Genomic DNA, 72,089 nt, shown 5'->3' with positions numbered 1-72,089 from the left:
AAGTCAGTATAAAAAGAACTTACCTAAAATGGTCCTACTCAATACACTTAGAGTGTACTAGTGTAATTTATTAGTCAAGATAAACTAATCCCTAATCACACTACGACTTTACCGACGGTTTGTTCCTTTCCATCTTAGTCGTGAGCAACTGTTTATAATTTATAAAGAACTGATAACATGATCTTCTGTGCGTGACACCACACACCATGTTATCTACGATATAAATTAATTGAACAACTACACTTAACATAAATGTAGATATTTTTGACCAATGTGATTCTTTATTTTAAAATAAATGTTTACAAAATCTAGGCTTTTAGTATATATTCAACAGCGAAGGCACATGGGGCGCCTCAGAGGCACCTTCTATTCCTTTAGATGGCGCCTTCAGCAGATTCTCCAGCCTCCATATGGTCTTAAGCTGCTCCGATCGTCTGGGTGATTGCGGCCTACCGAAATAGGGCTCATCCGAACCAAATTTCCGGCCTTCTCCTCGAGCAGGCTTCCGCTCCGACTTCTTATCCCTCAAGCATTGTGTACATTCTTCTCATCCACCAGTGTACTCTTCCGCAGTACTTCTTCCCTCAGATGCACCGAGTCCGTCGGCTCTCTTCCCGTGCCATCCTTCTCGCTAGCTGTGTCTTTCGCTCGACTTCCTGTGCTCCTAAGCTCCTGCACACTTAGACACAGGGATCAAACCAAAATAGAGCCTAACCTAACTTGGTTTATCACATCAAAATAACCACGGGGTTTAACAATATGTTCGCCTGGTTGATACACAAGCTTCCCGGTATCTCCTCGAGTGTGGCTCAGCACGAGCTTCATGTCCGACCGGACGCACGACAGGTGAAGCAAAGAAAGAGGGACTTCAGCGCGGAACATAATTTGATCATCCAGGTAGAGATAGAGAAGTTGCTGGAGGCTGGCCATATAAGGGAAGTCCAATTTCCGAGCTAGCTCGCTAACGTCGTGCTAGTCTCCAAACCTGACAATAAATGGAGGGTCTGCATCGACTTCCGCAACTTGAATAAGGCGTGCCCAAAAGACTTCTATCTGTTACCCAAAATAGATCAAATGGCGGACTTAACAGCGGGTTGCAAGCTGATCTGTATGCTCGATGCATACCAAGGGTATCACCAAGTGTTGCTCGCCCGAGAAGACTAGGAGAAGGTTAGCTTCATTTCGGTCGATGGAACGTACTACTATAACGTCATGTCGTTCGGACTCAAGAATGCTGGAGCCACTTACTAGAGGCTGATGAATAAGTTGTTCCGATGGCAGGTCGGTCGTAACATAGAGGTATACATCGATGACATATTAATAAAATCCCTCCGAGCTGCTGACTTGTGTGCAGATATCGAGAAAATCTGTCGAACGCTGAGGGCTTATGGAATAAAGCTGAATCCAAGTAAGTGTCTGTTCCACACGAAGAGTGGCTGCTTCCTGGGTTACATCGTCACCGAGTGGGGCATTGAAGTCAATCCAAGCAAAGTCAAAGAGTTACAAGACATGTCACCGCCTCGGAACTTGAAGGACGCTCAACAGATGACCGGTCAGATCACGGTACTATCCAGATTCATATCCAAGTCATCCGACCGGAGCCTGCCATTCTTCAAAGTGCTTCACTAAGCTACAAAATTCCAATGGGACGCCGAGTGTGATCCGACATTGGAAGAGCTTAAGGAATATCTAAACTCCTTACATGTATTAGCCAAGCCGATTGTTGGTGAGATACTCTGGATTTATCTATCATCCAATGAACATATCGTTGGATCAACTCGAGTTAGGCAGAAGACCAAGAGTAACATTCTGTATACTTTTAAAGCTATATATTGAAGGATGCAGAGTCTTGCTACACCGGTCTAGAAAAATTAGCTTATGCTTTGATTCTCACTGCTCGGAGGCTTCGTCCATACTTCTTAGCACACACAATCATTGTGCTAACTAATAGCGCCTTGGTATGAGTCCTTCTCAGCCCGGAAGCATCAGGAAGGCTAATCAAATGGACGACCGAGCTAAGCAAATTCTGTAGGAGGATCGATGGCCGGCTTGAAGGGGGTGTTGGTTGCTACTCGGAAAGCCTAGAGGTTCCACTGTACAAAAATTTTGTACAAAGGTCTGAACCTTTTCCTAGCTACCATGTGTTCTTTTAAATTAAATTTTGGATCGCCTGCGGAACTTAACACGTTTGATCCAAAACTTAATCTATTTGTTCTTTTAGGTTTTGACTTGGATCTCCTGCGGAACTTAACACGTTCGACCCAAATCACCTTAAGTTATTAATTCCATTAAATATTAATTTCCATAATTGGTTCCCAGTACTGACGTGGCGAGGCACATGGCCTTCTTGGATATGGGAGCAACCACCACCGACTAGACAAAACCTTTTATAGAAATCTAATATTTAATTTCCTAAAATAACTTTAGGTTAACCGAAAAGAACAATCAAATCACAAGGAAAAATAAAACAAAAGAACACAACTTCGAAAAACATATTCGAAATACTAGAATCGTAAGCCTCTTGTATTTGGTATTATTTCCATAAATAACTAGTATGATGCGGAAAGAAAAATTACTAGTTATACCTTTTAGAAAGACCTCTTGATCTTCTACCGTATTCCTCTTCTAACCTCGGACGTTGTGTGGGCAACGATCTTCCGAGATGAGAATCCACCAAAGCACCTTCTTCTCCTTTCTTCAAGTTTCGCCAAGCACAAAGCTTCCAAAAGATGAAGATCTTTTCCACCAACCAAGCTCCAAGGGATACAAGCTTTCTCTTCTTCTTCTTCTTCTCCAAGTAGTATCCGGCCACCACAAGAGCTCCAAGCCAATAGAGAAGGTTCGGCCACCACCAAGAGGAAGAGAGGAAGAGAGGTTGGCCGGCCACAACACCAAGGAAAAGAGGGAGAGAAATAATAGAGGTTGTTCACCATGAAGCCTTCTCTACCCCCTCTTTTATAATCCTTGGTCTTGGCAAATAAGGAAATTTAATTAAAAACTTCCTTAATTCTTTTGCCATAAAAAGGAAAATTTTATTTAATTAAAAACAATTTTCCTTTTCTCAATTTACATGGCCGGCCACACCAAAGCTACAAACAAGGAGAGTTTTAATTAATTAAAACTTCCTAATTTGTCTCCAGAAATTTATAAAATTTCTCCAATAATTTAATCCCTTCATGATTGGTTTATAAAAAGGAAATTTAATAAATTAAAATCTTTCTTTTAAACATGTGGATAAAAAGAAAGTTATCTCTAAAAATTAAAATCTCTTTTAATCTACAAATAAGGAAAGATATCAAATCTTTTCTCAATCTTTTGTAGAAACTAATAAAAGAGAATTATTAATTTTTAAACTCTCTTTTAAATCATGAACATGTTTAAAAGGAAAGTTTTCTTAAAATTTAAAATCCTCCTTTAATCAACAAATAAGGAAAGATTTCAAATTTTAAACTCTCTTTAAACATGTAGATGATTTACAAATAGGAAAGTTTTTACCAAAATTAAAATCATCCTTTTAATCTACAAATAAGGAAAGAGATTAATCTCTTCTCTTAATCTTTTGTAGAAAGCTATAAAAGGAAATTTTTAATTTTTAAACTCTCTTTTAAAATCATGATATCCACATAAGAAATAATTTTAATAAAAATCCTTTTAAATATTCTAGTGGCCGGCCACCTAAGCTTGGGACCCAAGCTTTGGCCGGCCACCTACATGGCTCATCCACTTGGTCTTGGCCGGCCCTAGCTTGGGTTCCAAGCTAGCTTGGCCCCCATTGGATGGGTAAGAAGGTGGGTATGCGGTGGGTATAAATCTCTATATACTAGAGGCTATGATAGGGACCGAGAGGAGGAATTGGTTTTGGTCTCCCGATGAAATTAAGCATCCCGTGTTCGCCCCGAACACACAACTAAATTTCATCAATAATAATTCATTCCACTAAAGAACTATTATTGAACTACCGCACCAATCCTAAATTACATTTTGGGCTCCTTCTTATTATGAGTGTGTTAGTCTCCCTGTGTTTAAGATAACAAATGTCCACTAATTAAGTAAGTTACTAACAACTCGCTTAATTAATATCTAGCTCCAAGAGTAGTACCACTCAACTTCATTGTCATGTCGGACTAAGTCCACCTGCAGGGTTTAACATGACAATCCTTATGAGCTCCTCTTGGGGACATTCTCAACCTAGATCACTAGGACACAGTTTCCTTCTATAGTCAACAACACACACTATAAGTGATATCATTTCCCAACTTATCGGGCTTATTGATTCATCGAACTAAATCTCACCCATTGATAAATTAAAGAAATAAATATCAAATATATGTGCTTGTTATTATATTAGGATTAAGAGCACACACTTCTATAATAACTGAGGTCTTTGTTTCTTTATAAAGTCAGTATAAAAGAAACGACCTCTAATGGTCCTACTCAATACACTCTAAGTGTACTAGTGTAATTATATAGTTAAGATAAACTAATACCTAATTACACTACGACCTTCCAATGGTTTGTTCCTTTCCATTATGGTCGTGAGCTACTGTTTATAATTTATACTGATAACATGATCCTCTGTGTGACACCACACACCATGTTATCTACAATATAAATTAATTGAACAACTACATTTATCATAAATGTAGATATTTGACCAATGTGATTCTTATTTCTAGATAAATGTTTATACCAAAAGCTAGGCTTTTAGTATACACTCTAACAATCTCCCACTTATACTAAAAGACTAAGCTGCCATATCTGCTGCCATACTTCTGATTCCCATGCCTTTCAAAAAGCTCTTGCCTTAAGGACCTTAGGTTATCATCTGATACAATCTAGGCGGCAACAACTTCTCCTCGTTATACAATTTCTCGTATTGGGTGGTACTTGCGCTCTATTTTGTTTACTTGCCTTATAGACTTATGATTTCTTCGAGTTTGCTACTGCACCAACATTATTACAATAAATTGTAATAATCTTTGGACAAACCAGAAATCATATCTAAGTCTATCTTTGAGTCATTCAGCTTTTATGGCTACCTCAAAGGCTTGCCATATACTAAGCTTCTATGGTGGAGTCCAGAAAAACACCTATGCTTATCACTCTTCCATAGTTATGACTTTACCTCCTAGAGTAAACACAAAACCCCGAGGTCGACTTATTATTGTCCCTATCCGATTGGAAGTCAAAATCCATGCAGCCCACAGGGACCAAATTAACTGCCTTGTAAGCTAGCATATAATCTCTAGTGCCTCTAAGGTACTTTAATATATGCTTTACTGCAGTCCAATGTCCTTGTCTAGGGTTACTTTGATATCTGCTAACTATGCCCTTGGCAAAACAGATTTCTGATCTCGTGCATAGCATACATTAGGCTTCCAACAGCCGAAGCATAAAGAACTGCCTTTATTTCCTTTATCTCCTTTGATGTCTACAGAGACATATCTTTAGATAAAGTTACTCCATCCTGAAAAGGTAAGAAACCTTTCTTGGAGTTTTGCATGCTTAAAACGAGCAAGGATTTTTCCGATGTATCAAGCTTGGGATAAGTAAAATATATTTTTTCTTGCGATCCCTTATTACTTTGATCTCAAGAATATATACATTCTCCCAAGTCCTTTATATCGAATTGTTTGGACAACCATACCCTTACTTCTGACAACATTTTGATATTGTTTCCAACTACCAAAAATGTTATCTACGTATAGTACAAGAAATACCACCACGCTTCCATCACACCTTTTGTATACACAAGACTTATCCGGTTACTAAATCCATAGATCTGGATTACTTTGATAAACCAGATGTTCCAAGACCTTGAAGCTTTACCTCAGTCCATAGACTGATTGAGCTTGCACACAAGATGCTCTTAGCCCTTTGCAATGAACCCTTCTGGTTGCTTTATATGGATGCTTTCTTCAAGACTTCCATTAAGGAATGTTGTCTTGACATCCACTTGCCAAATAGATAAAAGAATCGGATAGACTTAAGCATGGCTACCAGTGAAAAAGTTTCATTTTCATCAAGCCTTGCTTTGAAAGTTACCACCTTCCTGTCTATCCTCTTTTCCTATTATAGACCTTTTACACCCAACGGCTTTTACACCATTTGGTGATTCTACAAGCTTCAGTTTTATTAGAATACATATATTCTAATTACATTATTCATTACTCTTTGCCAAGATCTGTATCTTTATCTTGGAGTACTTCATCATATGATCGGAGATCGGTTCATGTCCTCCGTGGATCGAATCCAAAACTCTCCCAAAACATGAACCTATTTAGGTTGCCTAACAACCCTCCCACTATGACAAGGCACTTTCGCAATTGTGTATCATATGTGATACGTGTTGCGATTTTCTTGTGGTATCTCATCTTGTATTGGTACTAGGTTAGACATGTCCTTTATTATTTCCTTAAAACAAATTTACTTATGAGCACGTGGTTCATTATATAGTCCTTTTCTAAAAATCGGTCATTGATGCTAACAATGACCTTCGATTTTAAGACTATAAACCTACTTTTGTTTATCTAGGATAACTTACAAACAAGTGAACTCCTATCCAACTTATCATTATCTCTCTTTAACATATGTGCTAGATTACCCGAATCCGAATATGCTTCAAAATAGGATTACGCCTATTCAGCAATTCTATATGAGTAGAGAGTTATGACTTGGAAGGCACTATGTTCACTTTCATTTTCAGAGTTTATCCTTAAAAGAAATTTGGTAATTTTCGAATAACTCATCATCTATCTAATTATTCCATAAGAGTTCTTTACCTTCTTTCTACTACACCATTCATTGGGGTGTACCAGATGCAGTTAGTTGGGATTGAAATCCAACCGATAAGTGACTCTAAAATCTCTCAAGAGGTACTTGCCACTACGATCTTCCATAGTGACTTTTTACTTTATTCCTCCGCATCAACCTTGTACTCTTTGAACTAATCAAAGTACTTAGTCTTGCGGTACATTAAGTAAATTTATTTGTATCTTGAATAGTTGTCTATAAAATAGACGAAACATTCAATACTACCTCTTGTCTGGATAGTCATAGGATCACACAAATCAGAATGAACCGATTTCAACATATCTTTGGCTTCATACCCCTTAGACTTAAAAGCTTCTTGGTTATTTTTCCTTCCAAGTAAGACTCGCAGGTTGGAAAGATTTCCACTACTAATGAACCAAAAAGTTCATCAGCTACCAATGAATCCTACTCAAGTTAATATAACCTAGCCTTAGATGCCAAAGATATATTGGTTCATTTCCGAAGGTTGCTTTCTCTTAAAATTAGAAGATGTGTTACTAATTTCCATTTGTTGCATCGTGGGAGTTATTGGATTATAAATTGTCAACCATCATACCAGAATAGATAGCTTCCCTATTTTTCTTGATAACAACTTTGTTATCAAAATAGACACAATATCTATAATAGTTTAGAAACTGAAATCAGGTTCTTTCTAAACTTGGTACGTAAAGACAATTACTTAAAATCCATATTTTATTCTTATCAAAGGATAAACATCTCCCACTGCAACAGCTACCACTTTTACAGTAGTACCCATGTGGACGGTGATTTACCTTTCATTTAGTTGTCGGGTTTCCTGAACCCTGCAATGAATTGAAGACATGATTAATGGCATCTTGTATCTACACTCCAGGTTCTGGTAGATAACACCACTAGACATGTTTCAACTAATGAATTAAATACACCTAAATTGTTCTTAGTTCTTAGAAGACAGTCTACCTTAATGTCCAAGTCCTATTTCCAATCATTACAATTGGGACTACTAAGTCTTTTCTATAGTATGACTACTGGGGATTGACAAACATCCTAAGAATCACAAAAATATTTGGTCAAGATCAACTCCTTAAAATCTCCATGAATTTTGTGTATACAAAATCGAAGAGGAGATTTTATTCATTATCTCGTCAACTTTACTTTATGACGAATAAAATTAATAGTTGATCTGTCTTTGATCAAATATTTGGTCAAAACTCTTTGAATTTAAAATAACATTGATTCCTCAAACAATATTATTTAAATTTACCAACACCTCAAACACCGTGAATTTTGCATGCCACGTTAGTGTGGACGTATACAAATTCAACATTTGTAAAAGGAGGGTTTTACCCATTAACTATCTTGTCAACGTATCTTTATGACAAATAAAATTATCTCAAACACCGTTAATTTTGTATGCCACGTTAGTGTGGACGTATACAAAATCAATCATTTGTAAGAGGGGTTTTAACCCTTTAATTTTATTATCTTGTCAACCTAGTTTTATGACAAATTAATAGTTGGTTTCATTTGGTTACACAAATAATAGCAGTGACTCCGATGGGGAGGATACTATTAGATGTGTCTAAGTGTATACCATTACTTGACACTAAGTCCATTAATAAGATTATGCCCCTTCCGGGGGAAGATCACACGCTCTTAATTAACTTCCTATAGTCATCCAAAATGGAAGTCTTCTAGTGATCCACAAACAAGCTCATCCGCTATGGAGGAAGGCACTCGAGCCAACGCAAGCTTGTTTGCATCACTTACAAACCAATAATGGAGACCATGGGATTTATTTAAAATCCCTCTCCCACTTAGTTATTTATAAGCGAGGAATTTTAACTATGCTAGCCTACTAGTCATGTATACTAACATGCACACACAGCACAATATAAAAGCAATAAATAGAAAATCTAATTTTCAACTATTATGGCTTTTATCTCTAGTTGTCCTCCGTGTGTTGTCATCCCAAGCTGCTGCCATATTTGGCCACCGCCACCGGGTCTAGCTGTCGCATCCATCTTGCTCCTAGTTCCGCTGCGCCTCTGGTCCTTAGAAGGTTCCACGCTTTGCAAGATTCGATCCGCGACATAAATAGAATTTTACATTTTTGATCCTATATTCCATAAAAGGAATGTACATGTATCTAGATCAAAAATAAAATCCTAATAAAACTAAATACAGATTTTATAATACAATCATGCACACACATATAAATGCCCTTGACATGTCCAAGGGTCCAATCACACACATAATAACTATAAGTCATAATAGTTGGATCCTGCATCCACAAAGTTAGCACATCCTACTATTAACCTGCCTAAATTATGTATGACATGTGCATAATTAAACTAATACCAAATACACAGAGGCAAAACCCTAGCTCTGATACCAATTGTTGGTTGCTACTCGGAAAACCTAGAGGTTCCACTGTACAAAAATTTTGTACAAAGGTCTGAACCTTTTCCTAGCTACCATGTGTTCTTTTAAATTAAATTTTGGATCGCCTGCGGAACTTAACACGTTTGATCCAAAACTTAATCTATTTGTTCTTTTAGGTTTTGACTTGGATCTCCTGCGGAACTTAACACGTTCGACCCAAATCACCTTAAGTTATTAATTCCATTAAATATTAATTTCCATAATTGGTTCCCAATCGACGTGGCGAGGCACATGGCCTTCTTGGATATGGGAGCAACCACCACCGACTAGACAAAACCTTTATAGAAATCTAATATTTAATTTCCTAAAATAACTTTAGGTTAACCGAAAAGAACAATCAAATCACAAGGAAAAATAAAACAAAAGAACACAACTTCGAAAAACATATTCGAAATACTAGAATCGTAAGCCTCTTGTATTTGGTATTATTTCCAAAAATAACTAGTATGATGCGGAAAGAAAAATACTAGTTATACCTTTTAGAAAGACCTCTTGATCTTCTACCGTATTCCTCTTCTAACCTCGGACGTTGTGTTGACAACGATGTTCCGAGATGAGAATCCACCAAAGCACCTTCTTCTCCTTTCTTCAAGTTTCGGCCAAGCACAAAGCTTCCAAAAGATGAAGATCTTTTTCCACCAACCAAGCTCCAAGGGATACAAGCTTTCTCTCCTTCTTCTTCTTCTTCTCCAAGTAGTATCCGCCACCACAAGAGCTCCAAGCAAATAGAGAAGTTCCGCCACCACCAAGAGGAAGAGAGGAAGAGAGGTTGGCCCACAACACCAAGGAAAAGAGGAGAGAAATAATAGAGGTTGTTCACCATGAAGCCTTCTCTACCCCCTCTTTTATAATCCTTGGTCTTGGCAAATAAGGAAATTTAATTAAAAACTTCCTTAATTCTTTTGCCATGAAAAGGAAAAATTTATTTAATTAAAAACAATTTTCCTTTTCTCAATTTACATGGCCGGCCACACTAAAGCTACAAACAAGGAGAATTTTAATTAATTAAAACTTCCTAATTTGTCTCCAGAAATTTATAAAATTTCTCCAATAATTTAATCCCTTCATGATTGGTTTATAAAAAGGAAATTTAATAAATTAAAATCTTTCTTTTAAACATGTGGATAAAAGAAAGTTATCTCTAAAAATTAAAATCTCTTTTAATCTACAAATAAGGAAAGATATCAAATCTTTTCTCAATCTTTTGTAGAAACTAATAAAAGAGAATTATTAATTTTTAAACTTTCTTTTAAATCATGAACATGGTTAAAAAGGAAAGTTTTCTTAAAATTTAAAATCCTCCTTTAATCAACAAATAAGGAAAGATTTCAAATTTTAAACTCTCTTTTAAACATGTAGATGATTTACAAATAAGGAAAGTTTTTACCAAAAATTAAAACTATCCTTTTAAACTACAAATAAGGAAAGAGATTAATCTCTTCTCTTAATCTTTTGTAGAAAGTTATAAAAGGAAATTTTTAATTTTTAAACTCTCTTTTAAAATCATGATATCTACATAAGAAATAATTTTAATAAAAATCCTTTTAAATATTCTAGTTGCCGGCCACCTAAGCTTGGGACCCAAGCTTTGGCCGGCCACCTACATGGCTCATCCACTTGGTCTTGGCCGGCCCTAGCTTGGGTTCCAAGCTAGCTTGGCCGCCCCCATTGGATGGGTAAGAAGGTGGGTATGCGATGGGTATAAATCTCTATATACTAGAGGCTACGATAGGGACCGAGGGAGGAATTGGTTTTGGTCTCCCGATGAAATTAAGCATCCCGTGTTCGCCCCGAACACACAACTTAATTTCATCAATAATAATTCATTCCACTAAAGAACTATTATTGAACTACCGCACCAATCCCAAATTACATTTTGGGCTCCTTCTTATTATGAGTGTGTTAGTCTCCCTGTGTTTAAGATAACAAATGTCCACTAATTAAGTAAGTTACTAACAACTCGCTTAATTAATATCTAGCTCAAAGAGTAGTACCACTCAACTTCATTGTCATGTCGGACTAAGTCCACCGCAGGATTTAACATGACAATCCTTATGAGCTCCTCTTGGGGACATTCTCAACCTAGATCACTAGGACACAGTTTCCTTCTATAGTCAACAACACACACTATAAGTGATATCATTTCCCAACTTATCGGGCTTATTGATTCATCGAACTAAATCTCACCCATTGATAAATTAAAGAAATAAATATCAAATATATGTGCTTGTTATTATATTAGGATTAAGAGCACACACTTCCATAATAACTGAGGTCTTTGTTTCTTTATAAAGTCAGTATAAAAGAAACGACCTCTAATGGTCCTACTCAATACACTCTAAGTGTACTAGTGTAATTATATAGTTAAGATAAACTAATACCTAATTACACTACGACCTTCCAATGGTTTGTTCCTTTCCATTATGGTCGTGAGCTACTGTTTATAATTTATAAGGTACTGATAACATGATCCTCTGTGTGTGACACCACACACCATGTTATCTACAATATAAATTAATTGAACAACTACATTTATCATAAATGTAGATATTTGACCAATGTGATTCTTATTTCTAGATAAATGTTTATACCAAAAGCTAAGCTTTTAGTATACACTCTAACAGGGGGGTTGGATAGCTAGGTCACCCCCAAATCAATTTCTTCTCTACAAAAGATTAGTGCGTTGCGGAAATACAAAAACTAAAGTAATTAGAAACAAATAAGAATACAAACGCTAACACGCTCGATGTAACGTGGTTCGGAGATGATGCTCCTACTCCACGACGTGTCCTTGAGGTGGACGAGCCCTTGATCCTTCGGTGGATCAGTCCCCGGCAATCTCCGGCTAAAGCTTCTCCTTCTCGGTGGAGCAAACCTCCCACAAAATGATCTCTTCCTCTTTACAAGATGAAGTTTAGATTGGGAGGAAGAGAATTGAACTTGGAAGCTTTGGGCAAGACTAAGAAGGTTTACAATTAGCACCAGTAACCTTCTTCAAGCCCCAAAGCATCCCTTAAATAAGAGGAGAGAGTTGATCACAAATCAACTCAAACCTCGACATCAGTCGACTGGTCCAAGCACCAGTCGACTGGTGTGCCGTTGGAGATAGCCAACGACTCTCTGCAGAAAGCCAAATTCTGCCAACGGCTATGTACCAGTCGACTAGTCTCAGGATCAGTCGACTGGTCCCCGTAGCCAACAAGCACAGAATCCTTCTATGCATTCTGTGAAGCTGGAGCAGTCGACTGGTCCCATGACCAGTCGACTGGTCCTAGTACATTCTCACACACTCATCCTTTCCAGAGTCGCCTTTGAAGTCCTCTTCCTCGGCCTTCGTCCCTCAGATGCACCCGAGCCTGCATCTCCTTTCCGTGCCATCCTTCACGTTGCCTTGAAGTCCACTTCCCTCGGCTCCACTCCATTGCTCCTCATCCTGCGGTCCCTCGGATGTCTTCCACACCACCCTTCACCGACTCAACGATCCGAGCCCTTGGATGAGCTTTCCACACTTGGCCGCACCAAGTTCCACATGTATTTCTCCAAGTCCTGCAAGACTCAAACACATATCAAATACATATGAAAGTCTAACTTAAACTCTTTGACACACACATCAAAACCTAGGTTGATTGCACCAACAAATTCTACATACAATATCAACCCCGAGCGATAATCAAGGCTCAGGCCTTGGTAGATTTCGTCATAGAGGTTCAGAATGTCGAGTCGGAGGCAACGTGGAAGATATATATTGATAGCTCATCCACTCGGCAAGGTAGTAGAATCAACATATTGTTGGAGGATCGGTGGCCGGCTTGAAGGGGGTTGGATAGACGGCACCCCCAAATACTCGCTTTCTACACTATTGTTAGTTTACGCAGCGGAAATCTAATACTAACTACAAATATGAATACAAAGAAAGCTTAAGACAAGAATAAGAAATGCAAACCAAGCTAACACGTTGTTTAACGTGGTTCGGAGATTAGGGCTCCTACTCCACGGCTGTCCGTAAGGTGGACGATCCCGATCCTTCGGTGGATTAGCCCCCGGCAAACTCCGGCTATCTCAAGTCGCTCCTTGTGGGTGGAGAAACCTCACCACAAACTCACCAAGACCTCTTGGATTCCACAAACACTTGAGCACTTGTAGACTACTAATTAGACCTTAACCAAGTCTAATTTCGTCACCTTGGCCGGCCATACCAAGCTCCTTCTTATAGAGCTTGGAACAAATCAGAACCTGATTTGCCCGTTACCAGTCGACTGGTCCTTGCACCAGTCGACTGATGCCAGCCCAACGGCTCTCTCAACGGCTATCTGCTACAGTGCATCAGTCGACTGGTCCATACACCAGTCGACTGCTACAGTGCGCTACAGTGCCGCTACAGTAAAACCCTAAAATTAGGATTTTACTCCGAGTACAATCTCTCATGCACTCGTACCCTCACGACTCATTTGACTCTTCTTTGCAGCCTTGACCTCTTGCCTTCAAGCCTACTTCCTTTGGCTCTCGTCCCTCGGATGCATCCAAGCCCGCGGCTCGTCCCCAATGTCATCCTTCGCGTATGCCTCAAAGTCGCTTCCCTCGGCCCTTGTCCTTGCTGCCTTGTCCACGGTCCCTCGGATGCTCCATCCTTCACCGGACCCGAAGCCGTCAACCTGAGTCACATGTGTCACCTGCAGTCCTGCACAACTCAAGTACACATATCAAATAACAAGGGTAAACCTAACTTAAACCCTTTGCCCAAACACCAAAACACATGGTCCCGCGGACCATTGGGATTGCTCCAACACATATTACTCATCTCACTACGGGAAGACCGGATGCAGCTTTCTATTCAGCTTGACTACCGCGCCACCAATAATGAAGCTGAGTATGAAGCATTGATAGCCAGCTTATAGGCATCCCCGCATGTGGGAGTCGTTAAAGTCCTCATCCACTCGGACTCTTAGTTGGTCGCTCAGCAGCTATCCAGGACATTCAAGATAAGCAATGCCCGACTCAGGCTCTATGAGGAAGCTTTTGAGGAGTTGAAGACCAACTTTCAGAAGATTATTATACAAAAAATCCCCCGATCGGAGAACCAGGCGGCAGATGAGTTGACAAAATCAGCTAGTTCGTTATCACCAATCGTCATTGGGCAACCGATCGAACAGGTCTCACTCGTGGTACATATTGACCGAATGGAAGGAATGACCACCCCGAATGACTAGAGAACGACTCTAATAGAATTTTTATGGTCGGGAGTTACACTTGCCGATCAGGAAGAAGCTCACTAGCTGAAGATGAGGGTCGGACGGTTCACTTTGGTCAGAGACCAACTTTATAAGAGAGCCTTCTCCAGGTCCCTACTCAAATGAGTCGAATCGGAAGATGTCGAATACATTCTAAGGGTGGTGCACCAAGGTTCCTGCGGAGGACATCCGGGCGGCCGTGCGTTAGCTCGAAAGATACTCCTAGCCGGATATTTTTGGCCGACCCTCCAAGAAGATGTCGCTCGAACGGTAGCCACCCTCATGCCTTGCTAAAAGTATCACAACCTTTTGTACTGACCGACCGAGGAAATGAAGACGTCCATAGTATCTTCCCATTTGACTAATGGGGTATGGACATCATTAGACCATTCCCCATGGCAACAGGTTAGCGGAGATTTCTGCTCATCATGCTGGACTACTTCTCAAAGTGGGTGGAAGCCAAGCCGCTTGCAAGAATAACTGAGCATATGGTCATTAAGTTCGTTTGACAGAACATCATATACCGGTTCGGCATCCCACGCCACTGTTGGGACCTTTGTGCCCGCTAGAGGGGGGGTGAATAGTGTTTCGTCGCGCATGCGTCGGTTTGCTTCGTCTTGTTATTGTGCAGCGGAATACTCAAAGATAAACATTCACAATGCTAACACCTAGAGTTTACTTGGTATCCACTTCAAGAAGAGGTGACTAATCCAAGGATCCACACACGACACGCTCCTCCACTATGAACAACTCATTCTCGGTCACAGGCGGAGGCGGAGAAGCCTCGTATAAATCCACACACAACAACACAACTCACACAAGAAGAAAATACAAGATACAACTACAATACACCCTTCTTCTTGCTTACTTGTTGCTTGTTGTTGCCTCTTGAACCTTGAGAGAACACTCTCAAGAGCCTTCAAGAACTGGCGGTGAAAGTCGGAGAAGCTCGCTGAAGATCGCCGAAAAATCGCAGGAGAGAAATAACAAAAAGATCTCCGGAGAAAACGCTCCGCCCAGACTTTAAACAGTGCTCCCAATCAATCGAATTCATCCCCAATCGATTTCCACGTCAGCATCGCTCCATCGCAGCCATCCATCACCTGCATCCTGCGCAACGGTCGAATTCCAATCGATCGGGACAGTCTGGATCGCACTACAAAAAAAACACCCATATAAGAGAGGTTTTTTTTACTTTTAAAAGTGGTTTTCAAGCGCTCCTACACTTTTACCAACGGTTGTAAAACCGCTCCTCTTGTTGCCGTCCCTATATCCTATAGTAGCGGTTTTTGTAACCGTTGGTACAAGGTGAAAAACCGCTCCTATTATTCTATGTAGGTATGGTTTGAAACCAATCTTACATATTGTGCATATAACAACGGTTTCAAACCGCTTCTATAGGTATAAATCCAGGAGCAGTTTAAACCGCTCTACAACCCTTTAGGTGTAAGAACAATTTTAAACCGCTCCTACACTCCATGAATATAAGAGCGATTTCCAAACACTATTGATGCTAGAAATTTAGGAGCGGTTCAAACCACTTCTAAATGTCATGGGTATAGGAGCACTTCAAAACGTTATTAAAGCTAGAAATATAGGAGCGATTCAAATTGCTCTAAAACTCATAAGGTTTAATAACAGTTTTCACAATATATGAGTGATTTCAAACAACTTCTAAATGTCATGGATAAAGGAGCATTATTAAATGCTTTAAGAGCACTACAAACCACTCTTGAACCCGTGCTCTTACATGTCATGAAAATAAGAGTAATTTCAAAATTGATGTTAGAAATTTTAGATTTGTTTTAAACTATGCTTACAAGTACAACCTATTGATTGATTAGAAGTGATCTAAATAATTTTACAGATTAAGCTACCTGATCAATTATGTAAATCAAAATTATCATGTTCCTGATGATGAATAAATCAATATGATTTGAGATTAGATACTTGCGAATACTACAATTAAAAGATGTTTTTAATTACAACTCTAAAAATTCTTTTACAATCAAAACATGAAGATGAACAAAAAAAGCCTAGAATTCTTGTGAGGGTGATCTGATCTCAGGTTTACTCTTCCCTCCGCCTTGCTTCTTGGGCAGTAAAGCCCGATGGATGTTGGGCACGACCCATCATTGGAAATCGTCGCACACACTAGGAGCTTGCTAAACTCCTGATTGTTTTTCATGAGCAATTGAATGTGTTTTGGGATGACGCGTCATTTTTGGCCAACTCTAACACCTTGAACAATAAAGAAATATAAATTTAGTTAGAGAAGGGGATCCCTAGTGAAAGAACAAAACAACGAAGGTTACGTCAGCATCTATGTACTCGAGGACTATAGAGAGAGACCGATGCACCGGAACCAACGCGCTAAGAGTATCGATCGACCCCAAGGTAGTGAGTGATGCACCCCATTGGGAACTGGAGGCCGGCCTTCTGCAACCAAGAAACAACCTTCATCCCCTTGGCCTTGCTATGGCCACTCTTAGTCGTCGTCGCCCCTAATGTTGTCAAACTCATCACAAGAGATCGAAGCTATTCGACGGGGAAAAAAATAGCAGCAACGATGGATGCTAGATGGGTAGGGTTTTCACATGATTTTATTGAATGGGTCGTCACTCGGATTGCCAGCATGGAACAACTAAAGGTGTTAGATGATGTGAGAAATTTAGATATTCGACTGTCACGATTAGCTTTCATATGGTGGTAATCCCCTTTCCAATTAAGCAAAACATGCTCTACAAATCTTCCATTATCAATAATACTGAATAAATGACAATAGTACGATCTAGTCAATCATTGATTTTTTCCTTTTTTTATTTTTTAAATGTTTTTATTTTTTTAACATTTTTTACACGTATTCCCTTTTTTATTATTTACACGGTTTTCCTTTTTTAAATTTTTACATGCTATTCCTTTTTTTTTATTTTTTTACACATTTTTCCTATTTTAAATTTTTACACGTTTTCCCTTTTATATTTTAAAATATATTTCCTTTTTTATTATTTACACGATTTTTATTTTTAATTTTTATACATGTTTTTCTATTTTTTAAAAAAAAATTACACGTTTTTCTTTTTTAATTTTTTACATGTTTTTTTATATTATTTATTTATGTACTACTATAATTTAGACGAGTGTCATTTGAAACAGGTATAGTTTACATATCAATTCTTATCCATTAGAAAACAAATAGATCCGCTACCTTAGCGAGTTCCTCGTGTCGACCCTATGGATATGAAAGAAGGTAAATGTAGATACACAGATGTTAAACGTATCACTACAAAAAGAAAATAGTTTTACCGACGGAATTATCCGTCGATATTCCGTCGGTATAATAGGTTACCGACGGAATTGTAGTTGTCGGCAACCGATTTGTCGGAAAGGTCATTACCGACAGAAGATCTTATTTCCGTCGGTAATAATATACCGACGGACCATAGTTCCGTCGGAAACATTGCCGAAACAGTGATTTTTGCCCAGGAATGAACTACCGACGGAAGACTGTTTCCGTCGGTAATTACCAACGGAAACACCTGTTTCCGTCGGTAACATATCGATCCACCGACGGAAAACCACGTTTCCGTCGGTAGATTTTTTCGATATGTACCGACGGATTTATATTTTCGTCGGTAAACTAAAAAAAAATTTCCAGGATCGATCTGTTTTGGCAATTTCCATATATACAATTTCCAAATATACAAACCATCACAAATATAATCCATTACAATCAATCCACACAAATATATATAATCCACACAAACATATATAATCCACATATAAATTAAAACATCACATTTACACAATTCACAGTTAAACAATCATAACATTCTAACACTTCATTGATACAACTGCATACAAACATATAATCCACACTTACTAACTTACATCATACATATATATATATATATGTATAACAATCACTTTTACACAATCGATACTTAAACAATCACAATATCATATTATTAGAAACAACTATAATCATCTAAAACAAACTAAACTGAACAAAATATCATAGTGCATATATAAATCCTGTCAAAATGATACATACCATAGTGCAAAGTTACAGAATACATACCATACTGCAGAGTACGTAAAATAATACAAGAATGAAAGATAATGCTAGAAATCCTGTCAAAAGACAAATATCAAATGATCATGTTGATATATAAATAAACATTTTTGCATATATGTATATCGAATTTTATTTATAATAAAATGATACCTGAACACAAAAAGGAGCATATGATCATATGAAGAGCCAGTATGTAAATAGAACCGAACGTGACTCCTGAAACATATATTAATAAAATATTTAGAAATTAAATGAACATATTATACCAAATATAAAAATGGAATAAATATATTACCACGGTCTATATATGATAAATAAAAAACTAATAAAGTATAATTGAACATACTCAAGAAAATGCTAATCATCACCGACTGATGGATCTTGAGTCTCCTGTGACTCAGAACCATGTGACCCCTGGGTGAAATTAGCCACGATCTGACGCATCTGGGCCATGAGATCATCATTACTCTTGTCACGTTCGGCTCTCCTCTTCTCCTCATCAGCTCGCCACTGATCCATATCGGCCATCCTCTCATCCATTGATTTCAATTGAGTGTGTAGTTCTTGATTTTCACGTCTTAAGGACTGCATCTCACTAGATGAAGAGGAACTAACACGGCCGGTCGGATTTCTCAGACAATCAAATGCAACTTTTGCTTGAGAGCCCAGGCCGTAGAGGGTAGAGTTTTTTGTCCTTCCACCGACAACATCATAATAAATCTCATTTAGAGCGTCGGTGGATAGAGACTGTGAATCTCCCCCCTCTACTGATGGCTGAGATGCCTGAGCCACCCTTTCTGTCATTTGTTGCTGTAAACAAATAAATAATATCCAATTTAATCAGTATTGCTGACTACTAATTAATATAGAAATGAACAAATGTAATAAAGTTAATAATCTTACATGGAGAGTCTGAGATCGAGAATCAACAAATGATCCATCCTTCTTCTTATGGGTCTTGAGAAAGACCTCCATACATGTGGGTTGTCGGGCAAGCTCGCGTTCCTACATAAAAAAAATTTCTGGATAAAATTATACAAGTTTGCTAATAAATACATAATTTGTTACAATGTATAACTTTAAATTTTACTCACCAGATCCATGGTATGCTCTACAATAGATCTGGATCCTGACGTATGCCGAGCGGTTCCGGTGCTTGGGCCACCCGGTTCTGTATTTCTACTTGCTTTTGCCTTTTCAGCATTTGCCTGTCATCTTTCTGCAGCCCAGGTGGTCGTCCATGCACTCCATATCGCCTCGGAAACATACGCAGGTCTAACGCCCTTCTTTCTCATGTAATACATATGGTCTCTGTATAGTTTGGCACAGTATGTATTCCATGTAGATTTAAATTCTTCTTCATGCCCGTCCTCCCATGTATACATTTTCTGCAATTATAAGTTAAGCATTTAAGTTAAGTGATAACTATATTAAATATAATACCAAATATATTAAATTTACTTACCACAAATTCATTATAGTAAAATATCTTCATCTCCTGGTCTACATGCCTCTATGTAGTACCAGACGCGCTAACTCGTTCTTTGAATTTTCCCGTGATATATGTGGCAACTCAGTGGCCATCTGGAGTGAACCTGCACAAAATAATATTAAGTTAAGAGAAATCAATTATATATTAACTTGAATTAATATAATGAAAAATACGTACGAGTCCCCGACGACTTTAAGGACCTTGTAGCCACGTGGTGCTACATGCTGCTGCTCTGCCATAATGATATCTGTAAAACAACATTAGAACACATAATAATAAGGTGATGAAAACATGATAATAAAATTACAATTTAATACGAAAGCATAACTTACTTGATGATTACTAATTATAATACTTAATCATCGTTACCATCTGACTAATCAACTCTATACAGTTACTATGTCCTCTTCGCTAGATGAGCTTAGTTCAACTTCATACTCACTGTTCGACATCTCTCCATCATCAATCTCTTCGTAAGTGACATTAACATCTACAAGTAATTGAGAAGTAGATTGGAGTTGTAAATCAACTAAATGTCTCTCCACTTCATCATTCTAAAATGCATCATGATTTTGAGGAGTGACTGTGTTCGGCATCTCTATGGTTGAGCGAGACTTGATTCGACAAACAGACAACCATTCACTAGATCTTCTTCTCTTCGTAGGGTATTCAAGATAGAAAACCTGACCCACTTGTATCCCAAAAATGAAAGGCTCAAATTTGTTGAATCTTTTGTTTGCATTAACCTCAACTAAATTATAATTTGGATGAATTCTAGTACCTATTATTGGTGTCGGATCATACCATGAACACTTGAACAACACACACCTCTTTATTGATAATGCAGGATATTCAATCTCTATGATCTCCTCAAGTCTACCATAGTAATCAAACTCAGTATTGTTGTTGTCCATAGATCCTTTGACGCAAACACCAGAATTATAAGTTAATCTCTATGAATCTCTTTGTGCCACGTGAAATTTAAGGCCATTAACATAGTAACTAGAGCACACCTTAATTTTACGAAGCGGGCCTGATGCAATATTCATTATCCTATCATCTTGCACATTTGATATTCTATGGTCTTTCACCTATAAAATATAGTCCACATATAAATTAGGACACCTATTAATAGGATTGAAGGAAATTTTTTTATAAATTTTGTAACTTACATATATTTGAAACCATAGTGCAAATTCGGTCTCTAACTTTTCAGCTACCTCACTTGCAGCAATTGATAGATTTTGTATATATAGTTGTTGTTCGTATAAGCTGAGAAAGAATGTAATTATATAAATATTGGGATATCAAGAAAGATATTTAAGAATGAATAATTATTTATTTAGAGTAGTTAACTTACTTTATGTATGGCTTGATCTCTTCACAGTTTAATAGTATGTATGTTCTTGTAGCATGGTATTCATCTTCGGTTAACCATCTAGAACGTGATGCACCCATTGATTTACCAGGAAATTTGAAAATAGAAAACATCGATGGGTCTATCGGCTGAACATCATCAGAATTTCTAGGACATTTGCGGTGTCTTGTTTGCACACTATCAGTAAAATAATATGAACAGAAAGAAGATGCTTCTTCAACCAGATAAGCATTACAGATTGAACCCTCAACTCTTACTTTGTTACGAATATTATTTTTTAATTTCCTCAAAAACCGTTCAAATGGATACATCCATCTGCGCTGCACAAGCCCTCCTATTTGTGCCTTGTATGGTAAATGCACTTGTAGATGTTCCATTGAATCAAAAAAACTAGGTGAAGCATATCAGTGAGTGCTTGCCAAACTAGGTGAAGCATATCAGTGGCAAAAACTAGGAATGTCTGTTTCTAGCCGAAGCATATCATCCATCATAATACATCTCGCTGTCAAATCTCTAAAAAATAGACTCAATTCAGTGAATGCTTGCCAAACATGTTGAGGAAGTAAGTCATGGAAGGCTACTGGAATAAGTCTTTGCATGAATACATGACAGTCATGACTTTTCATTTCAAACATCTTTAATCTATTCACATCCACGCATCTAGTCATATTCGAGGCATACCCATCTGGAAATTTGATTTCTTTCAACCAATTGCATAAAGCTTGCTTACCATCTTTGTCTAATGTATAACAAGCTTTTGGAAATCTGTTGGTTGTTTCATCCTGATGCAACTCTGGTCTATTAACTAGTTCCTTTAATTCTTCACGTGATTTTGCGGTGTCTTTAGTTCTTCCAGGCATGTTCATCACAGCGTTGAAAATATTATCGAAGAAATTTTTCTCAATATGCATGACATCCAAATTATGTCTAATAAGTAGATGCTTCCAATATGGTAGCTCCCAAAAAATACTTCTTTTCTTCCAACCACACTTGCACATCCTAACAATGTATTTACTTAACTCATTGGAACCAGGTTGAGATACTGGTAGAAATCCATAACTATCTATTTGCTCAATGATTTCTTCACCTGAAACATGAGCTGGAGGAGATTTTCTCACAACAACATTTTTTAAAAAGAACTTCTTATTTCGCCTAAAAGAGTGATCAATTGGTAAAAATTTATGGTGATTATCAAACCAAGATACTTTCCCACTATAAGGTAATGAAAATACATCAGAATCTGTCATACAGTGTGGACAAGCTAATTTACTAGCCGTGCTCCATCCCGACAACATTGAGAATGCTGGAAAATCACTGATTGTCCATAATAATGCAGCATGCAATCTAAAATTAGTTTTACTTGCAACATCGTAAGTCACTGACCCTACATTCCATAATTCATTCAATTCGGCAATCAGAGGTTGCAAGAAAACATCTATCTTCTCTTTTGGATTTGTTGGACCAGGAATAAGTACTGTAAGGAACATAAATTCATCCTTCATACACATCCATGGAGATAAATTGTACGGTGTTAATATAATTGGCCAAGATGAATATTGTTGCCCTGACTGACCAAATGGCTGAAATCCATCGGCGGAAAGTCCCAATCTCACATTACGTGGTTCAATTGCAAACGAAGGAAATAAAGCATCAAGATGTTTCCATGTAGGGGAATCACAAGGATGACACATCAGCGCTCCATCGTGCTCATGTTCATGATGCCATATCATGTGGCAAGCTGTAGCAGTATATGCATACAAACGTTGAAGTCTAGTAGTTAACGGAAAATAATACATGACTTTCCAAGCAATTTTTTTCTTCTTCTGCCCTGGTATACGATTACCATGCTTATAACGAGGGTGTGTACAGATTTTGCATTCACGTAGATCATTGTCTTCATTCCAAAATATCATGCAGTTGTTTATACAACAATCAATTTTCTCTACAAGCAAGCCTAAACCTCTGACCAATTTCTTTGTATTGTAAAAACTATCAGTCGTTATGTTATCAGCAGGAAGCAATTCTGACATCAATTGATATATGTCATCATAACATCTTTCTGAAAAATGATGTTCTGCTTTCATATTCAATAACCTAGCAGTAGCTGGTAACTGAGAATGACCAGAGGGAATTCCTTCTCACACTTCTCTTTCACTAGCTTTCAACATTTCATATAGTTGCTGATATTCAGGTGTTGGTGTTTCATCATCTATATTATAATAATCAACTGCAGCATTCATCGCATTGTGAACCATTGACTGCATTGCAATATCATTAGTTGAGATATCAGGAGCAGTATAAGTTGTGGCAGATGACGTCCCAATAGAAGGTCCAATTGATTCATACACATAAGGCTCCCCGTGACAATACCAATTATAGTAATTTGGTACAAAACCATTTCTGCATATGTGAACCTTCACGGTATCCTCATCACGAAAAGCTCTATTCCTACATTTCTTAAGATTACACGGACACTGTAACTCATCACCATTCATACATTCTGGATGACTTTTAGCAAAGTTCACAAATTTTTTAACTTCAGCAATAAAATCATCTCTAATAAACTCATTTTCCAAACGATTGTACATCCAAGCTTTGTTCATAGACATTTTGACCTTAAACTAATAAATTGAAAATTAGCAAATATTAACGTACAAACACATTACAAATGAAATAACTATATTATGTTACAGAATAATATACGAATATATCTAAATTAAATCATGCTAAATAATATCAAGTACAATTTACTAAAATATACCTGAAGATATGTAGGTCAACCAGAGAAGAGCAACAAATGCTATCTGTTTACAAAATAAAAACACCTTAGTACAAAATTTTACTAAAAATTAACAAGTACAAAGCATAAATTATTACTATCGACAAACACAGCAGTGTCCAACGCAGCAACGATCACCAAGGCAACATCTGGAACATCCGACTCACAAGCAACCGGCACAGCGGCCAGCGGGCCGCTGACGGCCGACACATGCAATGGCCTGATGCCAGCCGGCACAGCGGCACAGTGGCAACAGCGGCCACCGGCACGGCCATCCGCCATAAAGGGCAGCGGGGAGAGCAAAAAAAAGGGAAAGGGAAAAAAAGGAGGGAGAGGAGTTCTTACTGGCAAAATCGGGGGGGGGGGAGGAAGAAAGGAATCGGCGCGCGCGTGGAAAGAAAGGAAGCTAGGGTTATGTTTTAGGCGGATTTACTGACGGAATCTGTATTCCGTCGGTAAAAACGTAAGTTACAGACGGAAAATCGTTTCCGTCGGTATAGATTTTTTTTTAAAAAAAAACATTTCCGACGGAATAAAAGATTTCGTCAGAAAATTCTGACGGAATCTTTTATTCCGTCGGAAATGAAAATAACACCGACGGAATTAAATATTCCGTCGGTGTTTAAGAATAATACCGACGGAAATTGTTTTCCGTCGGTATGCCCGTCGGTAAAACTGTATTTTTTTGTAGTGGTATGGTGGATGACCACAGGTCATCAGTTCCTGGTAATCGACTCCTGACCAATATTATACTAGAGATGTCATGCGTCCACCATCTTTGTTATGCCCTAGGGGCATTACCCATTAGAGGAGAGAATATAAGTGGTTTATTGCCGCACTAATTCTTATCCATTAGAAGAGAGAATGGTTTATAGCAACACTTTATATAAAACGTTGTTAGCGATTTGAAAATTATTCCTAGAAGTTAAGCAATAAAAACGGTGAGTAACAGTATTTGACACAAAACTGTTGCTACGTAGATAATTTCAATGTCTTGTGATCCATTGCACCATTTCCTCGAGATAGAGCTATTGATTTAAGTTGGGTCTGTTAAGTTGGGTTCGTCGGATTGATATACTTTAATTGTTATTTTAAAAAAATATTATTGATCAATTTTAACTTCGATAAGTTATTAACTAAATTTATCTGGTCAAAAATATTTAATTAGTAATTAATTCTTTTTTAGCATCCAGATAAAAAAAATATTTATAATAATTAGTGGATAAATGAGAATATGAAAACAGTAGTATAAAAATTGATAACAAAAGATAGAAATTGTGAAAGAAATAAAATTTAAAGAGAAATAATCTATTTTAATATTAAATATATTTTTATTTAAAAAATTAAACATAAAAATGCTATGTCCAAATTTTTTAAAAAATTATAAAAAATTAATAATAAGTATAACCAATAAATATTTTAATTTATTAGTTAAACCTAACTTACATTAGTAAAAAAATTAAATATTACCGTTCAAATCTAATTTTGATAAATAATAATTTAAATATTATCGAAAAAAATAAATTTGGTTAGTAAAAAATTATATATTACCTGTTAAATTTAACTTTGATTATAAAAACAAATTAAATATTACCAACCAAAGTTTGAATGATTTGATAGCGGTTTATAGCAACATTTTACACAAAACGATATTAAAAGTATTCAGTATGAATGGTTTGATAATTGTTCTTAGAAGTTAGAGCAATAAAAGCGATTAGTAGCAACATTTGACATAGAACCATTACTAAAATTACCTAATATCAGTAGTTTCAAGATTATTTCTAATATTTATATCATTAGGAGTGATTTACAACGATGGTTTATTCAAATTGATGCGATGGTTTATTTAAATTGATGTTAAAACTATATAATAGGAGCACTTTGAAAATTAATTCTAAAACAATGGAGCAATAGAAGCCTTTTATAATGGCACTTTACACAAAATGATGTTAAAAGTATTTAGTAGGAATAGTTTGATAATTGTTCTTAGAAGTTAGAGCAATAGAAACGGTTAGTAGCAGTGTTTGACATAGAACCATTGTTAAAGATACCCAATATCAGTAGTTTCAAAATTGCTTCTAAAAGTTATATCATTAAGAGTGCTTTATAGCGGTGGTTTAATCAAATTAGTGCTAAAGCTATTCAACAAGAGTGGTTGTAAAACCGTTCTGAAAAGGTAAGACAATAGAAACGGTTTAGTTCAAATTGATTCTGTTGTTAGATTTCCAAGAGCGGTGTTACAATCGCTCCTAATAAACCGCTTCTATATGGGTGTTTTTTTTGTAGTGTCGATCGGTGGATCGATTCAGAAGCTTTCTGTGTTCTCACAATCGTGCGAGAACTCCCAACTCCAATCGATCGACCGATCGATTGGAGATTCCCAATCGATTGCTCGATCGATTGGGAAGGCCTCTGTGCTCGCGACTTATGTTTCCAATCGATCGACCAATCGATTGGGTCATTTCTTCCTTCACAGCACACTCCAATCGATCAGTTGATCGATTGGACCCTGGTTCAATCGATTCCCCAATCGATTGACCAACCTGGACTTGACTCAATCTCAAGTCCAAAGTCTCCAACCCAACTCCTGGTCAACTGTGACCTGTTGGATCTCCATGCCTAGCATTTGGCCACACTCGACCAACCTCGAACTAGCCTTCTAGCCTCCTCCATCAGCCTTGCGTCCCTCGGATATCTCCCCATCCTTCACGTCTTGCCTTCAGGAGCTTCCTCGGATATCTCCGTGCCTTGAAGTTTTGAGGTTCAAAATTCAATAATGAAACTAAACCTCAACCTAAACTTCACCTAAGTCTATCTTAACCAATCCATACTTGCTTTCATCATGAAAACTTCCCCTAAATGTATACAAGTGTATTCTAAAGGGTCAGAAATAGTTAATAACCCTTGAAAATCAAAACTTAAAGTTTTGAGGTTCCAAAATTTGAAATTGAAACTAAACTCCATCCTAAACTTCACTTTGATTTATCTTAATCAATCCATACATGTTTTCATTAAGAAAACTTCCCCTAAATGTATACAAATGTATTTCAAGGGATTTGGAATGGTTATTGGAACTTGAAGTGGCTTAATGTGCTGAAATCAGGCTTTTCCAGCCATAATCAGACTTCCCAATCGGTTGAAGTTGGGACTCAATCGATTGAAGCTACTTCAATCAATCCATTAATCGATTCTGCAAGCTACTACTCGCAGAAATTCCCTCTGAATCGATCGGCTGATCGATCCAGCAGGGGTCAATCGATCGGTTGATCGATCCACTGACTCTCTGTTCACAGGAATTGACTTCCCAATCAATCGACTGATCGATTAAAACCATCCCAATCGATCGACTGATCGATTGAGTTTCTGATTTCTATGAAATTCAATTTCAGCAGACTTCAGAAACTCTCCAAAAATTCTACAAACCTCTAAAAATCATGAAAACTCATGTAGATATTATTTAGGGTATACTCTATCAAGGAAAAATAGTTTTCTATGAAAATACTTCCTATTTTCAAAGAGTGACACAAATTTGAAAACTCTTGAAAACTTCAATGTTTTCTCCTAGTTTGTGTCTAACTTTTCAATGATGAATACTATCAAAAGATAGTCTTCACCAAGGTTTTCAAAAGCATTTTAAAAACATTTTAAAAACCAATATCCAACCATATTCTTTGGGCTCAATGCATATGACTTGTACATAGCTTTCCTAATTATTGGAAAACACATAACTATGTGTTTTGATGAACCTAAAACTCAACAAGATGCACTAAATCAACATCTTGAGTTTTGTTCACCATCCTAACATCTCACTTGTATCTAATGTATATTAAAACACATACAAGTCACCTTATGGTTCTTTGTGAGATATATATTTGGTTTTGCCCTAAACTAAGGGATCATGCATAACTATCTAGGCATTATGAACCTTGTGATCATCCACCTAGGATGTCACTTGGTGTCATCCCACTTGTTGAGATATTTACCAGTCATGATAAATGTCTTTTGTCCTTAATTACAAGGAATTAAACATGATGCATGATATGTTATGACATACATCAAAAAGAAATAATTTTCAAAAGGAAATTTCCTATAACTACATGATGTATGTATGACATGACATGGTATTTTTGTATTTTTCATAATAATCATGAATACAAAAATAAATATGATGTCATGACATATGATGAGCAAACAAAGCATGGCAAATTAGCATAAATAAAATACCTAGATTGCCTATCTAAATGCTGACTTGAGCGTCGGAGTGCACCAACTGACTGTTTATTTTCTATTTTCTAACAACCTTGCAGGCACCAACCGAAGACTTTCAAACATCTTCGGTCCTTTTTTTTTTTAGGGATCCAGCGACTCAGTCAACATAGAAGACAGTTCATCCTCCGCCTCTCCCTCTATGTCACGGTGACTCGGTCAACATTTTAGCTACATCACCGGCATTCCATCTACCTTAGCTTCCGGATGGGATTAGATAATAAACAATGTTTTGCTACATTAATAATTGATTGATGAGTTTGATTAGTCGACTGTTATTGTTAATATAGTAAACAGAATGTTAGAAAATTGATTAATCAACTTGACTTATGTTGATTAATCGAGTTTATTAGTCAATTGCTATTATTATTCAAGCGAACATAAAGTTCATAACCTGAGGATTCAACTAATTGTCCATTAGTTAGTTGATGAGTTTGATCAATTGAATAATGATACTATATTAGTTAACAAAAAGTTTTTGAGTCGACTACGACATTCTATTGTTTAGGCATCAATCGATTGATGAACAATAATAATCAACTATTCATGGTCAAATAAAGTTGTTCAGAGTCATTTTGCATATAATTCAATGGAGCAATCGACTGATATTGATGAATAGTCGACTAATAAATAAAAATCAATCCTAACTTGAAGGTTATAAAAGAAAGATTTTGAGGAAGTTTTCAGAACTGGTTTATGAGGGTTTTGAAAAAGAGTGTTGTAGCATTTCTAGACTTTTAAAAGACATTCTAAAGCAACTTCAAATCAAGCAAAATGAGATTCATTTGTGTAAATTATGGTTTATATTTATTCTTGTTTTCTTGATCATGTTGCTAGTAAAAAAATAGGTGTTGTAAGAGATTTTTTCACCTTCAAAAGGTATCTAGAAAGGAGAGAGCTAGTAATAATTTCACCAGGATGATATACTATAGAGTAGCTCAATGGGTGTAATTATCAACTGATAATACTGAAGCAGCAAGCAAAAAAGATTGGAACTCAACGATAAACAATGTTTTGCTACAATAATAATTGATTGATGAATTTGATTAGTTAACTATTATTGTTACTATAGTAAATAGAATGTTAGGAAATCAATTAATCAACTTGATTGATATTGATCAATCGAGTTTATTTGACAATTGATGTCATTATTCAAGCAAACAGAAAGCTCATAACTTGGGGACTCAACTAATTGTTCATCAATTGATTGATGAGTTTGATCAATCGAATGATGATACTATATTAGTTAACAAAAAGTGTCTGAGTCAACTACAACATTCTACTATTTGGGTATCAATCTATCGATGAACAATAATAGTGCAACGGTCAAATAAAGTTGTTCAGAGTCATTTTGTAAGTGTAACGGTCGAATTCAATAGAGTAATTGATTGATGGTGATGAATTGTTAAGTCGAAAATCAATCCCGACTTGAAGGTTATAAAAGAAGGATTTCGAGAGGTTTTCAGAGCTGATTCATGAGAGTTTTGGAAGAAAGTGATGTAGCATTTTAGACTTTTAAAAGACATTCTAAAGCAACTACAAATCAAGTAAAATGAAGCAAAGTGAGATTCATTTGTGTAAATTATGGTTTACATTTATTCTTATTTTCTTGATCCTGCTGCTCGCAAAAAATAAGTGTTGTGAGAGGTTTTTCCACCTTGAGAAGGTATCTAGTAAAGAGAGAGTTAGTAATGATTTTACTAGGATGATAGATCGTGGAGTAAGAACAGGGATTTTTAACTTAAATCAGTTTGTGTTGTGCTTGTCTTTTATTATTTTGTGTTTATTTGCATTTTTGTTGTATTAATTTTTTATAGACGAGAACGATTAAACTAATAAGATTAAATTGGATGAAATCACAAATCACTATTCTATCAACTATCCTAACAATTTGTTCATTATATATAGAGTCAATTAAGTAACAAATTTAAATAACTAATCGGACACATATTTAATATTCATGAATAAAAAATATAAAATATTCATGAATAATATTTATCAACAAAGTTTACTGGCGTTTATCAAAATTATAAATAAAAAAATTCTCAAAATGAATAAATAAGTTCATGAACCAAAAGAAAAATAAAATATAAAAATAACAAATATTATTTTATAATTTTTAGAAATGCACTTGATACCATAAATCAGCATTTTTTTCGTTCATCCCTCTATTTTGTCTTATTTTATTTTTTTAAAAAAATATTTTTGATACATGTGAAATCAAATGTATATTTGAAATCTTTTCCTTGCAAATTAAGGTACTCTTTGACAATAAAATCATTAATTTCATAATATTGCTCCATATGCCTCAAAATCAGAGGGATTCTTATCGATAAGGTGCAATGAACTATGAAAAAAATTGCATGACTAATTATAATTAGTAATAGATTTATAATTTTCTTCTTTAGACATTATATATATATATATATATATATATATATATATTCTATAAATAATCTAATCTTAGATTTTCAGTGTTAAAAAAACAAATTAAAATAATTTAGTTATTTAAATACAAATTTAATATTATCTTTTGAGGTGCTGAATATAATCTGTAAAATGATATGACTTAAAACACAAATTATTTATTATATTTTCTATCAAGTTGATATAAATACTACATATAGTACCAAAGTTTCTTTTATCAATACTTTAAGCAATAATCATTAATAATAATAATAATAATAATATTATTATTATTTATAGATTTTAAAAAGTATTTTTTGGGGATGTACCATATCACTAGAGACAAATTATCTAAAGTTACAACTCTAAAAACGAACAAACTAGCAATTTGATATATCTCGAATCCGCAATTATTAAAAATAATAAGATAAAATTTTATAGAATTAATTAGATCATCTTCAGAATTAGCTGACAAACTACTAATAATTTGGTATAACTTATATCCTCAACTGTCCAAAACAATAACTTGTGAATAAAAATTCTATATAAAAAAATAATAATCTTAATTAATCTGACTGACTATCCTTAAAAATAATAAAATTCTAACTAACTTTGCAAAGATGTCCAAGTTAATTTGGTATTTAAATTTCATATTCTATAACATTTATAGAGAAGTCCTTCAAGTATTTATTTATACAACAGAAAGTCAATATTTTTTATTTTAGCCACTAAACTCCTCGTCGATATCAATCGACTCCAAGTAGATGAGCTCCTCGCTCACTACCTCGCCGGCGCCGGCGAACCCATTCACCTCCTCCGCCGCCGCCTCCATCGCCCTCTTCTTCTTCTTCTTCTTCGCCGAAAGCTTCGACCTTTTGCTTCTCTCCGCCTTCTTGAACCCCTGCCCCTTCGATCTGACGCCTAGCCCCGCCCGGCCCTCCGTCTCCCTCGCGCTGTCGCTCCGCCCCTTCCTAGTCTTGCTGTGGGAGCTCATGTGGCCGCCGAAGGCCTGCGCGTTGGGGAACTCGAGGCCGCAGCGCTCGCACTTGTAGACGCGGGCCACGTCGGGGCCCGGCCGGACCTGGCCCACCAGGTAGGACCCGATCGCCTCCCAGTTGGGATCCAGAGGATCGCCGGCGGCGCTGGGGCTCAGGTAGGTCGGCTTCGGGTGGAAGGCGAGGAGGGCGTCCACGAGGGCTTGCCTGTCCACCCTCGGCTGCGCCGCCAGGGGAGGCGTCGCCCCGATGGAGTCGACCGGGGGTAGGGGATCGAACGGCGGTGCGGGTGAGGTGTTCGATGGATTGTCTGAGAGTGGTAGAAGAGGAGGCGGGGGCAAATTGAAGGCCGCGGCGGCGGTCGCGCCGTCCATTTGGGGGTATGTCGTGGCGGGGGGTGGAGGGGCAGCGTCGAATAAGGCCGCCTGAGTGGCCACTTCGTCGTCGCAGTTGAGGAGCTCGAGGTAGAACGCGAAATCGTCCATGAGAACGAAGAGAGAGAAAGGAAGGAAGAAGTCTGAACAGAGACAGAGAGAGAGAGGGGGGGAGAAAAGAAGAAGGGACTATATATAGAGTCGAAAACAGAGGGCTACCCAGCCCACGGGTTTGAGCTTCGCAAAACTAGTTCGGGCCGGCCGGTTCAATCGATTAAACGGATAGATGGATAAGCCGCGTATCCACCGGTTCATCGATTCATTTGATTTTCAAAGCGCTATCATACATCATTAGTAAACGAGCGCATAATCGAACCAAAGATTGAACTCTTTCGGTTTAATTTTAGTCACAATTTTATATCTTAGAAACAGGGGATTTAGTTGGATCGGTCGGTTTAATCGATTAATCGTGCGACCATTGGTTCATCAATTCGTTTGATTTTCAAAGAACAATCACAGAATCGAAGAGTGATCTTTTTGATTTAGTTTTAGTCACAATTTTGTAGCTAGTAAGAGAGGATTTGCTTGGACCGGTCGGTTCAATCGATAAGTAGCGCGGCCACTAGTTCAGTAATTCGTTTGATTTTCAAAATGCTACATGATTGAACCTGAGAGTGAACTCTTTCAGTTTGATTTTAGTCATATTTATAGATCTCCAATTTTATGTCCTGTTTTAGTAATAAAAAAAAATAAAAGATAAAAATTAATATCTCAATTTCTATTGGCCAATTTACATTCATCCCCTCTAATTAAATTTATTTTTAGTAGGTTTTTAAATTTCAAATAAAATCAAGAAGTTGATATTTTTTGCACCGACAATTATCATCATTGACACGGTTTAAGAAAAATGATAATAAAATAGAATAAAACTACTGCTATGAAGATACTCGTGGTTCTTTATTGGAAGGGTTTTTTTATAACTATTAATATAAATGAAGAAGATTAGTGCATAGTTTAAAACAAATGTATTAATTATTAGAATAGCAAATAAGAAATACATTTTATACGAGACAATATTTTTAATAATAGTCAATATTTTTTAGATTATCTATCGTTAAATGCGTAAAAGGCAAAATAAAGATAAATATTAATTTACTTTCCTTTTTAATTTTCAAATTCAAGAATTTCAGAAATATAAAAAAATAATAATTTATATATTTATAATTTAATTCTACTGTCCTTTGCAATGGTCCCATGGTCTAGTGGTTAGGACATTGGACTCTGAATCCAGTAACCCGAGTTCAAATCTCGGTGGGACCTTTTTTTGTAACTCAAATAAATAATTTAAAAGATTTACTATAAAAAATATATTTTTTCTTTCTTTAATTATTGAAATGTCAAAAAAAAGCAGCACATGAATACTTACTTTCTTAGAAGATAGAAAAAAACTTAATAATAATCCTAAGAGATGTAATTAACAGCTAAAAATTATCGGTTTAGGCACTGATTGATGAAACTATAAAAAATTAAATAAACTATAAAAAATATATTTTCCATTTTCTAATTATGAAAATTATGAAAAAAGCAATTAGATGAATACTTTCTATTTTTTATTTTAAGAAAGATAAAAAAAACTTTATAATAATCCTAAAAGATATAATTAATAATTTTTTACGGAACTACTAGATAAATTTTTAAAATTATCTATTTGGATATCGATTGACGAATCAAACGATTTTAGATTGACATAAAACTAAATTATATGTGTTCAGTTAATTCTTCTGATTATATCTATGCTCTTAAACATTAATTTTACCAAATATACTAACAGCTATGATTTTTTCTAAAAATAAAACATATTCAGTTCAAAAAATTATTACTTTCAATATATTAAGTTAAATTAATATTTGATGACATGAATATAATCAGAAAAAATAGACAAATATATATAAATTAATTTCATATCAATACGTAATTTGCTAAAAAAAATTGAATATAATTTCAATAAATTTAATAAAAAAGAGTATTACTCGTTCTTCTTTTTATTTTATTAACTAGAAGGCCTACATAAAAAAAAATTAAGTGTGCAATTTAGTTTATTTGAATAAAATGAAATAGATTGTTTTCCATTAGTCATTAAGGATACCTTCCCTCAAAATTAAAAAAATAAAAATTAAAGCTCAGAGGGGTTTTCATTTACCCCGATGGGTACTCTATGAATGCACTTATATTAAGTTCATTGTGTTTCGTACAATAAATAAATATAATTTACATATATACTCGTTTGGTCCATCAATCGATTTTATCTAAAATCGACTTTGATAATAAAAAAGTAAATCAATCGGCTAATTTACTTAAAATTTTGATATTTCAACACAGAGAAAAATTGATTCGACTGTTGAAAAAAATTAATTAACTGATAGAGATAAAACGGAAAATAGATACATGAAGATTTGATAATTTTGACATTTCAACACAAAATAAAATTGATTTGACTGATGAAAGAAATTAATCAAAACGAAAAATAGATACATGAATTGGTAATTTGAATATAATTAATGTCTTTCACATGAAAATAATTTTAAGAATAAAATGTTAACCCAAAATATTTTTTAAAAATTTATCTAATTTCTAATAGCTACTTGTACTTATTTTAACAGTAAAATTTATATTCATACAGAAAATCCTAAAAAAATTGATAACATTCAAAGTATCAAGAAGTGCATTGAAGAAATGAATTGAGCTATCTTGAGATTGAGCTCCTCATACCCTATCGCCAACTCCCTCAAGGTGGACATGTTCAAATCATGTCGCCCTTTCGTTCGAGCAAAAATCAAGTCAAAGCTTAACCCAAGTAAGTAAGTGTCGTTCGAAGCAAGCAAAATTCAATCTAGTGGAGTAGACGAGGATCATCAGTCTAGCAAATAATAATTGGAAAAGAAAATATCAATCTAGCAAAGAAAGAAAATTCTTTGAAGGATCTTGTTAATATTAAAGGAATACTATAAGGCACATATAGTTATATAACAAATACTTGCAAATATCAATAAAAAGCAAACATAAGAAGAAGGGTGACTAAGTGAAAGCCACCACTATCTTCATGCATCAACTCTAACTTTTGAAATTCTTCACGACTCACAACACTGTCATAACATCAACCTTCGTTGAGCCACAATCTCAATCCTCGATGAGCCTTGGCTTCAGCAAAGAACCTTTTCATCCGCATCACTTGCATGGTTCAGGGTTGATTTTGCCGGAAAATTGAGCTCGAACATCAAGACAGACAGACATTGCCTGGTAGAGACCTGAACTCGTGAGGTCGATGTTCTCGAGCTTAAGCCCTTGGCACGGTAGCCCTTTGCTGCATTTTAATATCATTGCCTCCCTATATGCTGCTGTTCCTCGAATGTCTTTGAACTTGATGTCTTTTAGTTGCACACGCGAAGATGCCTATCAAAATGTGCACAAAGAAATTGCTTTTAGTGATATTAATGAAGCAAGTTAGCATGATCTATGTAACCGTAGCCTTCTATACAAACCGAGTGGTCGCAATAGGCAAAGGGGCAATAAGTTTGGTCGACGACTACGGGGCTTCCAACATTCTTCATGATGAGATTTTCAAAGGTTACGTTTTGAACTGTAGTTTGAACAGGCGAGTTCTCCCAAGTCTTGATGCGCACTCCCATCACCGTGTCAACGAAAGTACTATCTCTCACAATGATATTCTTGACATCCTTCTCAGTGTTGTACCTTCCTAAGCTCCCAATACTGTTGTAAAAAAGGAATTAATATGACTGAAACATCAAAATGATACAACTATAACAATCAAACACATGTCAATGATTAAAGATTGACAACATTGTGTGAGGTAGCTAACCTAATGCCATGGCCAGGACCACAAGCGATCCCACTGATTGTGACGAAAGAGTTGCCTTGTCCAATGGAGACACAGTCATCACCCGTGCCAATGTGAGAATTGGAAAGGGTCACTCCGGAATTACTCTCTAGGTGAATACCGTCGGTGTTAGGGCTATTGACTGGGGCCTTGATTGTGATTCCACTGCCTTTAAAGTTATTGTTATTCATCAAAACTATGTGGAAGAACTTGCTGTTCACAGTTGTTATATCCTTGACAACAGTGTTGTTCGTGTTTACAATGATGAGTGACTGAAAACACAAAAAAGCATTAGATCTTAATAAAAACACAGAGTTTAGCATTAGTGGAAATTCAGTATAGGGATGAGTACCGATGGTAGTGGATTGCAGTTCTTCTGTGTTGGGCATTTGTTGAATGGCCAAGACACTTCTCCTTGAGCATCGAACGTCCCTCCGCCAGTCAAGGTCAAGTGGTCTAGCCATCCGAACGCCACCCAACCACGACGATTCACGTATTTGTTCAAGTCCGTCGACGCTTTCAATGTTCCCTACATTCACAAACAAGCAATGGCCAGGACAATTAGCTCAAGCTACATAGTTAAAGCGCTTCTCATGGATCATGAATGTAAAGTAAATGAATTTTAAGAGGTGACAGTGAGCTTGCATGAAACTGGAATATCAGGTCATTGACATCTTTGCAAGGGCCACTGAATTCGATAGGGTTGAGGAAGTATGTTCCAGCGGGAACCAAAACCTTTGTTCGTCCAGATGATGCACAAGCTTTTTTCCATGCTTCCATAAATGCCTAGATCAAGCATGAAAGTGTTAGCAAACACATTCCTGATGGAGAATTCAAGCACATTCCTAGACTTTGATACCATAATTTAAATGATAGAAGAAAAAAAAGAGAGAAGTAAAAGTTATAATGAAACCAAAGCTTATAGCAATATTCACAATTCAGATCATAGAAATTTGCATCCTGCTCAAAGCTACTGAGTTAGGCAAAACCACAAACACATGGTGGGCAGAGATACCGAACCTGGCTGTCATCAGTCACGCCGTTGCCCTTGGCACCGAAATCCCTCACATTGTAAGTTCCGCTCGCCCTCGCCACTGCAATTCCATGGCACACGAAGTAGAAGCAGAGGCAAAGAGAGATTAGCTTCATTTCCATTACCATCTCTGTGATTTCTCCTCTCCTCTTCTTTCCCTTTTTTATTTTTTTTTTTATTTTTTTTTGAAATCTCTACGATTTCTTTATTTATCGAATCGAGAGTTGAAGCTGTGATAAAATCGATCGAAAAGGAGAGATTTTATACCTGCTCGGATGCCTCGAATTGAGAGGCGAGTAGGGGGCGCTGCTTGATCATCGCAAACGCTTTCCTCGCCATGGCGACAACATGGCGCTCCCCTCCGTTCTTCCTGCGGAAAAGTATTATTAATAATACTCTGAACTTTACAACCCTAAACTTATCCAGAGTTAAATAAATAAAAAAAAAAAAATATATATATATATATATATATATATATATATATATTTTGAATTTTCATACATTAAAAGTCTTTAACTCTTGATAAGTTTAGGGTTGTAAAGTTTAGGATTTAGAATTGAATATAATATGGGAGTTTTTTGAAAGTTATCCTAAATAATTTGATGAATTTTGAAACTTCGGAGGATAATTGTAAAATTAGACACACTTTAAGGACCATAATGAAAAACTTTGTAAGGACGAACATGCATTTTGAAAACGTCACGGGTTGCGTTTAGAAAAAACCAAGTTGTTTGCCTGAACCGAGGGTTCCGTTCCGGTCCTTCGGGAGTCGAGCGATAGCAACCTCCACGTGATCCAATAGCCGCTTTAAAAGCCTTCCCACCGAGAAGGCAAGAACCCTAATCCCCTGCGGCTCTGACTCCGTCCCTCGCGCCTCCTTCTCGCCGTAGTTGCCTCCCCACAGACATCGAGATCGTTTCGCCGGCGCCGACTGCTTCTGTTCCATTGTCGAGGTAGCAGCAATTATTCCCCCCTATGTTTTTGGCTTGCTAGCTGGTTACGATTTCAATTAGATTTTGCTTTGAAAGGATTCTCTTTGTGCTGTCTTCAGTCTATTAGTAGGATCAAGAGCTTTTGTTTCACTAAATTTCTGCATCCACGCATTAAAACGGCGATTGTTTGATTTCTTGGTGTTTTAATCAGCTGAATAGAGGAGCTTGTTGAATTGAACTTTCGACGATGGGGGTGGAACCACAAGGAAACGGATTTTCTGTAGATGGTGCAGAGGAGGGGTTCATCAGTGATTCTGAGGCTTTTGCTTCTGTTATAAATGTTCTCGATGGTGTTCGGATGGTAAGGAGCAACTTTTCCCTTTTTTTTTTTGCAATTTTTATGTGAGAATAATTATTAAGAATCAATGCATTACCAATTATTTTTTGAAATGGGGAAAAGATCCATGGTTAAATAATTTAAACATAATAGTCATCTATAAGGTTGGTGCTACGCCTCTAGCCTCTATTTAAGATTAACTAACTTCTCCCTTTACTATAGCGTTTTTCCTTATATGTATAGGATGGGTGACGATTAATTCATTGGATATTGTATATTATTTGATATTTCTTTTGTAGAGAGACATTCATTCTGTGTTGTCTTACGGAAGACTTAACTGGCACATTTTTACGGGCATTGTGGATTATCTTTGTTAATGGAGTAGTATTTTGTTATGCCATGTAACTATCTAATTACTTCAAAAGTTGTTTAGCAACAGATGATAGCCCATCTATTTTTTTTAACCATGCTCCAGTTTTAGTACTTCTGGCCTTCAAATTATTTGTTAAGTTACACAATGGTGATTAACCCATTTATTTTCTTTCTAGGCTCCATCTTTAGTTGCTCAGGTTGATAAGGAGCAGTACTATTACCTGGTTTCTGTGGTGAATCCTGGAAGGAAAATTGGACCAGTTGATGAAGCTTTAACAGTGGTTGGTATTTTTATGCGCACAGATATTTATTCTTAAACTTTATGAAGTCTGATATTTTCTCACTTGATTTTTCAGACAGCATTGAAGGCACTAACAAGAGCCGTCTTCAAGATAGACATTATGTACCATGGCGCTCTATTAAATAATGTATGTTTACATAGTCAAGTAGAATCAATATATAAATTTTCACTCACTCCCTATTCTCCAAACTTAATAGTAACTTATGTTTTTCTACCGCATGCCCCTGAAGATTTTTCTAACATCCATATGGGACTATGATTTGGAGACAAGGAATGCATTCTTGGAATTGATCACTACAATGGTACGCATCTGTAAATAGAGAGAAAAAATTTCCCAATTTAATCCATATGCATCGCTCATGTAATCTATTTTGTTTGATGATACCAGGCTACACTACCTGATAAATTTCTTGAAAATTGCTTACATGTGCTTTTGTGTAACTTTCGCCCACCCAATTGGCTAAAGGCGCCATTTTGTCACTCAAAAAGATGGCTTATGAGAAAGAAAGAAGTTCATAGCGAACTTCATTTGGCATTGCATTGTATTACTACTTTAGTACCTCTTGCTCCAGTGAGGCTGAAATGTTTAATTGAAAAACTGATGTCCAGAGTCACTGAAGATAAATATGTAAGTTATCAACCAGAGAAATGAAATGTTATATGTCAAACAAACTGATAAATGTCACAATTTGCAGATTATGGTAACTTATGTGGAGGGTTTGCTTGGACTAGAAAAAAATGAAATTGGAAAATTCCTTGGAAGCACAGTAATGGCAAAAGTAGTAGATTTGCTCACAGACTTGGATGTAAGTCTTGTTCATCTTGGTTTTTTCTTCATTTTTTTATGATAAAATTATTGGTGCAAAATTCTCATTGTCTCGTGTGGCAGGTAAACATACCTTGGGAAGACATTCTACAGGAAGAACAGAACAAAAGTGTATTTGTGATTGAACTTGGAGATTCTAATCAAGATGATGAGCATTCTGTAGGATATGATATTCCACATATGTTTTGTTTAATTTTCCATATTTAAATTGGTACTTATATGTTTTCCTTTTATTTTCTTAATTTTTAGTCCATCAAACAAAATGGAGTTTTAAAGTGCAATGTTTTTGCCGACAAATTGGATGGCTTGATGGTGGTAGTTTGTGACCATCTTAAATCCTGTGCAGACACTGGTTGTTTATTAGAGGTGAGCTTCTAAACCTCTTTACTTCTAGAAGTACTGGAAATCTTTCTATAAGTATATATCAGTGTTTTACATAGAAATTCTGTATTATGTTAGGTTCTTTAAAGATGAATGTAAAATATGTAATCAATTGTACACAGAAAAAGTGTCTTTTCCTTTATAAATATATTAATGTTAGAGTTTCTTTGCCTGGACTATGAAAAATCTACCTTTTAGATTGTTTTAGGCACCAAAACATTAAATATGCATCAGGAGATAAAAACATGCTATATTTAAAGATATTAGCAATTCTATAACCATTTAAGCAGCAAATTTGAAGGTGTCATTATGCCGTTCTGATTTTAAGCGCACTGGAGAATTGTTTATTGTAGGTTTTGTGTATTGTTTCTTGGTGATTGAAAGTTTATTAAGCACTTGATTTGAAAAAGGAAAAAAGTTTTGTCAGGTAGAAACTTCCAATATATAGAGTTTCTAGGTCGATTATATTACTTATTGCATGGAAATATCCTTCTTTTTTGCATCCTTGTAGAGTTATAGGATTACTTGTGAAGTTTATGTTTATGCAGCAAGACATCTTGCTTATCATTTATCATCAGAGTTAAACAAGTTGATACAAACAAGTCTCAATCCTAATGCTTTTCAGCTCCACAATTAAATTATTTACTTAATGAAAAATGGTAGAAAGAAATAGGGAGAAAACAGAAGTTAGTTATGCATATAGAAGTTTGTCACATCAAGAGACACTGTCATATTCTCCCTATTTTCTTCCTCCTATTTCGCTAAAGTAGGCCCTCAGTAGGAATTCATTGTATGTTAATATTTATGTAAACTAAGAAAACAAAATATGAGTGGTGGCATAAAGGTAATCCCCAGCTGCCCAAATTGTAGTCAGAAAGCTCATTCTCTGACAATTAACTCAAACTTATGTTTCTATCTCTTGGTTATATAGATGAACCAACAGTCTATTAGACATGTGGAATAGGATAACTATTAAGTGGCAAGAATAAGATAACTATAAGTGGTTTGTTTTATGACCCTTGTATGATGAACTAGTGGAAGTTTGCCTTTGAGCGCTTTGCAAACCATTTCACATTCCTATCCTGTGAAATAGGTGTTTAACATTCATTAGATTTGTGGAACAAGAGAACTATAAGTGGCTTGTTTGATGACCTTTGTATGATGATTTAGTGATAGTTTCCGTTTGAACACTTTGGGAATATCTTTTGCAAACATTCACATCCCTATCTGTGAAATAGGGATTTGATAGGCTCTCAGAAATCTTTCGAAGGGCGGTGCTAAAACTTCACAAGTCAAAATTTACTCAGGTAGCTTTCTTTTTCTGTTTCTTTTGTCTTTTTTGATTTATTAAGATTTTCTTAGAATCTTTGTTCTAGTATCTCTAATTGATTCTCTAGGCTAATCTTGATTTTTTTTTAAATGAACAGTTCCTGATATTTTATGCTTGTTCGTTGGATCCTGACACATGCGGTTTGAAATTTGCTATTCTACTAACAGATATTTTTGTTTCAAAAGATGAAGATCCAGATTCCAGGTAATTTCGAGATTGATACTGAAATTACCATTTAACAACCTACTATGAACTGGGTATTTTCTAGTTACATTGTTTAAACTTCATTGTAAATGTTTGTTACTGCCTTTTTGGCTGTATTTTGCAACCCAAAGTCCAATCTATCTGTAGCAGTGGAACAGAATAAAATGAGGGCAAAATTTGAGATTTTGAATCTTGATTTAATGCAATTCTTCTTCTAGAATAAATTATGGGATGACGGATGCCCATTGACTATCACGTCAGAGAAACATATATTGATTGTTATGAATTACTTGTAGTCTCACCCAATCAACACCTTATAGTTGTTAATTCCCTGAAGGTGCCCCCCAACTGTACAAAGTTTTGCTTCTATTGTTGTTCCTAGATTTTGACATTCAAACTTCCACTTTTGTTTGTCATGGTGTTCTTCTATTGACAACCTGTGTGGGTCATAATGAATGAGCATGTCGACAATTGTTATTTTCCTGCCAGTAGGTGGTAGCCTTCCACTAGCACAGAAAAGATTTAAAACATTGTACATTGACTTTATGTTTGACTAAAGGGTTTTGATTATCAACTATTTGTTGGATTGTCAGGCATCCATCATCATCTTTGTTAGAATTTGATAGGTGTTTTTTGTATTTGAACATGAAGGTTTATGCTCGGTTGCTTCACATCTATTTTCATAGATGCAATTGGTTTTCCATGTACATTTGTTTTTATAAGGTTGGAGGGCACAATATTATTGCTTTGGTTATTTATACATTTTTACACACTATTCGGCATTGCTTAGACAAGTTGGCTATTGACCATGGATTTTTGTCTAAAAATTAATGCCACATTTTAAGATATTATGGAATACATTGATTCGAAGGGGAACTTTGGTGCAATGGTAAATTTGTTACCCATCTGACCTAGAGGTCACATGTTCGAGTCTTGGAAATTGGGATAAGGTTGTGTACAATAGCCTTGGTGCAATGGTAAAGTTGTTGCCCGTGTGACCCAGAGGTCACAGGTTCAAATCTCGAAAACAATTTGCAAAGCAGGTAAGGCTATGTACAATATACCCTTCTCCGATCCCACATTGGTGGGAGCTTCGTGCTGCCCTTTTTACGAAATACACTAATTCTCTTGATTCATTTTAGTGTGAATGCTTGTAATGTGTCATCATATTTTTGGTTTCAAATACAGAATGAAGGCCGTTGCGTATCTTGCAAGTTATCTATCCCGTGCTAAGTTTATTTCTTCTTCCCTGGTCACAAGTATACTTCAAAGGTTTTATTAATTTCCTTGTCTTTTGTTCTATATTGATTTGTGTTTATGTTCATCTTGTTGATATTTTGGAATCCCAACTCAGATTGGTCGATTGGTGTTTTGAGTATTGTCAATTGCAAGAGAGTCGGGAAAAAATGATCAGCCCTCAAGCAGACCGAATCTTTTATTCTGGATGTCAGGTCAGTTATAAGTTATTTCTTGTTACTCTCTTTGACAGTGTAATATTCCTCAGCTTTTATGCTAAGAATGCTATTTATTATCTTCCATTTTATGGGTGATCTGATTGGTTAGTGATCTTATTAGTTACTAGCTCTTCTATATCTTACTTTTATAAGCATTTATAATTTACTAAAACCATGGATTAAACTTTCAAGCTGGGGTGTTCAACGTAGGTTTGAATTTACAATTTCGCCTATCAACCGCTTAAATCTGTCGATATAGATGATAGGTTCATGGTTTCCGGTGTCGAGTCGTGCCAGTTGGCATCCACAAAATCTATTGTTCTGCTTGCACACAAGACAACCTTAACACTGACTTTGTGCAGCAGAAGAGTAAACAGAGAGGGAGAAGTGGAAGTGATACGAGAGGAGAGAGGAGAGAGGAGAAAAAGAGATAGGCATGGAGTACCAGGTATTTGACGACGAGAAATGGCGCAAGCGACGATAATAGGCAGGCGACGTGGCTTGGGCAACATGGGTGTGTGGCATGGAATCAGATGATAAAAGGAAAAAAAAAGAGGAAAATAATTAAGGTTTAGGTTTGCCTTTAAAATAAATCCTAATATTTTTTTAATAATATCATAACTTAATTTTAATAATATCATATGCTAATTTAATAACAATAAATCAACTTATGCTGTTTTAAAAAATAATTTAAAATGAAAAAAATAATATGATAATATTTAGTATTGATAGGATTTATAAATTTATATCTGTGACATTTTCTTACTAAAACAAGCGCACTGTACCTATATATCAAATTGTTGTATGGTCGTATTTGACAAAGTACCTGCCTTGTTTTCCATATCATTCCATGATTGGAAACGCTACACAGATCCACCCTAAATTGACCAATTTTTAAAAATTTTAAGAAAACACCATCAACCTGGTATTTTTGTATTTTTTTTTCAGATTACAGTTTACAGCATCTTTTCTTCAATTCCAACTGTTTCCCTGTTACAGTGTATTCCTACCCCAATCTTTTGAGAAACTATGGATTGGCCCCGGCCTTTCTTGATTCAGCTTGACCGATCTGGATGCCCTGGTTCAATATCGGTCAGTTTGCAAAAACTATGGTTTGAATAAACCATAGTATATATTGTACCTTGGAAGGTGTGCAAATTCGTTCTCATAACCCAAAATTAAGCCTTCACTATAACTTAGTTTTTGAGGGAGGGTAGCTTAGTATATTGCCATGTAAAACATACTATCATCATAGCCAATTGTTGTAGTTTATTAATTTTTGTAAATTCTGTTTCTTTCTTGTCTGTAGGCTGTGATGTACATTCTATGTTTTCGATTGCGATCAATCTCAGATGTTCCTCACCTGAAGCAGCTGCTCTTTCACCTGCCACTGGATTCTATCCTGTGCCATCCAACCTTGGATCCTCTTAAGGTACGCGGACAGAATTTATTTTTCCCTTAGCAAAATATTGAACAGACTTATGAGTCCTGCAGAAGGAATACTATTTTTGTAAAAATAGTAATCATCCATTGATCTGATGCCAGTTGCTTGTGCATTTATGCAGGTGTGTTTGCCCTTGATCGTTCAAGAGTTCCTCAGACAAGCAAGTGCTGCCCGGTTGTTTAAGAAACCCATGCCTTATTTCTACGACGACTCGTTTGAATCTGAATTCTCAAAGGCTTTTGGAGGAATCGAGCGTTTGGACATGTTCTTCCCATTCGATCCATATCTTCTTAAAGAATCCGACAGGTCCATTACTCGTTCCTAGTGACAAAAATTCATTAGATCTGCTTATTTTACATGCTCTCCAGAAAAATCGTTTGAAAATATTGTTGTATCTCTGCACTAATTCATCCTTGAGATCGACTCTGAGAACATGATCGTTCTTTTACTGAGGTCATTTTATACTTGTGAGGCACACTATCTTATTCCATCTTTGTTCTGCAGATTTATGCGCCCCAATTTTGAGTTCTGGGACAATGTGAGGACAACATACAGCAACTTCGACGGCGACGAAGTGGATGATGAGCTTGAGGACCTTGATGTTCCCAATTTCCCTGATGATGCAGGGGGCTACGAAGTGCATAACGATATTGACTTTGACAATGAAGATGACATCGAACTACCGATGAGCAAAATGTCAATCACCCCAAAGCCTAGCTTTCTGCACCCGATAGCCACCAACTTCAGCCAGCCTTCGCTGATGCCCGCAAGAATAAGACCGTCTCAAAGCCCTCCATCACCTCGACAAGGGATTTTATCCAGGAGGGAGTGGAGGGGTTGAGGCAGCAGACGCTAAAGTTTGCAGATCTTGTATGCTGCTACATCATTGTTGTAGTGTTAAATATTTTTAGGTGAGTCCATTGAGAATTTATTTATATTCCTTCGATTCAATTCATACAAGCTAATTAAATAAACAAGTTTAAATAACTGTTAAACTAAACTAATAAACTTGATAAATATAACTTCATAAATAATATTCTTTAGCCATATTAATATTGTTCTTTAACCATATTTATTAATAAAATTATTATAAATAGTTAAATAAATAAACAAATTTTTAAAATGAATAAATAAATTTATATTATCAAACTCAATAATAAAAAACAACTTAAATTGAGAGCTTAATTCATTTTAGCTCAAGATAAACTTAAATCATAATTAAGTTCAACTATTTGGCTTAATTCATTTTTAGGCTCGAATATCTTATTAAACAACTTTAACATGACAAAACTTAATTCACATTTTATATAGGTTAAAAGTTTGATCCAAAAATTTCTTAGAACAATCATCAAAGTATCTACATGCTAGGCAAGTTAAATATGAAACATATGATAGCAAGATGAAATTTGTCATTCTAATAGTTTCATACGATTAACTCTACGATCATACATGAGAAAATAAATTAAAAAACTATAATTGACAAGTACGGAGAAGACTTTTGCCCTCGACTTTCTTGAGATTCAAAATTTTATCATATGGTAATAATTCTGATTTATACTAATCAATTCAATCTGATCTGGGGACTAATTAAATATGAAACATATATGGCAAAGGTAATTCACTCCTCTCCATCAATTCGTCCATAGATTAATATGAAGGAAATAAATTACTAATAAATATTAATACAAGTAACTCAGATATAAAAAAAGGCATGATCAAATATATTAAATTTTAATCTTGATATCACATATGATAATATATATCTTAATTATCATAACGTCTCGAGGGACCAGTTAAATATGAAACATAAGATCTTGAACTGGTGGTGGATAGATCGTGGTACGGTGGCGATGTGGTTGTTCTTTCGATCTACACGCTCGGGGCTCAGTTTGGATATAAATCCTACGGCTGAGCAAGGGCGACTGCTAAGCCTCGCGCGGTAAGTACACGCATAGTATTTGTATCCCAAATTGGGCTCCCGTCCGTTTCCTGATTCGAGTTTTGCGTTAGTTTGTGTTCCTTTCCCCTTCCTTTCCCTGCCCTTTCTCTTCCTTTGCGAAGCCTAGGGTTTTGGTGCGAATCGAAGCGCTTCCTCGCCATTGGAGTTCCTCCGACGCTTCTGTGACCTACAGGCGCACGTTCTTCCTAAATATCGCTTCTGCTTCGCCGAAGAATCGGCGGTGCGGTGTGAGTCTCACGCCGACGTCTCCAGACTGCCTTGTTCCTCCAGGTTTGATCCGTCGCATCAATGAATTGATCATGTTGCAATTTTGAGGGATTTGAGGATGCGTTATTTATCTGTTCATTATGCCACGGAACAAAGTTGATTTTTGCGTAGGCCTTTTCATGGTTATCGAAAAAAATCAAGTTGATTAGGTTGGATTCTTGTGATCATCTGAGCCCGAGATATTATATGTTGTGGATGGACATTATTTCCCTTTTCTAAGTTCCTCTCTTTGGAGCATCCCGACTTTAATTTTTCCCGAGAACTAAATTAGTTCTTTTTAGATAATTATAGGTTACATCAAAAACTCGGGTTTTGTTATTTTTTCTATTTCTCACAGATTTCATGGTCAATATATTTTATTGCATTGTAAGTTAACTAGTTATCTGCTGACATGCCTTTATGCCGTCACCAATGACTGAGTTGTTGGTTAATGCTGGTCGGGAGCATGTAATAAATGAGCTTGCTGAAAACACAAAATCTAAACTTAATGACGAGGCTTATTGATTTCGTTGGAGTGGAAAACATGTGGAAAACAGAGCTATTTGCTGCATGAACAAGCTTATTTTATTGCTAACGTGAAATCTTTTGATGTATCTGCAGAGGTTGATTTGGCTATGGAAACAGATATGGATCGCGATAAGGGCCCTCAGAAGATGTCAAATGGTGCACCCTTGGAGAAGGAAACTGATGACACACTCATGGAGAAGCAAACAGATACTCAAATGGCTGTGACAATGAGTGTTGACTCTGGATCTGTTAATCCACCTTCAGAACACAATTTGGCTGAGAAATCAGACAAGGCTAATGGTTTGTCCTTGGAGGAGAAACCTAACGGCACCCTTGTGGATGACAAGATTGATGGTACCGTTTTAAAGAATGAAACATACGAGCAATTCCATGTGCTATCCTCTGATCACTCCACTACTATCCATCCATCTGCGGAACATATTTTGGCCGAGAATTCTGAGAAAGCTCATGATACCCTGTTAGAGAAGGAAAATGATGGCGCACCTTTAGAGAAGGCAATTGATGATACATTCTTAGTCAATCAAAAAGATGGTGTTTCGTCTGAATCTTTCCAGGCATCTTTAGAGAACAATTTGGTTACAGAATCAGATAAGATTGGTGGCACACCATTGGAGATGCAAACTGGTTGTGCGCCGTTTGAGATGAAAACTGATCTAATTCCCATAAGAGGACAAACTGATGATGATGCTACCATGCCTGCTACATCCATGGAGATTGATTCAACTAAGATAAGTGCTACAGATCTCAAGGCTGTAGAAATGAAAGAGGATTTGGCAGAATTGTCTCAAAATAATACAGGACCAATAGATAATGATATGAAGGGGCCTTACCCCAATGATAATGCTAGCAAAACACCATTAAAGGAGGAAATTATGGGAGTAGAGGATTCAATGGCTATAGAAGGTTCTAGTACCTCATTAACCATTGTACCCTACTTTGATGGTGATGAATCTGGTTCTGAGGAAGAACAAGCTGCTTTTGTGAAGGAGTTGGAGGATTTCTACCGGGAAAGGAACATGGAATATAAACCACCGAAGTTTTATGGCGAACTACTAAATTGTCTCAAGTAAATTGAACATCTTTTATTGGTTGTTTCTTGGTGTTTCTGTGACATTCAAGCTGCAAGCAGTGTTTTTTGTTTTCTTCTATGGCAGGTTATGGAGAGCAGTTACTAGATTGGGTGGTTATGATCAGGTATGTGTACTATTTTCATCAGTGGGTTTTCTCCCTGAGCCTCTAGAGCATACTTCTGTTTATGACTTAAGAGATAATTTTGTACACAAAAAAGGAGTTACTTTCAGCTTTTTCTCTTGGTTCTTGCATAGATCAAACTGTCATCTTATGTTATTTCTTAGAACCTTTTTTTTTCCTTCATCTTTAGGAAGAATAAAAAATCTGTTTGATAAGCATTCAACAATTGAGTTTGTTGAATTTAATTAGTAAATTCTAAAACATACTCGTGAAGTATATGCCTGAGATTGTCAGACACTCTATCATGAATGTGAATAAGCAAGCAAGCAAACAAAGAGATCCTTTTAGGTTTAGTTTCATTCCTAACTGTATTTTTTTTAACTGCACAATGCCATCCATGCTAGTCCCTCCGTTTTAAACTACTACCTCTTGATACTTGACATAAATGAATCAAATTTGGATATTTGTATATTGTGACAAGTCAGGTTTGGATATTGATACTCCTGGTATTTGTGGGTAAATATGCAAATACTTAGACCAGATTAGTTATTTGCAGGCACAAAAAAATATATAAATACTATGATAATTTTTAAATTGTAAATAACTTATCTATACTAAGCCAATCCTACTAATTTTATTATAATACAACAACAACAACAAAAAACCTTTATCCCACTAAATGGGGTTAGCTATATGAAGCCTTTTGCGCCATTGGATTCAATCTCCTACTATATCCTCATCTATATTCAAATGAGTTCTATCTTGTTTTATTGTTGTTAACCAAGTCTTTTTTAGTCTCTTTTTTTCCTTTGTTAATATGCATATTTGTCATAGTCTAACTAGGACATTTATTAGATGCCAATTACATGTTTATACCATCTTAAATGTGTCTTTTAGGCGCAACTCCGACTTTCTCTCTAATGCTTTTGTTTTTCATTTTGTTTATCATTGTATAACTCTACATCTATTTTAATAGCCTCATCTCTACACCTCTATGCTCATGTGTTCGCTTCATATATTAACATTTAACTCAATATAACATAGCATGTCTAACTGTCATTTTGTAAAATTACCCTTTAAGCTTTAGAAGTATCTCACGATCACAAAGAACATTGACACTCTTCTCCATTTTAATTATCCTACTTGTATTATATGTAATACATTTTTATTAACCGCCCTTCTATTTTTTTTTTTTACAAAACCGATCCTAAATATTCAAAGCTCTAAATTATAGGTAATTCGTCCTATCCTACCTTAACAATTACCTTGCTACATCTACTATTAAATTTAGATTTTATATATATTCTATTTTTTTAATGTACTAAACCTAAAACCTTTTATTTCCAATGTTTCCCACCAAGATTCGAGCTTTGCATTTACTTCTTCATTCGTCATCCACAACAATGCATGGACTTAGAACCTATCATTGATGTAATCCTATCATTATAGGAAACACTTCAATTAATGTGCATGGACTCCACTCTTGTCATTACAATCTCATACTTTTCTTTTCTAGAATTCTCTATATAATTTTTTTTGAATCTCTGTCATAAGTTTTTTCTAAGTCAATGAATATCATACATAGATCTTGCTTCTTTCTCAATACTATTCAATCAGTTGTTTAAGAAAATGTATAACTTCCATCGTTGACTTTTTAGTCACGAATCTAAATTATCTTCGGTTATCTTGGTTTCATATCCTTAATATTTTTCTATCACTCTTTCCTAAGCTCAAACGATTAAACAATTAAAATGAACTCAACGGTCGAAGGAAGAGCTTATGAAAGGTTATCGTACAATAAAGTAGTAACTTTTCTTTCTCTCTTTGAACTAGTAGTTATATACATATTAAAATTACCGGTTGTAGCAACATTTGCTGCAACATATTTTTATTATAATGAACTTGCCCTTCGTATGACTCATTAGTTTAATGCCTCTATAATTAACACAATTTTGTATATCTCCTTGGTTTTTTTTTACCAAGACGATTAGAGTACTGAACATTTTCTTCATTTTCAATGTCAAAATAACTTTGTAAGCTATTCAATACTCTATTTCTCTAGACATTTCCATTCTTGTATTTGAATATCATCCAGTCTAACCACTTTTCCATTTTGCATCACATTTAATGTTTGCTCTATTTATGAAGTTTGAAATCTCCGATAAAAATTTAAATTTTTATACTCTTGTTAGTGGAATAAAACTTGGTTGTTGTTGCTGATGTTGTATACCCTTGGTACTTCAATTTTCTAAGCTAAGTTGGTCACTTAAATTTTTATTAAAAAGTTAATGAAAATACCTCTATCATCACTCGTTTATTTCCCCATCCTTCATTAATATACTATTGAATTCATCTTTATTGCATTTTATTTGAGTAAGATTCTTTGTTTTTTTTTTCTATCTCCCTTTAGCTATTGTATATTCCCCCTCTTTTATATTAAACTATCGATACAAGTGTTTAAAAGTTTCATTTATGGCTTCACTCACTGTCTTCTTGGCATCTTTTTTGGATGCTATATAACTTTTTAAATTTTTCTTCGTTCTTACAATTATACAATAACTTGCTTTTTGTTTTTTCCCACTTTCTCTTGTACTTATTTCACTACCAAGATTTTTTATTTAGTGGTGTCATCTTTTTGACTTGTTGAATACCCTCTTGGTCATTGTTTTCAAATTTGATGTTATCTTATCCTATGTCATAGTTAAGTCGCCATGTATTTCTCTTAACACTTGTGCTCCTACTCTCTCTTTAAAGATGTTTTATTTTCCATCCTTTAACTTCCACCATCTAATCATAAGAGCCATACATGTTTTCTTTCTATTGATTCATGCTTGAGGTGCGTATCTAACACCACTAACTTACGATAAGTGGTTAAGTTTTCTTTAGAGATGCCATTGTAATCTTTATAATTTTTTCTATTCTTCTTCCTATTCATAAGAAAGTCAATTTGCGACATTATTTCCACTTTTGAACGTAAATAGATATTCTTCTCTCTTATTGAAAAACGTATTAGCTATTATAAGTTCATATAAGGATAGTTCAGTGCATGAAGCTCCCGCCAATATGGGGTCCCAGGGAAAAGTTAGGCTACATTAGGTCTATTGTACGCAACTTTACCTTGTATTTTGCAAGAGATTATTTCAGCAACTCGAATCCTTGACCTCATGGTCATGTGGTAGCTATTTTACCATTGCGCCAAGGCTCCCTACATATTAGCTATTATAAGTTCATATACTATTGTGAAATCCAATATGACTTTTTTTAAAAAAAAAATTCTTAGTCTACAATCATGACCCTTTTGTACCTTTTTATATTTCTGATTTCTTATTCCTACATGCCCATTTAAATCTATTAAAATTCTCGTTTGTTAAATTTTTTATTTGGTGACTTTATTTGATTTTAGTTGAGATACATATATGCTAATTATATTAATAGTTTTTTTCTACCACTATCTTGAGAGTTATAATCTTATCTCCCTTCTTAATTACACCTAATTCTTTGTCGCCAAATGAACTATCTAGAATAATACTTGCTCTATTCTTTATTTTACTCTTTCTTGTGTGCAATCTAATCTCTCTATCATCCCCCTGTCTATTTTGTCTCTCGTAAGCCCAAAACATTAATTCTTCTTCTAATCACGACAACTTTACTACAATGGGGCAAGAGGTTAATTTTCGGCGAGCGTATGCCCTTGGGGTAAAAAAATACCCCTCCCACCCTCTAGTCACTTGGCGGTCAACTATAAACTGACTCCGTGATTTACCTTTCTTCATATAACATGGAGACGAACTGTGAGGGGCGCCTAGGGTGAGCGTAATTATCTTTGCTACAATCTACTACATCTATTGCTTTACCAGTGACCGTTTCGATATTTTATGTTCCAAATAAGGATTGAAATATTGAGCCGGTTGAAATGGGCGAAATGTTTCCTTTCGCCCAGCACCAAGCTCGGTAGTGGAGGCATCACGCGAACCTTGCGGTCATCGCAAAAGGCTTGCCTAAACCCTGCGGCTGCGTTGGAGGGGTCACGCGACCCCAGCGGCAGCGCGGGAGGTATTGATGTCATATTTTTTTAATTAAAACTGAATTTAGGTTTATTATCTCAATCAACTCCTAGCTATGATAGGGATAATCCAAATGGCTAATTAAATCTTAATAAAATTATCTAATTATTTATATATTTTATTTATTTTAATTCTAAAAATATATAATAAATTTTATTTATTTATCTCTTAGCTATGATATTATTATTTTTAATGGATCCAATCAACCCAGCCAAACATATTTCTTAAAAACCTAATTAAATTATCCCATTAAAATATATAAAAATTCTAATAAAATTTTATATATTCCTAAACCCTCCGTGGGGGTCTACTGCGACGACCTTCGCGGGTCATTTTTTAAAAGTTTTTTGGTTTAATTATTATTATTATTTTTAAATATGCATTTTTTATAAATAAACTATTATTAATAATAGTTATAAAATATTAAAAATTATTTCAAAATTTTTAAATAATCTAAAATTGTTTAAAAATATATAATTCTTAAACATTTCAAATATATTTTTTTAAATTAAAATTTACAAATTCATTAAATTTTTTTAATTTTCAAATTATTTTTAGTTTTTCAAATGATTTTATAATTTTAAATTTTGAGAATTACTTATTTTTTAAAATAATTTTTATAAAAATTTAATCGGTATTATCTTATGAGATAATATTGAAATATAAATTCAACATCTCAAAATATAAAGCATATTTAATAATCAAATATTAATAAAATTAATATACATATATATATTTAAAATTTAAAGAAATACCGAAACTATGTATACGATTCCGAAATCGTATCTTTCCAATCCGGGATCGAAACCTTGATATAGGTCGAGATTTTAAACCGGTTCCAAATCTAAGATAATCGAAATTCCTATACTATCTGTTCTTATCCAACCAAGGTTGTAAAAACTCTTGCATATTTAATACAATATCCAAATTTTCATAGAGATGTAGTGATCCTTCCTGATACATTACATTGGATCATACAATGTGAGGAACAACATAACATTAATACAATAGTTTGATGAATCCATTTATAACATTTGTCTTGTCTTTGTTTGATATTGGTTGACAATCTAATGCAATAGTTTGCAATGCACAATTGTTTGAGCATTATAATAAAAAAAAGTTTAAAATTTAATTGTTTGCCCATTTATAATACTAGTAATTTGGTTAATAAACAAGGTTTATCACCTGTAATTGTTGTTACATACTCATTTATTCAGGTACTCATAAACTACTCACTCACTGTATGGCAGGTATTGGTACTCAATGGGTATCCTCTTAATTAAAGGGTGGGTTGGGTATAAATTTTAACATTTAGATTTTTGGGGGTACTTAGTGGGTCAGATTGCCAATTAATTAAATGAGTATGGGTACTACTGAAAATTGCAATACTCAACCCATTGCCTTCCCTCTTATCCCCTTGCTGAATTATATGAAAGGTTGCACCCTATTAATATTCATATCAACTTTAATTACTTTTTATTACAGGTTTAACTATTGGGATTTGCTGACTTGTTTGCTCTGTATAATCTGTTTTTGTGATCTAGAAAGTTTTGGTGGGATATATCAATACAGTTTTAACATAAATTAATACAATGAATGATCATTGTATCTTAGCCAAACTGTCAAAAATTTATATAGTTAATAAACATGTTGATGGTACAATTTCAACTGCTTAAATATTACTACTGATATAACAAGACATGTAGTTGTTTAATATATATATATTCACATTTTGCACCACCTAGCCTTTTTATTTTCCATCTGACTTTATTTTATGTTGACACCTGTTGGTTCATAACATAGACTTGTAGACAATTAGAACCAAAGATTTTTTGAATTAACTCTGTTAAATGCATTAAAGTCTTCATTTGCTAATTTGGTCTGATATAGTTGATCTGCTTCTGCCAGGTGACAGCATGTAAGCTTTGGCGTCAAGTTGGAGAGTCTTTTAAACCTCCCAAGTGAGACATCCTTTACCTTTTACATGTATCATTTTTGTTACTTCAAGACAGTTAATGGGTCGATAAGTTAGAAGACATTAACTGATTATTTGTTTGATTTGGAGGACTGATGTTATTGCATATGAGAAAGTCACATTTTTCTAATGTTATCACATGAAGTAGCATCCTGTTGTAAAGTTCTGAAAAGAAAATTCTTTGAGCATTCGTTGAGTGTTGTAGTTTTTCAGTATCAGCAGTAAAAATTGGAAAATTGAATAAACAGACGGAACATCAATTTCGAAGTATCAGTTTTTTTTTTTATGATCCTGTTAGCTATGACTTCCCACTTGAGTAATATTTTTGCCAAAGAAAATGGAACTGAATATTATTTTTAATTGTTTTAAACTACTTTAATTTATTTTCATGTAAGGTAATGCTGAAAAGCATAGATGCATTTATCCTCATGTAAATGTCTTTGTTTGTTTGACCTTCCTTTGAGGAAATATGAATGGTGTTATACTAACCCACAAGGACAACAAAGCTACATATTTGTTTAAGTTCTTTGTTGCTGCACTGCCTATAAAAGTTTTTTTTTTGTTAAGAGATGACAATTCTGTATTAATGAATGTCTTATGCAGGACTTGTACAACCATTTCTTGGTCATTTCGAAATTTTTATGAGAAGGTAATTGTATTTGAACTAATGCTTACATCATATGTGATCATATAATCTCAACATTTTTGCCATCTACGTTGAAATCAGGCTTTTCCTACCTAGGGGCTGAGTAATGAGCTTGATGAAATTGTTGGTTATTTATCTGGTCTATATTTCAATATTAGAACCTTTCACTTCAAAATGAAATTGATGTAAACTAATGTTTGCGGCTTTGGTTTTACAAGTAATTGTTAGCATTAAGCTAGATATTGTATTTTTTAATCTTTATAATAAGACCAGTGAAAAATATAGGGAAAAATTGAAAGATTTGCGTATGATTTCTACTGAATAAGAAACTTATGATCATAGTTGTTAAAATCAGGAACAATTCATGACTTGTTCCTTAGATATGATTCATTTCACATATAAAATGATATGGTTCGTACATGTGAATTGGAAGTGAAATAACCATGATGAGTAGTTTGATACCATACAATTCAATATGATGTGATACCAATCTTGTTATACGAATCTATAAATTAAAAGAGTATTAAAGGTTAAATCTAATCAACTGAAAATAAATCTTAACCAATTAGAAATTAAATATCCTAAAAATTAAGCGAATATATGATAAAAGAAAGAAAAATTGATGAATTTTATATTATATAATAGAAGTATAATTAAACAAAAATTAAATCTCAAAGTTGGTAGGAACATATAAAAATACCTTGTCAGTTGAAGACATAGAATGACCTAATAGAAGTTTAAGTCTTGTTACATTAATACATAGAATGGCAATAAGTTCGAAATCGATTGAGAATGAATTAGAAGTTATATCATCTCTAGGTTGATTTCCATTTGATGATTTTTTTTATGTTAAATGCGTTTGATAAGAAAGTCTCTTATTGCTCATTCATTTCAAGTCTCAGTGAAATGAAATAAATAATAGAAAAATGATTTGCTCAAGGAAAAAAACTCAAGGAAAAGCTCAAGATAGACACAATATTTGGTTTGAATGAAAATATGAACTCAACTTAGTCTATTTATTATTATGCTACTAAATGGAATATTATATTGTTTTGTATCCATCCCTGGTTAGCTTGGTTATAATTGTCCAATATTAATTGATGTATTTTTGCAGATATAGTGACATGTGATTGACTAAATTATATGTTTTATTTCTGAATTATAGGCATTTTGGCTTAGTAAATATGTGAAATAAGACATTACTGTTATTTCCTTGCTGCTAATATTTTATTATCAAGTTTATAATGGCACTCTAGAGTCAAATTGCACATCTTGCTTTGCACTTTGAATCACAATCCTAACTAAAATTTACTTTATTTGTTCTCGTAATTTGGATTATCTTCTCTCTTTTACATTTTGTGCTTCATTCTTCTAATCCTCACTATAATCTTTGGAATTTCAACAGTTTTCTAATTTGCATACTCTCTTTTCTCTCCTCATTTGATTACCATACATTCTAAAATTTTACATATGCAGTGCTGGAGGATGATTAACAATTTCGCTTCATTAAAAAAATTATCCTTTTACCAAAAAATGGAGACCCATGTTCCTTATATAGTACTAAGTTTTTTTTCCTCCTGATGACTTTTCTATAATTTAGTATGTGTTTTTCATCATCAATTAAAATACATTTTTGTAAAATAAAAAAAATGAAAACGATAACATTAATTATTTTTGACAGTTGTATGAGAGACTTTGCATTTCACACCTCATGCGAGGTGGTATGGGTTGTGCTAAAAAATTGCTCAACATTGAGTGATTTGTGACGTACTAATCAGTGTGGAGCGGAGCTATGCCTACACTGAATGCTAGATTGCGTACCTTGGTTTATATTTCCTGCATACCTATGTGGCACTGAAGGATAGAGTGATTGTGTTGTATTATTATGTTTTATGTACCATATAATCAACATAAATCATAGAATTCTATGTTGATCTTCAATTGACAGTAATTTTTATTTACTTCATTTTCCTTCTGTTAGAATGGATCATCTGAGATTTTTTTTTTCTTCATCATCTTTTATTTGAGTTTTCTCCATATGCAGGCGCTCCTTGAGTATGAGAAGCACAAGATCCAAACTGGTGAACTCAAAACTTCTATGATTAATCTTTCCAGTTTTGTCAGCGATGACAATCAGGTGCCATCACTTTTGCCTTGTCCGGAAGCAGTGCACTCTGACTGGATAAATTTGTCCCTATCTGTTCTTGCCAATTTCATGCCTGGCTATTCAAAATCATGCTACATTATTACACCCAATTCATAATCTAGGTCTCCCATGCAGAGCAATGATCTGTGTTGTTCACTAAGGTTTGGCATTATAAAAACAACTATTACAAGCTATGACTCCCAACTATTTGGGTTCCCTAGGTGTCATATCATTTTTTGCCACATAAATAGTCAAGAAAAAAAGATAGAACTACCTCGATAATGATGATCAATGATTGTCCTTTTCCGTGTTTGTGCTCTCTTGTTAACAAGATCTTCTAGAAGATTATTATAGAATTTTTGTAACATCATTGATTTTGCTAAAGTGTTTGAGAATATTCATTCTGATAAAAGCCTTGGTTAGAGCTCATTGAAAGGATAATCCATTTGGGCCATGCAACTTGTTGTGGTACTAGTTGTTAATTGTTTGGTGCTTGAACTCAGTGACTGAGCCTGATATATATATATATATATATATGAAATTGCTATGCTGCGGACTTGTTGCTGCGTGACTGCACGGACCCAGGGCGCCTGGATTGAATCCAGGTGCCTTGGATTCAATCAGAAAGTTTTTTTTTGTTTTTTGTTTATTTTTTTGGATATATTATATGCATTTAGGGTTTAAGATTTTATAATCTAGGAGTTGGGCTATAATGAGTTTAAGTCAATAAAATTTTATCTCTAAGGTTCAAGTCTCCTTCTTGGGTTATAGTGTTCAAGATAAAAAAAAAAAAATTAGATGCTCACGGGGTATATTATATGTATTTAGTGTTTAAGATTTTAGAATTTAGGGGTTGGGTTATAGTGGGTTTAAGCCAGTAAGATTTTTCCTTTAGGGTTCAAACTTCCCTCTTTGGTTTTAGTGTTCAAGATAAAAAAAAATTTACATCTCTCGAGGTATAATGTTATTTTTTTAAAAATAAATGTTGATTTTTTTTAAAAAAAATTAGAATCCAAGCGCTTGGATCGCTAAGCGCTCACGGGTGCGCAACGTTTGTTCCGCAATAGAGTTAAGCTCTGTGTGTGTATATCAGTGTTCTAAAAATCGGCCTAGGTGCTAACCAACCGCATCAAAAATATGCTAATCGGCCAACCTAGGCAGCTTTGGAGCCTAGGCAAGATTAGGCGCCCCTAGGCAGGATTAGGCGGTCCTAGGCGCCGACTAATTGGTCGAATCGTCTAGGCGCCGCGGAAATAGTATAGGGTCTTCATGATTTTTTTGTTAGTTTGGGCTTTTAAATTTAAAGCCCAATTTAATAAAAAAAACCTGAAATGTAACCTTGAGTTTGTGTCCGATGATGATATTGAGTTTGTGTCCGATGAAAAATAAGTTGTTGAAAATTATGGAGAAGAAAAAGTGGAATAAATTTGTGATATTTTATTAGTTGTATAATTTTGAACTCATTTTAAATTTGATGTAGTGTGGAGTTATGGAATGTGATTTATTATGTAATTTATGTTGATATCGCAGAATCCGCCTAGTGGTGCCTAGTCCTTGCGTAGGTACCCTAAGCGCTGGTCTGGCGTCCGACTAGCGCCTAGCGAATATATATGTTTTAGCCAAATTTATCCACCTAATTGGTCACTGCCCTTTTGCTATAGGCATGATAATGGGAACCCTTCCCTACATAACTCACTGAAATATGGTTAACAGATAAGAGGACACATAGATGATAACACAACACTATTATGATAAATATGTTGACTTGATCTATCAAATAAGCAGAGTTTTTGTTAATAGAAACTTTAATACTTATTTTCTTTATATAAATTCATTTTTAGTATTATTTCTAATCTTACATCATATAGAGTTTTTAATAAAAATATGAACATATATTATTTTTATATGCTCTTACTTTGACATGCATTTGTAACATGATTAATATTAAATACGTTATTGGCTCTTTTATGAAGCATCACTTACATTAGTGCTTTTGTTTACTTGGAAGTGTAGACTAGAGAAAGAATGTATTACATAAAAATCAAGATTTTTTCCTCTGTATACACATTGTAAAATAATGGACGCGTGAATTAAAAAGTCGTTTGTGAATCAACTTTTTGGTATTTTTTAAAATTGGGTGGAATGAACTCTTCTTCCCTTCCGCAAACTTGTGGCCTTGGTCTTGCTCAATTCTCTCGCAGCGGCGCTGCGAGGTCGATTGTGGGGGCCGCGAGCTGCCTCGTTGCAAGATTTAGCCAGGCGGCCACCAACCGCCGTGAACTCACTGGACGTGGGATTCATTTTTTTTCATTTACTTTCCTTTTCCTTTCCACCTTGGAATCCTTTCCTTCTTCAATCCACACCTTGAAGTAAACAGAAGCATACATCTTTTTAAGACAAATCTTAAATAGATTTTTAATCATAGGTAATTGTATATTGATATCTTTGCTATTAGGTCAAGCATTTGGAATAAGTGATTAACTAGTCAAATTCAACATTATATCTGAATGAAATCACGTGTTTGAATCTTAAATCCATTTAAACTAGTATTTCCTTGGTTTAGTCCACTGGAAACTGTTAACACTGGATGTATGTTTTGATATCATTCTCAATAGTTTTAGCTATTGAGACGAAATCTTGCCAAACCAGCTTAACCGGTTCTACTTGAGGACTGTAATGTTGCGATATCATAGTTGTCATATCTCTATCCCATCTGAATGGATAATAATTTAATAGGTTAATTGCTGCATTTTGGACAATCAATTCATAATTAGTGTAATTTTAAATTAAGTGACATGTTCATGTAATTCTTTTTCTTCACTTAAACTATTAAATTTATTAATAGGAGTCATTTATTTTTTCCCCACTTTAATTATTTCATTTCTGTTAATGGAAGTTGTTTATTTTCTTTTTCATCACTTGTCTCATGCACAACTCTCTGGTCTCTTCTTTGTTGTTCGGAGCTTTCTTAAGCAATGAAATATTAGTAGATATATTCTTATATTATTATTGTAAATTATTCTTAGCCCAGAGATCTGATTACTTGATGGTATCACTCAGATTACCTAACATTTAAATGAGTTTTTATTTTTGAAAATTACCATGCTTCTCCAGTGATGGTTTAGTCGATGTGATGTCTCTAGTATCTCCTTATAGGTGGGTGTAAACCAAGCATCAGGTTCTGTTAGAGGTAAACGGGATGCTGCAGCACGAGCAATGCAGGTATGGCATACTGAGCGGCTACTTGATACTGGGGAGGCTGGGGATCCAATGGCTAAGGTATTCTCTGTCTTTTTTAGTTTTTCCCTCCATGTGCTGACTTGCTCTTTTTCTTTTTAGGACAAGAATTTTACTCCGTTTTCTGCAAAGGATAAACAAGGTTTGTTCCTGTTGCTTAAGACCCACTCTCCTTCAGGAAAGAAGATTCTTTGATTTACTCATCTATCTAGACTTTATCCAGGCAAATTGAAGAAGAGAAAGCCTTCTTCTAGTCTAGAACAGATTGGAAGAGTTGCAAAGACAGATCCTGTTAAGGCCCAGTTAAGTTTGTTTTGGAATTGGGTCTTATTTCTGACTTTGTACTTAACATTGCAGAACCTTATATATTTGCTGCATTTTATTTTATTTTGCATGTTGGTGCTTGATCAGTTAGCTTCAACCATGTTAATGTGATTTTATGTTGTATTTCTCCAGATTCCTGTTATTCCTGATTTCACTTTAATCCTTCAAAATTTTTATATGACATACCATTTTCTTCCCCGGACAACTTGGATTCAAGTATTTCACTGGTGACCCATCTAAACTGCCTGAAGTTCTTTGAAGTGACCTGCTGCAACTCCTCAATGATCTCTATTGAAGTTGTAGCTTATTTAGAATGACACATGGTGTGCATTGTCTCTGTAATACAAGAACTCATGTAGTCTCCTCATGTGCGGTTTGCTTTGTCTGTGCATGGCTGCAAGCAGTCTCCTTCTGTTCTTTGTGATCAAATCCCCCTTGTTGTGTCTCTCTTTTGCATGCAAAAAATCACCTCTGGCATCATCAGCCAACACCCTTGATGTTGTTTTTTCTGCTACCTGTTCATACTTCAGTTGAAAGCAATCCCCTTCTTCCTCTTTCTTATGACAAATATCTGTTTCCCTGCTTTTGACAAAGATCTTGCTTAGAGGGCTCTTCTCATGGTTGACTGTACTCAAGAAAACTTAAAAGACTTTGAAATGTAAAGAAGATTCACATAACTTCAGGAAAGAAAATATATCTGAATTGCTTTGTTTAAATTAAAAAAAAGTTTGTGAACAAGCAAACTTTCAGGGGAATGATTCTATGTGCTTCTCGGGCATGTTAATGATGAATTCAACCATGGTTGGGCTCCATGCCATCATTGAACAGGTGTATTGTGATCACAAAATCTGTGTTACGTTTGATTTTGTCTCAACTGTTTGAGTTTGATGGAGTCAGTGTTCTAAGTTTAATTGATTTGCAATTGAAAGTTCTTATAGGAGTTTATCCATTCTGGACTAACATAATAGGACTTGATTTGCTTGAATCAGAGTCATTCTATTAAGGAATCTTATTTCTCCACTCAGAAGATGTTATGTTGGGTTTTCTTTATGCAGAGGAGATGTAGTGGTTGCTGATGTAGGTGCTCCTGCTGACTGGGTGAAGATAAATGTACGAAGAAATGTAAGTTCATGCTGTGTAATTGTTTGCTTGTCTTTATCATCAGTTTTATTGGATCTTTTCTCACACGGAGAGATAATTGAATCAACTAACAATGGCTTATAAGTAGCCATTTTGATGCACTCTTTGTTGCTAATTTTGATTTTTGCAGAATGAGTTCTTTGAAGTCTACGCGCTAGTTCCTGGACTTTTGCGTGAAGAGGTACAAGATGCCATTCTTCTCATCATTCCTCAGCCATCTTTCTGAGCTTCCTGATTTGAAATCCTTTGTGTTTTGTGTGATAAGTCATTTTTCTTTTTGTTTCGGTGTGTTTAGGTTCAAGTTCAGTCGGATCCTGCAGGTCGTTTGATTATATCCGGTGAGCCAGAGCATCCTGATAATCCCTGGGGTGTGACCCCTTTTAAAAAGGTTGGTATAAATTAAGTTCTATGCTTTTTCTGTTTTCGCCTTAACCTTTGCTTCTGTCAACCTTGCCGCTAGATTTGTGTTTTTAGTGTCATGCCCTAGTTTCAAAAATCATGGGTCGGATGAATTTACCTGTTTATCTTTGTTTATCAGAATTTTGATATATTTCATTTTAAGTTGTTATTTCCCCAATATCTTATCCACAGTAGATTAAATTCAAATCAGTGCCTAAAGATTAAGTGAGCAATCGACAATTTCTATGGACAATGATCCATGTGTTTGATCTATGGCTCATAGGTAATAACACTGCCTACTCGGATCGACCCATATCAAACATCTGCTGTAGTCACCTTGCACGGCCAGCTATTTGTTCGTGCGCCCATCGACCTCTCAGATGCTTGAAGCTCAAGATATCGCCGTCCTCTCAGATCACCTTAATGTAACTGTCTTATATATGAAAGAAACTGGGCTGCTTACTACAGGTTTCACATTTGTTCATATTCTCCGGTCATCTAAATCAGTCTAATGATGAGAAATCTTCGGCTATCCGAACTGGTGTCGTCACTCGGAATGGGTTGTGTTTGGAGTTTCTCGAGCTCCAGTTTGGTTCATAGGCTGCAGGTGAAGAGTGAAGATTTTGCCTTTGTGTCACTCCTCTAACGTAGATGTAGTAATGTAGTTATGATTATCATTGCGTTGCTGTATTCATCATCAGATGTCCTATTTGTGATTGTCATTGTAGAAGATTATTAGAGGTTCTTGAGTCAGCTCTATTTCTCTCATGTTCTTCATAGTTTGTGTTAACCTAATGGATTGGCTGGTTCTGTTGCATGCATTTAGTGGTGCTATTTTGGCGTTCTAGTTGCATCGGCATTCTCGAATGAGGGATACATCATAAAAAAAACGGTGAGGTAAAAATCAAAATGATATCTTATTTATTTATACTATTTTTTTTATTGAAATCATAAAATAAGACGCTTATTTTTTATTTATTATCAAAATTACATTTCATTTTTCAAAGTTACTTCATCTTCCTTTTGTACATTTTATGTTTTGAAATTATTTTTATTTTTGATTTTGTTGTACCAATTATAAAATTATAATCACTACGTAATTATTAGCGGTTATAATTTCAGTTATAATATAATGTTGATTAACATTTATCAGAAATAAATTGTCCGTGGTATTTTAACAGTGATGATTTGTAATTGCTATAATATGGTGCAGATTTATGTTGTTATTAGTAATTATTATAATAAAAAAATAAAGATAATGTAGTGACGTGGGATGAAAACGTCTTTGGATAATAATTTTAGAAGAAGCCTCTTTGATAATTTCAATAAAAAAAAGATGTTTTTTCATATTTTTATATATAAAAAAATCTCATTGGATTAAAATATTTAAATCTGTAAAAGGAAATCAATAACCAATATGCTTTATTGTGATTACATGGAGCATAATGCCAGCATCAGGCGAGGTAAAATCGATCAAAAATAATTAACGGGGTCTTTTCTTTAGAGTTTAAACCATTAAACGATGTACGGTCACCAATAAGTATACTTATCCTAGATGGTAGAAAGGTTATACGTTGATCGTCCCATGTGATTCATCTCATAGTCATTTATAGAGAGAGGGATAAATGATGGATGATTTTATCACAGTGATTATTGAACGGGAGGGTAAAAACCTAGTAATTATTTTGCTACCATAAATTGACTCCTAAACCGTATGGTGACAATACCCTATTCAATGACTATCTGCTTGTCTCATGGGTACATATACTTATCCATTCTAGAATAAAAAGGTGTTCACAGATTGACGAAATTGATATATGTATGGGTAGTGATTCCAATAAATCTTAAAATTAATTTTTAACAGATGTAAAATATTTAATTGGGTGTCTCTAACTTTTCTATATAAAAAATCGTTCTATTAGGACTAATGTCTTGATAATTTATCTCTTTCTAAAGAGTATGAGGATATTCTGAAGGAGTCATTAAGATGTCAACTTCATCTGTTTTAATAAAATGAACAAAATATCTATTTTTTTAAAACCATCAGAAGACCTCAAAATATTTACCCATATGCTTGCTTATAATAAAGCTTTTCACCGAACTATATAAGAAAGTTTTTGAAATATTTAAATCACATATTCTAGTTTTAAAATTATCAAATTATATACCCAATTTCATGTTTACCCCTATTACTATTTCTAGTTGACTACTACAATTGTAGTAGTTGAATTGATTAATTTAACAATTTAATCAATTGATCAATTCATATTTAAAATATCATTACTCTCAGTATAATAAGTTAAATTGATGTTTAAGGGTATTTATATAATCAAGAAAACTAGACGAACATATATGAACTGATTTCTTATCATTCCGAGCTCTCTAGACATATCAACTAAATTCAATCAAAATCAACTGATGAACCTAGAGAGCTCGTAATGACATGAGATCAGATTCTATGTCTTCGTCTAATTCTTTTGATTATATAAATGCCCTCAAACATCAATTTGATCCACTTTATAGAGAGCAATATTTTTTTGAACACGAATATATCTGAAAAAAAACTAATTTATGTTTAAAAAATCACTGCTCTAGATATATTGGGTCAAATTGATATTTGAAGATATGAATATAATCAAAAGAATTAGACAAACTCATAAGACATAGTTTCACGTCATTCCAAGCTTTTTAGATTCATCAATCGATCTTGACTGAAACTTTATAGGTTTATTCAGTAAAAAACGATTGATAAACCTAGAGGGCTTAAAATGATGTAAAACTAGGCCCTATAAGTTTGTCTAGTTCTTATGACTATATCCATGCTCTCAAATATTAATTTGACTAAATAGTTGAGAGCAGTATTTTTTAAACACGAATTAGATTTTTTGGATGCATTTATGTTCAAAAACTCACTACTCTCAATATAGTGTATCAAATTAACGTTTAAGGACATTTATATAATCAAGAGAACTATACGAGTACATAAAATATGGTTTTACATCAATCTGAGCTCTCTAGATTCAGCATCCGGTTTTGGCCAAAACTCTTTAGGTTCATTCGACCAAAATCGATTTTGGCCAAAATCACTTGGAATGATGTGAAACTAGGTTTTATGTGTCTGTCTAGTACTTCTGATTATATCCATGCTCTTAAACATCAATTTGACTGAATATATTAATATCAGTCATTTTTTAAGCGTGGATTAGATTTTTCGGACACATTCATGTTCAAAAAATTACTACTTTTAATATAGTGAATTAAATTGATATTTGAGGATATTTATATAATTAGGAGAATTGGTTGAAACTAAATGATGAATCTAGAAAGGTAAACTAATTTCTATATATTCATTTAGTTTTCTTAATTATATAAATGTCCTTATACATCAATTTGACTCACTATATTAAGAGTAGTGATTTTTTGAATATGAACCGCTCTTTTTTTAAAAACTGTAAAATTAATAGATTTGACTGCTAGGATTATAGCTCGACTGAGAATATAACAGGGGTAAAAATAGAATTGGATACATAATTTGATAATTTTCAAATTATGATAAGTGATTTGGGTATTTCAAAAAATTTTCAAGGAAAAAAATATACTTACAATAAAACCCAGTGATCACAACTCGAAATCAGAAAATGATGTACGATCACTAGGAGGTATACTTACCGTGTTGTAAAGTTGAGGGGCACACAATCAATGGATGCTGAACTTTGGGTCGTCCGTCGCGAGCGCTTCTTGATTTATTCTGATGACTGGTGAAAAAATTCTGTGTGTGTGTGTGTGTATATATATATATATATATATATATATATATATATATATATATATATCCTGCATATTTTTGGGTGATCCTCACAAATTCAGACACCCGTGTGTAGTCTGTGTTGATACAGTCTGACCTGGCTGTTGTTTTGATGTTGACACTAATTTAAGTTTGTATCAGATATTAATTAAACTCAGACTGATTGATGATCAAGGTTGATCATGAGGAGAGGAAAAGTCCAAGTACGGATACTTGGCACGCAAAATCGGAGAGGGCTCGGTAGCTCGTTCTCTGGACCAGACGAAATTGGAGAGGGCTCGGCAGCTCGTTCTCCGGACTAGGTCAGAGAGGGCTCGGTAGCTCGTTCTCTGGACCAGACGAAATTGGAGAGGGCTCGGCAGCTCGTTCTCCGGACTAGGTCAGAGAGGGCTTGGTAGCTCGTTCTCTAGACCGGACGAAGTCGGAGAGGGCTCGGCAGCTCGTTCTCCGGACTAGGTCAGAGAGGGCTCGGTAGCTCGTTCTCTGGACCAGACGAAGTCGGAGAGGGCTCGGCAGCTCGTTCTCCGGACTAGGTCAGAGAAGGCTTGGTAGCTCGTTCTCTGGACCAGGAAGACGTTAGCGTTTAGGGCTGGGAGGCTCTAAAACTAACACAAGGACATTGGATCGGTCTGTTGACCGATCCAGTGATACTCTGGTTGTCTGGATCGGTCGGCAGACCGATCCAGTGATACATGAGTCACCTGATCGGTCTCGTGACCGATCAGGGACCATGCTACGCTGCGGACTAAATGCTGCGGACCGTTACGGACAACTCTCGTGGGTTATCTGATCGGTCTGGTGACCGATCAATAAGAAGCATGTGATTCAGATAAATAGGAGGATTGGTCTGTGGATTGCAGAATTTCATTCTGTTTCTTTTCACCGCCACTGAAGCCTCGATCGGTCCACAGACCGATCAGACTCTTCGGACCGATCGGATGAATCCTGATCGGTCCAGAGAGCTATGGATCGGTCTGTTGACCGATCCACAACATGTCGTTTGTGTCTGCTGCTTTTCTGATATTTCTGATTCACTTCTGATTCGCTTCTGATTCACCTGATCAAATCATCTGCTGTGAGATTTTTAAGTTGCAAGTTGCAGGTATCGTGCCATTGGTTAATTTCAAATGAAGCTCCATCAGAAGAATAAGAACAAACGCCCTTTATGCTGTATTTCACTGCGAGTGATGCAATTCGGGCTTCAACGTTCACTGGCCGCGATCAGTTGGACTCTTGCTCATTGGTTCGAGCTCAGAGACACCAGTGAAGACCATGGATGGTATTGGTGTGAGTTCAGAGAACCAGATGAGAAGGAAGAGTGATTGGCGACGTCTGAGTTGGTTGCAGCGATTCGACACAGGTGACAGTGATTCGGGACAGTGAGGAAGCAGAATAAGAAGGAGGAAGAAGAGAGACTTGCTAAGGTTCTGGAAAAACTCTCTGTCGCTCAAGCAAGAGGCTGTGTCGTTGAGCTCTTGGCTGAAGCTTCCTTCTGTCTTTGCATTTTTCACTTCGTGGCTGTAAGTTTCATTTGCTCATTCCGTTAGCCACAAAACTCTGTAAGTCATTGTGCTTTGTTTTCAAATCTATTCTGTGACTTTTGTGGAGAGGTTATTCTACAGAGAAAGAGCAATACTTAGCCGGAATTTGTCCGAGGTGTGATCTACCGAAAGATCAAGGGATCGTCCACCTTACGGACACGCCGAGGAGTAGGGGCAAGTTATCCCCGAACCTCGTATATACTTGTGTAAGCTGTGGTGATTGTTTTCCTTCCTTGCATCAGTTTTCTTGTTGTTTATTTCCGCTGTGCTAACAAAGTTTTTGTGAGAAAATTGATTGAGTTTTAAAGGAGGCTATTCACACCCCCCCCCCTCTCTAGCCATCCGAAGGTCCTAACAAGTGGTATCAGAGCAAGGCGCTCTTCATCCGGATTAACACCCTAAAGAGCAAGAAGATGGCTATGAAGGAAAGTTTTAGCACCAATCGTCCACCCTACTTCGATGGAGCAGACTTCCAATATTGGAAGAGCCGTATGGAGTATTATCTCAAGACCGATATCTCCATGTGGTTCTCGGTCAAGGAAGGTTTCACACCTCCGAAGGATGAAGAAGGTAAGGAACTAGAGTCGTCAAGGTGGTCCACCGAGCAAACTCGCAAAGGACAAGCCGATGCCAAGGCGGTGGTCACACTACAATGTGGAATAGCCAAAGATCAGCTTGTCAAGGTAGGTCCATTCGTGAGTGCAAAGGATTTGTGGAACAAGCTCATCGAGCTCCAAGAAGGAACTAGAGACTCTCGGATCGCCAAGAGAGACTTGTTCCTACACCAACTACAAAATCTCACCATGAAGGAGAACGAAATGGTAAGTGAACTACACGGAAGGTTCAAGGAGATCATCAATGGTCTTCATTCCGTGGATGAACGCGTAGAAAATCGCGATCTCGTAAGGTACGCTCTCAAAGCTTTTCCAAGGAATACCTTGTGGTCATCTATGGTAGATGCCTACAAGGTCTCCAAGGACCTTTCAATTGTTAAGTTAGATGAATTCTTTTGTGAAATGGAACTTCATGAGCTTGCTAACAAGGGTCAAAAGGAGAAAGGTATTGCTTTAGTTGCAGGAGAAAAGAGCAAGGATGGAAGGAGGAAGAAAGAAAAGAAGAAGGAGAAAGAAATTCCTACATCCTCATCCTCCTCCGAGTCCGATGATGAAGGTGGATCATCATCAAGCGAAATGGCCAACTTCGTGAGAACAATCATGAGAAGGAGCCGGAGATTCAAAGGGAAAGGTAAGTCTATTGATCAAAATATTGATAAGACTAACGTTACTTGTTATGAGTGTAGCAAGAAAGGACACTATCGGAGCGAGTGTCCGAAACTCAAAAAGAAGGAAGAAAGGGCCAAGAAGAAGAAAGCTCTCAAAGCTTCTTGGGATGAAACCTCCTCAAGCTCATCGGAGGAAGAGAAGGAGAAAAGCACTCGTCAATTAGCACTCATGGCAAGGGAGGAATCGGACTCCGGAAGTGACACATCAGCCGCGGCTTCATCATCTTCGGATGATGAAGAGGTAACCTCTCCACATTTAGAAAAATGCTATAAGACTATTGCTCATTTATCTACACTGCTTAAGAAGTCAAAAACTGAAATCAAATTATTAAAAGAAGAAGTAGAACACTTGAAGACTCTTAGGGAAGATGAGGTTGATGACCTTCATCAAGAGCTTCTTGAGGATGAAAATAATGCCCTAAAGAGTGAAGTTGAGAAACTCAAGAAAATGCTTGAGAAATTCTCAACTAGCTCTAAGACCTTAGATATGATTCTAAATGCCCAAAGGGCGGTCTACAACAAGGCTGGATTAGGATACCAACCTAAGGAGTCTAGTTTCATTTCCTTAGTGTCTAGAACCCAATTTCATAGATCACATGCTTCTAGGGTTCATGAGACTAGGAAGGGTGCGATCAAGGCATGAGTTCCTAGGTCTTTCATTGTAGATGCATTAGGTCCCAAGATTTGGGTACCTAAAACATCTATCTTCCGTGTCTTGTAGGCATTTGTCAAGGGGGAGCATCTATCAACTTGGTTTGTTGATAGTGGATGCTCCAAGCACATGACCGGGGACAAGTCACTCTTTACCACCCTTCAAAACAAAAATAGAGGTAATGTGTCTTTTGGTAATAATGGTAGCCTTAAGGTTATAGGAGTTGGAGATATTCAAATATCCGAATGTCTCCAAATCAAAAATGTCCTTCTAGTCAAGGGGATGATTTTTAATCTCCTAAGTGTCAGCCAATTGTGTGATACGGGTTACACAATTGAGTTTCATTCAAGTCAATGTCTGGTCAAACACATTGACACACTTGACACGGTACTAGTAGGCACAAGGGTAGATAACATTTACCAAGTATCCTTTAAAAGTGCTACTAATGCCTCTGCTAAGTGTTTTATGTCAAAAGAAGAAGAATCATGGATGTGGCATAGAAGATTGGCCCACGTAAACATGAAGAACATTAGAAAGCTGGCCAACAAAGGATTAGTGTGTAGGACCGTTAGATTCGATAGAGGGGGGGTGAATATCGATTCGAAAAACAAGAGTATAAATACGCAGCGGAAAAATAAAGTAGACACAGATATTTTTACTTCGTTCGGAGCCTGTGACGACTCCTACTCGAAGGCCCGTGGTCCTTGACCACTTTCGTTGGGCAATCACTAGCAATTCGGAATAATAATTACAAAAGAACCGTACAGGGAATGCTAATGAAACTGAAAAACAAATACCGACAAAAGGGAAAAGAACGGAGCGTAGTGTCGGAGCTTTGTTGGCGTCGCACTGAGCGTCGAGCAGCAAGACCAGCAGTAGAAGAGTTCTCAGCTTGATTGATTCTGAAGCTCCTGCCTGGGGCTTCTTTTATATGCTGTCCCGGGCGCCTGGATCCCTTCCGGGCGCCTGGAATGTGACGTAGCTGCACAAACCATGATGCTCCACGTGGCGACGACTCGGCTGGATGAAATTTGCCTTCCGGGCGCCCGGATCCCTTCCGGGCGCCCGGATCCCTTCCGGGCGCCCGGACCTCCGGGCGCCCGGATCCCCTCCGGGCGCCCGGACCACCTTGCTCCAGAAAACTCCCTTTTCTTGCAAAACAAAGTTAGTCCGAGGCAAATGTATATCCTGTAAAACAGATTGTCAGCACAGTTAAGGTTCAACAGATAATTAAAAAGAGTATGACTTAGATTCCGTCTTTCCGAGACCGGAATCTAGTCACGATCTCAACTTAGATATCCGAAATGGATCTAAGTCGGATCGACGCCTAATGTTCCCTTCCCGGGAACGCGTCCTCACAGTCACTCCCTTCCAGTGACTTACCTTGCTTACCTGCCAGACGTCCGGTCAGCCCGTCGACCCGTCTGGACTTCTCGCCAAGCGTCCGGTCAGCCCGTCGACCCGCTTGGACTTCTCGCCAGCTATCCGGTCAGCCCGTCGACCTAGCTGGACTTCTCGCCAAGCGTCCGGTCAGCCCGTCGACCCGCTTGGACTTCTCGCCAGCTATCCGGTCAGCCCGTCGACCTAGCTGGACTTTTCCTGCACACTTGATCAAAGTGTCAGACAACAACACAACTAACTTAACCTATTTGTCATTCATCAAAATCTGGGTTAGACCGTTAGTGCTACCCGCACCAACATAGTGCGAGATTTACCAAGCATCAAGTATCAAAGGACAAAATTATGTGATGCATGTCAAAAGGGTAAGCAAACAAAAGCGGCTCATAAAGGTAAAAGCGTTGTAAGTACATCTACTGCTTTAGATCTATTGCATATGAATTTGTTTGATTGCAGTAATGTTATTTCATTGAATGGGAGTAGATATTGCTTAGTGATCATTGATGATTTTACTAGATATACATGGACCTTCTTTTTGAAAAATAAGGATCAAACCATAGATGTTTTTATTTCTTTTTGTAGAAGAACCGAAAATGAGAAATCAACAACAATTAAAACAATTAGAAGTGATCATGGTGGAGAATTTCAAAACCATAGATTTTTAGAATTTTGTCAAGAAAAAGGATATAGGCATGAGTTCTCTACTCCAAGGACCCCACAACAAAATGGGGTTGTGGAGAGAAAGAACCGAGTCTTGCAAGAGGCTGCACAAAGCATGCTCAATGAGTACTC

The 72,089-nt window shown here is 35.9% G+C and overlaps 3 protein-coding genes and 1 non-coding gene across 4 annotated transcripts; 3 read left to right on the top strand and 1 right to left on the bottom strand.

The window, feature by feature from the left end:
- Nucleotides 1–33,481: 33,481 nt before the first annotated feature.
- Nucleotides 33,482–33,553, top strand: TRNAQ-CUG. The gene has a single exon. It is a non-coding gene; the product is annotated as a tRNA-Gln (tRNA).
- Nucleotides 33,554–35,201: 1,648 nt separating this feature from the next.
- LOC122013816 (exopolygalacturonase-like) lies at nucleotides 35,202–38,107 on the bottom strand. The gene is made up of 8 exons (XM_042570040.1): nucleotides 37,946–38,107; nucleotides 37,429–37,573; nucleotides 37,149–37,222; nucleotides 36,774–36,914; nucleotides 36,481–36,657; nucleotides 36,111–36,400; nucleotides 35,773–36,001; nucleotides 35,202–35,683 (listed from the first exon to the last, which is right to left on the bottom strand). Exons 1-8 carry the CDS (start codon nucleotides 38,105–38,107, stop codon nucleotides 35,459–35,461), a joined length of 1,443 nt encoding a protein of 480 aa, XP_042425974.1. The 3' UTR covers nucleotides 35,202–35,458.
- On the top strand, nucleotides 37,953–45,663 carry LOC122015344 (RNA polymerase I-specific transcription initiation factor rrn3-like). The gene is made up of 16 exons (XM_042572183.1): nucleotides 37,953–38,114; nucleotides 38,305–38,454; nucleotides 38,979–39,083; nucleotides 39,159–39,230; nucleotides 39,334–39,405; nucleotides 39,492–39,731; nucleotides 39,799–39,909; nucleotides 39,993–40,088; nucleotides 40,179–40,295; nucleotides 41,549–41,617; nucleotides 41,738–41,844; nucleotides 43,033–43,116; nucleotides 43,199–43,295; nucleotides 44,608–44,730; nucleotides 44,864–45,048; nucleotides 45,247–45,663. The coding sequence occupies exons 2-16, from the start codon at nucleotides 38,341–38,343 to the stop codon at nucleotides 45,581–45,583; spliced, it is 1,929 nt and encodes a 642-aa protein (XP_042428117.1). The 5' UTR covers nucleotides 37,953–38,114; nucleotides 38,305–38,340; the 3' UTR covers nucleotides 45,584–45,663.
- A 1,052-nt stretch (nucleotides 45,664–46,715) lies between these two features.
- Nucleotides 46,716–63,396, top strand: LOC122015345 (AT-rich interactive domain-containing protein 6-like). The gene is made up of 13 exons (XM_042572184.1): nucleotides 46,716–46,972; nucleotides 47,570–48,563; nucleotides 48,652–48,691; nucleotides 54,661–54,713; nucleotides 55,331–55,376; nucleotides 57,418–57,510; nucleotides 60,676–60,798; nucleotides 60,859–60,898; nucleotides 60,980–61,058; nucleotides 62,136–62,202; nucleotides 62,351–62,401; nucleotides 62,516–62,608; nucleotides 62,903–63,396. The coding sequence occupies exons 2-13, from the start codon at nucleotides 47,584–47,586 to the stop codon at nucleotides 63,005–63,007; spliced, it is 1,770 nt and encodes a 589-aa protein (XP_042428118.1). The 5' UTR covers nucleotides 46,716–46,972; nucleotides 47,570–47,583; the 3' UTR covers nucleotides 63,008–63,396.
- Nucleotides 63,397–72,089: the final 8,693 nt, after the last annotated feature.

This window comes from Zingiber officinale, chromosome 8B (genome assembly GCF_018446385.1).
Source record: "Zingiber officinale cultivar Zhangliang chromosome 8B, Zo_v1.1, whole genome shotgun sequence".
NCBI classification, from domain to species: Eukaryota; Viridiplantae; Streptophyta; class Magnoliopsida; order Zingiberales; family Zingiberaceae; genus Zingiber; species Zingiber officinale.
Note: the sequence above shows the minus strand (reverse complement) of the source record. Positions and strands in the feature narration are given on the sequence as shown.

Bases quoted from the DNA above. Each gene is read 5' to 3' on its own strand.
- LOC122015345 (XM_042572184.1), top strand. From the start codon at position 47,584: ATGGAAACAGATATGGATCGCGATAAGGGCCCTCAGAAGATGTCAAAT. The intron at 54,714-55,330 runs GTGAGACATCCT...TGTCTTATGCAG, and splicing joins GAGTCTTTTAAACCTCCCAA to GACTTGTACAACCATTTCTT. The intron at 62,609-62,902 runs GTTGGTATAAAT...TATGGCTCATAG, and splicing joins GTGTGACCCCTTTTAAAAAG to GTAATAACACTGCCTACTCG.
- LOC122013816 (XM_042570040.1), bottom strand. From the start codon at position 38,107: ATGGAACAGAAGCAGTCGGCGCCGGCGAAACGATCTCGATGTCTGTGG. The intron at 37,574-37,945 runs GTTGCTATCGCT...GGATAAGTTTAG, and splicing joins GGCTATTGGATCACGTGGAG to GGTTGTAAAGTTCAGAGTAT. The intron at 36,658-36,773 runs GCAAGCTCACTG...TTGTGAATGTAG, and splicing joins ACCTGATATTCCAGTTTCAT to GGAACATTGAAAGCGTCGAC.
- LOC122015344 (XM_042572183.1), top strand. From the start codon at position 38,341: ATGGGGGTGGAACCACAAGGAAACGGATTTTCTGTAGATGGTGCAGAG. The intron at 40,296-41,548 runs GTGAGCTTCTAA...TCTGTGAAATAG, and splicing joins ACACTGGTTGTTTATTAGAG to GGATTTGATAGGCTCTCAGA. The intron at 43,296-44,607 runs GTCAGTTATAAG...TCTTGTCTGTAG, and splicing joins TCTTTTATTCTGGATGTCAG to GCTGTGATGTACATTCTATG.